Source organism: Phasianus colchicus, chromosome Z, assembly GCF_987193195.1.
Source record: "Phasianus colchicus chromosome Z, bPhaCol1.hap1.1, whole genome shotgun sequence".
NCBI classification, from domain to species: domain Eukaryota; kingdom Metazoa; phylum Chordata; class Aves; order Galliformes; family Phasianidae; genus Phasianus; species Phasianus colchicus.
In genome coordinates, this window is record NC_143476.1 from 1 (window position 1) to 71,707 (window position 71,707).

General features: G+C 43.8%; 2 protein-coding genes across 2 annotated transcripts; both read right to left on the bottom strand.

Moving 5' to 3' along the window:
- Positions 1-7: 7 nt before the first annotated feature.
- On the bottom strand, positions 8-6,792 carry LOC116241672 (maestro heat-like repeat-containing protein family member 2B; the record flags this gene model as incomplete). The annotated part of the gene is made up of 20 exons (XM_090130901.1): positions 6,713-6,792; positions 6,322-6,443; positions 6,042-6,164; positions 5,742-5,907; positions 5,508-5,606; positions 5,198-5,349; positions 4,696-4,839; positions 4,070-4,162; positions 3,718-3,787; positions 3,489-3,602; positions 3,330-3,403; positions 2,892-3,011; positions 2,657-2,764; positions 2,308-2,467; positions 2,160-2,200; positions 1,782-1,923; positions 1,257-1,309; positions 817-924; positions 388-513; positions 8-206 (listed from the first exon to the last, which is right to left on the bottom strand). Coding segments are annotated over exons 1-20 (2,239 nt in total), but the record flags the coding sequence as incomplete, so codon positions are not given.
- Positions 6,793-20,699: 13,907 nt separating this feature from the next.
- ACO1 (aconitase 1) lies at positions 20,700-57,203 on the bottom strand. Its single transcript, XM_031610581.2, has 21 exons — positions 57,043-57,203; positions 44,586-44,706; positions 42,162-42,330; positions 39,403-39,540; positions 37,451-37,520; positions 37,162-37,345; positions 36,537-36,676; positions 35,436-35,607; positions 34,903-35,003; positions 33,773-33,889; positions 32,344-32,503; positions 28,814-28,949; positions 28,212-28,296; positions 27,821-27,977; positions 27,139-27,263; positions 26,343-26,447; positions 25,523-25,665; positions 23,999-24,146; positions 23,469-23,591; positions 22,267-22,452; positions 20,700-21,449 (listed from the first exon to the last, which is right to left on the bottom strand). Exons 2-21 carry the CDS (start codon positions 44,680-44,682, stop codon positions 21,336-21,338), a joined length of 2,670 nt encoding a protein of 889 aa, XP_031466441.1. The 5' UTR covers positions 44,683-44,706; positions 57,043-57,203; the 3' UTR covers positions 20,700-21,335.
- Positions 57,204-71,707: the final 14,504 nt, after the last annotated feature.

Below are 71,707 nucleotides of genomic sequence, written 5' to 3' on the forward strand. Positions count from 1 at the left end.
ACAGTGCAGCTGGGCTCCCAAGGCAGGAGCTGCTGTGAAAATAAGGCAGAAGAAAGCCAAGGTGGAAACCCGTAACGCTTTACCTTCTTGCTCCTGGCAATCCTTCCATTCCGGCCCTTGCACAGCCTGGACGAAAACATGATGAGTGTGTCCAGGACTGGGTGGAAGTTGCCCTCAGCAGCATGGCTGACAAGAGAGATCATTCCCTGCACAAAAGAACAAGGGGCAGTTGGCGCAGGCGTGACCTTACTGGTGCAGCCAAGCACAGTGGCTGGGCCAGTCCTCGCCTGAGGGAAACGGCAGCAGTGAGGAGATCAGAAAGGTCCGGAGCAGGGCTAGAAGACAGACTGGGGACGCTCACAGAAGCTGCAGGAGAGGAGAGCTCACCTGGGCCTCAGAGGGCTCCTCCGCGTTTGCTTCCGTCAGATGTTGCAGCAGCTTCTCTTGGACGTGAATGTGGAGGACTGCCTTACAGGCTCCCAGCACTGTCCCCAGTGCCTTGTACAGGAAAGGCTGCATGGGAAGGGAAGGGAAGGGACGGAAAAGAAAGTCAGAATCTGAGACGTAGCAGCAGCCTGACCTGTTGGCAGAGGACCAGGTGGGAAGGGAGCACCCACGCTCCCTGGGAGTCGCTGAGAGCAGCCGCAGGCCGAGCTTTAGCCGGTCCCCGGGCAGCTTGCAGGGAAAGGCCCTCTGGGGGACATGGGCTGGGGAAGCAGCATGAGCGGGACGAGTGGGCAGAGCACCAGCCGCAGCCCCAGCCCCAGTTGGACACCTGCAGCTGCACCGCTGGGTAGAGCCCGGGGGAAAACCCACCTTTTCTGCAGAGCTGCTGGCAGAGCTGCCCAGCCAGCGGCTCAGCTCACAGCTCAGGCCCTTTGTCCAGGCGTCATCCTCCATCGTCTCCAGAGAAGCCCTCAGGAACTGTTGGAGAACAGAAGAAGCCAATGTTCCCTTGCCCTTTGCCTCTTCCCCCATTTCCAAGTTGCTGCAGCCTTCTGGGGAGAGGTGTCTGGAAGAACAGGCCCTCTCTCAGCTGCCCCCAGCATCCCCTCCATTAAAGCCACCTGCAGCTCTTCTCCTAAGAGCCGCCTTGGGCTTGGGACGAATGGGAAGAGGCAGTGCTGCAAAGGCATGCGGCCGCTCTGCAGCAGCATTTTAGAGGTTGTTCCTGTCCTGCGGGGGCTCATATGAGAGCAGGTCACCTTTAGGCAGGCAAGCACTGCTCTGCACCACGCCTCCTGGCAATGCTGTACCTTTAGTAGATGGTGCTCCCACTCTGCAGTGTCCGGGAAGCTCTCCGATTTCCCTGCACAGCAATAGGAAGCAAAAGACCTTTGCTTGGGATCAAGCCACAAAAGAGCTGCCGCAAACCTGGTTTGGCCTGGGCACTGGGCAAAGCTGGGACCTGCGCCCCCTCCACAATGACCTGTCCCTCCCCACAAACACTTTCCCAGTAGGAACACAGAACTGCTCCAGGACTGCTGCCTGAGGGGAGGTGAAGGGCCCATCCATCTCCTGGAATGGGTAGACTCCAGGGGGAAAGGTCCCTGGGCCTCAGTGCCGTATCCCTGAAATGGGAACTGCAGTAGAGCAAGCAGTGGGCCACAGGTTGTATTTTCATCCCTCCCTTCCCTTCCCCACCCCTCCCTTCCCTTCCCTTCCCTTCCTTTCCCTTCCCCTCCCTTCCCTTCCCTTTCCTTACCCACCCGTCCCCTCCCCTCCCCTCCCCTCCCCTTCCCTTCCCTTCTTCCGCCTCCCCCTCTCCACCAGCACTTTACCTTCAAGGCACTGCAGCAGCAGGGGGATCTCAGCTGCCCACATGGCCCCCACAGCTCTGTGGATCCTGCTGTGGAGGTTTCGCATGAGCAGCAAGGCAGCAGCTTGGAGTTCGCTGCCGGCAAAAGGGCTCCCTGCCACCACCTGAGCGAGAGCAAGGAGAAGCAGGGTCACTTCTGCAGCAAGAGCAGCGGCTTCTCCCAGGAGGGAAGCAGCTTGGCTCTGCCCTGGCGGGCAAGGAGCAACCAACAACTTTTCCCATGGTGCTGCGAGCCTGGGAAGAGAATGGCAGCCCCGGGGCTCAGGTGGACACTGGCGCTCTCGGCCATGCTGCTTCCTCCTCGGGGCTTGTGACACCGGCCCCTGGAGCATCTACTCACCAACAGGCGCACCAGCAGCGTCTGGGGAGTCAGCAGGGGGCCTGCGGGGAGAAAGGTGTGCTGAGTGCCCTGCCACATGTCCCTCCGCTGTCCCTTCTGGGTGCTAATACGGGTCAGCAGAGCTCCCTGGGGGAGTTTCTGCTCCTACCTTGAAACACGGAGCTGAGGAAGTGTGGATCCAGCTCTCCTACCTCCCGCGCTGCCAGGTCCTCTCTCTCAGCCAGGCTTTGGATGCAGCGGGAGATCGGGATCAGCATGCCCGTGTACTGAGCTGGAACTACATAGAGCAGCAGCCGTGGCCACAGGAGCTGTAGGGAACGAAGCAGTTGAGCGTGTCAGCATTCCTGCCTCCGCTCAGAGATGAAGAGGACTCTGTGAATTTCCCTGAGTTTTGTGTGCTTCAGAGCACGCTGGAGGAGAGACCTGGGGTGTTGCAATGGGACAAGGAACACGTGGTGCGAAGGCGAGGAGTGGCAGCAGGGCAGAGTGTGACTTACTTTGGTCATCCCTCTCACTGAGAAATCCAGCGATCCCAGGATGCTCATGCACTGCTCTTGCAGAGCTCCTTCTTCCTGGGCCTCCTGGGCAGAAAGGACTCCAGCTGCCTGCACAACATTGTTGTTGAAACACCAGTTACTCTCAGCTGGCTCAGGTGTGGTCCCACTGGTGCTTCTGTGCCAGCCTTTGAGCAGCAAAGGCCTTCCAAAAGAAGATGCAGCCCCCTGTCCTTACCCTTCTTCCCGTGCTGCGGCTGAACTCATTGAAGATATGCCCCACTACGTCCCAGGATGAGCAGCTCTGGGCATCGGTGCTGAGCAGGTCCCCGATGAAACGCAGAATGGCCTTCCTCACCTGCCAGGGGTCAGTTATGGGTTTGATTTTCCAGGTCAGAAGGCAAAGGGAAGCTACGTGCTCATTGGGACAGCCCTTTGGGCACGAGCAGAGACAGTGAGAGCAGAGGACAAGCCTTGGCTCTTGAGGTGAGGGCGAGGCCGTAGCACCAGGCGGTGCGCCTTCCAAGTGCAGCACAGGGACCTGCCTGCTCCACTCTGCCTGCTCTCCCCACAGGAGCCATCGCAACCCTGTGGTCAATGCCCCAGCACCTGTCTAGTCACCCCAGCCCTGCCCGTCACCACTCCGACAGAGCTTTCTTTTCCCAAAGCAGCTCACCTGGATCCTGGGGTCGCTGCACACGCACTGCAAAGCCTCTGCGACCTGGGGCAGCTTTTCTGTCATCACAGGCTCTGCAAGAGATGTGCAGAAGCATGCATGGAGACACAACCCTGATGGCAAAAGGGATCCCTGGAAATAGCGACCCATGGTACTGACCATCAGAGCAAGCTAGAGCACTGAGCAGACCCAGGGCTGCCACGCGTCCAGCCTCCCTCTCATCGCCCAGCTGCAACCGCAGAAACAGGACTGCTTCCTCTGGGCAGATCCGGGCTGCAGAGAGAAAATCCCGTGCTGTGTTAGCAAGAAACACATGCCCATTCCTGAGGTTGGCGAGAAAGGTTTTGGCCAGGGCACTGCCAAGCATTGCCAAAGCTCCTCTCCTTACCCTGCAGCAGGATGCAGCGGGTCAGCTCTGTGCTATCAGCCTCGCTGTGCTGCCTGGTGTCATCAGAGAGCTGTGGGAACAAGGTCCGTTTTAGAAAATCGCATCAGCACTGAGGACAAGAAAGAAACTGTGCTGCCAGCTCTCGTCTCCCTTGGCACTCTCAGGGAGAGGACATGCAGACAAAACCCGGCCTGCCCCACAGCATCCCTGGGGGTACACGCATGGCTCTGGAGGAGCCTCAGGCATGCAGGAGCTACAGCTGAGCACCTGTCAGAGGCTCAGAGCTCTGCAGTCCTCCTGAGACTTGGACAAGAGGGAAACTGCTGTGGGTGCAAGGATAGGCTCCCCTTACCTGGTAGAACATGGCACTGGTAATGGCCAGAAACTTGTCCTTGGGGATGATGGTCTGAACTCCCTCTAAGGCCTCCAGGAAGATAGTGAGGCTCTGTAAGAGACCAGGAGAGGAAAAAAGCGCTGCAGCCACATCTAGCCACTTGGGAGCGGAGAAACTGTTTTCCAATGGTTTCTCCACTGGGGGAAGCTCCTGCACACTGTTTGGCATTCTTGTTTGTCCCCCAACTCTCAGCAGCACCCAAAGTCTCTCTGCTTTCAACCGAGCCCTGTTGGCATCGTTTGCAAGCATTTCCCACCCAGCATCCCTCTTCTCCCTCATCAGATGCAACTAAACGTGGTCTGCCTGGTTGTTAGCACAGAGCTCCTCAGGCACTCAGAGCCCCACGGTGGTGGTTGTGAAGCTTCCCATCCCCAGAAGATGGGCCCCACTGACTCCTGGCTCCCTCCTGGTTCCTGTCCCCATTGTTCTTCCCTTGACGGAAGAGCTCAGGAAGCCTCAGACCTCCCTTGATCACCTGTTCCTTCTTTCTCCAAGGGTCCCCCACCTCCTCCCCGCATCCCCCTGACCCCTCGTGGCATTTGCATGGGCCCCACATCCACGCTGAGCCCTGCACAACATCTCACCTTGGTCACTCTGCAGATGTCTTGGACCTCCTGATACGGGCGCACGAGCCAGAGGAGCTGCTCCCAGACGTGCTCTCGGTGCAGCTCCTCTTGCAGGAGGACAGCCATCATGGCAGTCACAGCCCCGAAGACGGCCTGCTTGTCCTGGAGAGGAATGGCAGAGGCCCGGCATCAAAGACTGAAGGTCTGCCCTTCCGACAGAGAGGGCTTTCTCTTTTCCTTCCCCTTCCCCATACCCCCTTGCCCAGCAGGAGATGAGCTCGCTCTGGACAGCAGGGAGATTCTCCCCACACCCTCGTCCCCAGCACTCCCTGCCACAGTGCTGTGATATGCAGCTGCTTCCTGGCACGGAGATGCAGCCCCGAGCGCAGTTTGGGGCCCTTTGCAGAGCCAGCCCACTCCCTCTCATCACCCCTCTGCTCTCAGCCCACTGGGCACAGACAGAGCTGCTGACACGGAGGTCCCTGCTGCCATCCTGGGCTGGGAATGCAGCAGTGCTCACCTCTTCCTCCTTGCAGTCCTGCCAGTTTGTCAGCACGGAGAAGAAGAGCAGGTGCAGATTCTCGTAGATTTGTTCTTTCTGCACGACAGGCCGGGGGCATTGCTTTCCAGAGCAGAAGTGAACCCGGACTCCTTCTGACCATTGTTTCACAACTGAGAAAACAAAATGAAACAACAAAATAAACGAAGAATTAATTTTAAAAGAAAAAACAAACAAAACCAAACCAACAAGAGAAAAGGGAGCCTGTGAGAGTCTGCAGGGCAGGATGCAAGGGCTGTCCTGAGACCCCCTGCTCTGGTCCGGCACTCACCAGCACAAGCGAGGCGCAGGGTCCGGCCGCTCCTCACCTGGCCCACCACACTGCGCAGGCCAGCCAGCATCAGCCACGTGAAGGGGATGCACTGTGGAGCTGCAGAGGAGAAGGAGAGGTCCACAGTCAGAGCCCTGGCAGCAACAGAGGAGGGGGCGAAGCCCTGCATCCCCCAGAGAGGAAAGACCCCTTTCCCCCGTTGTCATAGGTGTAGGGTGGCTGAGAGCACTCTACCGTAGATGCCGAACAGTTTGCTGAGGGTGATGAGCACGAAATCCTTGGGTCTCTCCCCGATGGCCTTCAGCTGGCCCTGGAGCTCAGCCATCACCAAGCTGAAATGCATCCGGGCCAGAGCCACCAGGACGTTGCTGGCAGCCGTCCTCACGTTGTCCCTGACACCCTGAAAAGGAGTCACTGGTGACACACCGTCCAGGAGACTGCCTGAGACCCTGGGAAGGGCTGAGCCACCGCCGTCCACCAGCACAACACCAGCACGGGCAGCGGCTCCCTTTGCCTTTGGCTGTAACCCCTCACCTGGGCTGCCGTCAGGTCCCGGGACACCTCTGCCAGCAGCCGGTTCACCACTCCGCACGGCGGGCGGCTGTCGTCTTCCCACAGGGCGCCCTCCAGCTCGCGGTACACCTGTGCTCGATCACCCTGGGGACAGGACCAGTCATGCTTTGCTTTGCCCTTGCTCTCGGGGAGCCACCCACTGCCACCCATCACCGTGCCGGTGTGGTGCCGCGGCCCGGCACCCACAGGACCACGGCACTGCGCCACGGCAAGGATTCACGGCCGGACGTCCCCAGCTCACCTCCCGGTCTTGCAGGCGCTGTTGCAGCACAGTCACAGCGGAGACAGGGACAGGGCTCGGCACCCTGCTTCTCTCCCTGCGACGCGTACGTCTGGGCACGCAGCCCACACAGGCAAAGAGACCTGGAAGCAAAGAGCGGAGCAGCTGCCGCCGGTGTCGCTCGGAGCCAGGGCCGAGCATCCGGCCGGCTCTGGGAGGAACGCTCCTCCAGCCCCACGGTTGGCGGGGACGGGGGAGGGAGCTTTCCCCTTGCTGGGGTGCCGGGGAAACCACGGCGGGCAGCTGCGCTCAGCAGAGCGAGGACGGTGCTGCCGGCGCGGCCTGAACTGACTCTGGAGGCACACGTGCGCTCGGGCGGCGTCACGGCGTGCGGAGAGGTGGAGGGACTCACCTCGAAGGGCTCTCAGCCGCTCCATGACAGCAGGAAATCTCCAGGTAGACGCAACGCTCTCTCTGGTTCCGCTTCCTGCGGGTCCCACAAGCGGACTGAGCCACCGCTCCCACCGCTGCCACGAGGGCGCACGAGGTACCACTGTGACATCACAGCGCAGTGTCACCTCACAGGGAATGGCTGGGGACCAGGCAGCACGCAGGGCAGCCCTGCAGGCCCCCAAACGCAGCATCTTCTGTGATGCACTCGGCTCTGGGGTTCCGGTTCCATGCGGAATTCCTTCCATGAAGTTGTAATAAAGACATTTTACTGGCTTAATAAATAGGACCTGAACTGGTAAAGTACTTCACGAGGGCTTAATTCTAAGATTTAGGTCTCAGAAGGAGCCCTTGGTTACCAAACACCAGCAGTTTAGCAATACTGGTGCACCAGCACATTAGCACTATCCTAATGGATACCACGGTTACTGTAGAAATTCCCTGTCTCACTGTAGAAACTAAAACATACTCCTGGATGATTACAATAATTTTCTGTCCATTCAGATGCTCTGAAACAATAAATGTGCATAGCTCAATTACATTTGACGCATAGAATGTCAGCAATCAACATAGTTTAATAACTTTTCTAAGAGTGAAGGGATTTTCACTACTTTTGAAAAGAATCCATAATTGCACACTCACTCTGCAAAATGAGTTCATCTTGTTACAGAGTGGTTCTTACTGGAATGAAATGCGCCGTGCTAAGTAAACAGCTACAGTCAGATTGGCACAAAACCCAAACACATTCCAAGGATAAATGTTTATAACAAATAAAATGAAATGAACACATCTTATGAGTGCTTTTAGAAACGTGCTCCTGTTACTCGTTACAAAACAAATGGCTGCAACATACATAAAGTGAAGGAAAACACCAAACAAATAAGGCAGGAACAGGCTCAAAGTGTTACATGAGCAAGAAGAAAAACTATGAAAAATCAGGCATGCTTCAGCAGGAAGGTATTTGTGAAGAAAATGCTGCCAAATATAAGGCACGTATTTATTCTGTGCTGAGTAACTGAAGAGCCGCATCTACTTCACGGAGATGTGCTGCCAGAGCTGCACAGTCAGCACAGAGTTTGAAAGCAGAATGCATGTCTCTGAAGACAGGTATGCAAAGCCATAAAACCAATGGCTGAATGATGCAGAACAGCATCTCTAAAAGCATCTCACCTTTCTGGAATGGCTGCTGTTCCTATGTGATATGGGTTCTTTCAAACTGCACGTCAGACCTGACACCTCTGTGTGAGCTCCCAACCCAGTTCTGAAAGACAACACTGAACATTTTGGGTGGGCTTTGGCTTGCAATGTGGCTCTATGTGAGCTAAGCCCCCATTATGGTCTGCATAGATGTAACCAAAACAACTGCAGCCCAAAGAGGAGTTCAGCTCATCCTATCTCTGGATAGCTAAACATCTCACAGGCTCCATAGGCTGCACTGCTGTATAGGCAAATGGATACAGTGAAATAAAGGAGTCTGCTTAACAGAATTGGAAACTCCACTGCACTGCCTTTCATTACTTGGTCTTATCATTTTGTCTGTTTGGAAGAGGGGAGCTGTATCTTTAGGAAGCCTTGACCTGGTCCAGTTGGAAACGTGTAATTCCCAGAGGCTCATCAGAACAACACATCATGGTACAAGGTGATGTAAATGTCCAGCTGAACCCAGCCCCAAAGCTTTCTCTGCAGGAATGTGATTGATGTTGGTGTGGAGCTGCGACAGCCAACTCACAGCCCATGAAAGGACATCTTGTTAATGCTCCAGAAGAGGGGAAAGATAAATAGCTCTCTAAGTTCTGTACTTCATATACCAGCCACAGTTACGGCTCTTCATAAATATTTTCAGAGAGACATCAATCAGAAATGCCACTTTATTTCTTCCCACACCTGAACCTGTGAGGTTTTATTTTGGGAAATTAAATCTACCTACTCCACACAGACAGACTGTTCCCTGGATACCACGGAATGAACGCAGTAAAGTGATCTCTGGGCTGTGCCAGGGCTGGGAACGCTCTCCGACGTGTGCATCCTCTTGCCCTTACAGGACAGAAGAGCCTGAAACGCTGGAAGGCAAACTGAACAGCTCTGAATATTTGACAGCCACCTTTGTTCCTATCTCACCCTTCTGCAGTGTTGATCTTACAGGCACTGGGCATGAAGTACGAATTGCAGAACACAGGTTTCCTCTTCCTCCATTCAGCATGTGCTGTGCTGCAGAGCTACGGAATCTTTCCATCTGTCGGCCGGGTCAGATATATTGTAAAAGGTTTCTTGGGCTTGGCTACAAATGTTGCCCTGATCTGTTGGACTCCTCCATCAGTACAAGTGCTTACAAAGCACACGGAGGATACGAGGCCTTGCAGAAACTGAGTAAATCATACGAGGAACAAACATCAGAGCTGCAGCAGCACACAAAATAGGAGACGTTTCACCGTGGGCGATTTGTTTAGCAACTCCTCCATCATCCTTCAATTTCAGACAACAATCAGAGTCACTCAGTTTGCCACCCGGTGACTCTTCAGGAGTGGTGACACCAGTGTTACATGAGAGCCCTCAGTACAAACCAGCAGAGGTAATCCCAGAGACACACACATCTCTCACCAAAACTTAGGCACTTTCCAACAGCGAGGAGTTTTGTATACCTATAGGTTTTAACGACTCTGGAAGCCCCCTAACTACAGCAGTCGTTCTCTCAGGATCAGCGGGCATCACCAGAGGTGATTCATGCTGTGGCTGCAGCTTTCTATCACACATCACACAAATAAGACATCTCCACTTTTCATGCTGGCGATGCTGTCACTCATTTTTCAATGCAATGAAAGACCTACACCAAGGGAGGAGGGGGTGCATGTATTCAAAAGCCCAGGCAACTCCTTACCTCCCCAGCTCGGTTCGTAGTTCAGCCACTGATCTTCAGTAGGGGTGGGTCGTTGGGTGTTGCTGTTCTGTTGACAACGACTGCAACAGTGACCATGGCGATGATGGCCCCTTTTCAGTGCTTTCCAAGTGGTCGAGTCAGCTGTCTTTGGAGTGACAGCTCAAATCCACAGTGGTCGAGTCAGCTCTCCTTGCAGTGGCAGATTCTGGCTCTGGGATCTCAGCAGAAACTCCTTGGTTCCCATCTTCTGGGCCTTGCCAGCAGATAAGAGGGAGCAGGGATGCCCACCTGCATCCTGTTTTCACAGGACACGAAGGTATCATTCCCAGCTTTCCCAGACCGAGCTGGAGCTATTTAGTCACAGGCAGATCTTCTCCAGTAAACACTCCTGAGCACTCTCTTCTGGAGGCAAGCGGCTCTGGAGGAAGGGCTTTCAAATGTCCACAGAGTGATGTCGATTGTCCTTATTTCTTGTGTCCCACACTGAAGTTAGCTTTTCCCTTCCCACCAAGGGCCGCAGTCTTTGATTCTCTCCATCTTCCCCCATCTTGCTCCCTTGTCCGTCACAGGAAAGCTCTACTTTCTAAAGTGCACACGATGCCTTGTTTACCTGCTGCCATGCTGCTCAGTGCCGTCTCTTCTCCTGCTCTGTGCTGGAATACATTCAGACACAGCCTGATTTTCCAAGAAATCAAGCTCACAGTTCTGTTCCGACCATTACTGGATTGTGGAAGGATGCTCCCAGCAATATGCCATTCAGCAGGTAGAGCTTGTTGCTGGGAGGATGGTAAGATTTGACTCAGAAAGAAGGCTGTCACTGCAGCCAAAACCTTGTCAGAAGAGAGACGTGAGCTTGTCATTTGTCCATTGCATTCCTTGCAGGTTTGATACAGCACATGAAGATTTCGGTACATCAGCAGTGAGCTTTCACCATTCTCATCTTCACTTGTGATTGCTTGGGTGATTTACATACCAGCAGCACAAGGAGCCTTTATACTTCTTCTTCCTTTGTCTTCTTATTGGAAAATCACTGTGACACATTAAAAGCCAAAGCCAAGTGTCTTTGCTGCATACCAAGGCAGACAGAAAAAGAATTAACACTGATTGTGGCCTTCTGTTCTGGGCAGATGAGAAGTGCTTGAAGAGATGCTTCAAATGGCCGTTTGTAGCTCATTCTCCAGTGCTGCAAGCTCTCTTGGTTTGGACTCTGGCTTAGAAAACAGCACTGGAGAGGAACTCAGACCTCCTCATTGCTGCAGAGCCTCAAGGCCCTTCTTCCCCTGATGGATTTCTGCCAAGGTTCAGCTGTGAGACACTCATTTTTAGCAGCTAAGTACAGAATTCTGCACTCTGGAGAACCATGACACAAACTTCTTTCATTTTATAATAGAGTGTGAATGTGAGTGTGTTGATGAAGCAATGTACCATAGAAGTGCTGTGACCTTTTAGTCATGTCAGCATGTTTTGGGAGCAAGAGGCAACGCAGTGTTGATGATCTCCACATCTTTCCGGCAGTGAAATTTACTTTAAAATTTCTGCAGGAAAAGGTTTGTGCCAAATGAGAAAGCTGAATTTCCCACCGTCAGTCCCACAGATTCCTTCTCTCCCATTGGAAACGTCTGGGACATTACTGAGAAAAACACTGCAGTCTTTTGTTCAGGGGTTGGCAAAGGCAATGCTCCCTGCATTCCTTGCAGGGGGCTTTTTCCATGACTTTTTCACTGCTGTACACAAGTGCATACGGATACTTGGACACTCCGATGTAGGTCGCTCCAAAAGTAATGCCTGCTGTTGATTTCGATGGAAACTGCAGCTCTGCTGCCATCTGCTGGCACGACAACAAAACGTAATGGAGTATTTGTAGGAAGGTTCAGCCTCTGCTGCCGTACCACCAACAGTCACCTCTGATATCATGGGCCTACATCAGAAAATAGGAGGCGTTACTTTTGGAGCAGCCCTCATATATTATATATATATGTATCTGAGTAGCAGCAGCTCTCACAGGCAATATTCTGATGCTCATTTGGTTGTGCTGAAGCAGTATGTGTTCAAAGAGTGCATTTAGAGATGCTTTCATCACATACTTTGTGACACAGTCTGCAGATCTCTGTTTAGGACTCGATTTGTAGAACTGTTCACAGAGCTCCTTTATAGAAAGCTCTGGAGGTGGAGCAGCAGGACCTGATAACTCAGTCACATAAGGAAAGATTAGCAAGGTAGGAAGAATGATACTACTCTAGAAAGTAATACATGATGTCAGAACATAGGAAAAGATGTTATGCAAAGGAAAAAAAAAAGAAAGTGAATAATTGCAGATGTTTTAAATTTGCATGTGTGCCATTTACAATCTTTGTCAAACCTTTGGGAGAAAAAGGATTCCAACCAGCAATTAGGAATTCTTGTTTTCTGTTTGGCAAACAAATGATGTAGAGGCTGAAATGGTAGGAGGATAACTCTGTCACACAGAAATCAGTATTCTGAAGCTTCTGGGAAAGAAAAGAAACCAGAAGAATTACAAAGAAGTGTTGTGGTTATTTGCTGACATTCTGCATTTTTTATGTTTTAATGATTTCACTGTCGTGGATGTCTCCAGAGTGCTATAAAATAGGGGAAAAAACAACAACAAACAAACAAACCAAAAACACTAACATTGGCTTACATGGTTAAAATGTGGATGGAGGAGTAACACACCTGGTAAAAGCATTGTTCTGCATTTGGCAGAGTTCTGTAATCACAAAACACAGACACTTATCTGGCTTGTGACTGGAAATGTGTGTCTTCTGAAATCCACTGCTTCAATTCATGCCTAAAGTAATGCTCTAAAGGTCTATTATTGAAAATATGTTTTGGACATTAAGGGCAGCCAAGAAAGGGCCTGCAAAAGCACTCTGCTCCCCATCAATAATTCTTTCTTCTTTTGCAGGAATTGGCAGAGTAACCCATCTGACCTGAAACAAAAAAAGGATGTAAACAGATCAGATGTTCTATATCTGAACATAAATGTTTCCATCTTTCAGGTGTAACTGAGAAGCTGAACCAGATGCTGCCACTATTGACCAGTACCTAGAAAACACACGCAATGCAGGAGGGTTTGTTGCACTGTGATTGCTTTTTATCGCACCTGTCAGAACGTGAGTGAAGCTAATAGATGGGCTGGTGCTCTGATGCAAGGTAACAGCAGGCGTTCAATTCATGCTGTTAGTGCAGAATTGGCTCAAAGAAGGGAGACTTTAATTCACTGAGCTTTGCTCACTGGAAATGAAGGTGCAGGCTGTTCATAAGGGTACAGAAGCAGAGCGCAGCCTGTGTGCCACCAGGTGGCATGGAGGGTGCAGCAGAGCAGGGACTGCATCAGAGTTCTGTGATCTGTTGCAGCTCCCCGGGCAACTTGAGGAGTCAGCAACATCAGGACGTACAAACAGAATAAGGATGCTGGGATGAGGACCTGGTGGTGCCAAAGTGCTTCCCTGCCTCTCTCGGAGCCGAAGACTCACCTTTTTTACAAAATGCCTTTGGGGAATTCTGCTCATTATAACATCAAAACACATCTCCATCCCGAAAGCTACCAGCCTCCAAGGGGTGACAGCCTCTCACTGAGCATGCACACCAAATGTTTTTAACCACTACCTTTTAAAGCCATGTGAGGAAAGTTTACACCAGTCAGAACAAAGCCATGTAATCACTGGAGTGACTCCAGCTTCACCTGTGGAACAGCAAATAGTATGAACATGGATAAGGATGGGGGGAAGATGAGGGAAGGTAGCTTTGCAGGCAAGTAGGAGAACAGCTCTGACCCTGGGAGCAGCCAATGGGCAGATCCCCTCTTTGCCCCCCACAGGCAGTGCTGGTAGGCGAGATTCACACACTTGGTCCTGCTTCCCTGTAATTTTGGTTTATACCTTGGTGCTCTTGTGGACAGGCTGTATTCCTCTTAGTTCTTTGCACATGCTTTGCATTATCCTTGGTTAACCTCACAGCTCTGCAGGCAGCTATCACATCCTGTGTGTGAGAGTGGAAGGGATGGCCAGATTTGGGGATGCCTCTGGTTAGATTAAGGCAAAACGAAATGCAGAGGTTCTCACACAACCCTCAGTTTTAATAGGAATCTAATGCTACAGTTATCCCAAAATAGTGCACGGTAAGAATTAAATCTGTCTTGACTGTAAGGCTAAATATAAAACTTTTTGTTGGTCCTTAACAACAATGAATTATCACCAGCCATCCAAAAGAACCTCTCAGCATGTGCCATTCCTGACCAAAATGACAACTAGAATCAAATATTATAAACTGATGGAAGTGAGTACAGTCACACAAACCTCAGTGACTACGGAACAGAGGTGTTTTGAAGAATGCTATTTGCTAGATGTGAGCAAAAAGGGTAGCAATGCAACCAAATTTCATCAGGGTCACAGAGATGCAGGAGTTGTGGCCAGTGCCAGAAAGCATGAAGGGATTTGGGAACCTATGTAAAACTGTACCTTCCATCATCTCCTGTGAGAGTGTTCTACAGCTGAGCTGTGCATTGCATGCCTTTGTTCCTTTGCTCTGAAACTTTTCTTTGCTGGTGCAATTCCATGTCCTCTGGTCTTACAATGGAAGAATCAGAGATCAGTGGTTCCCTGTTAAACTCTGCCAGTCATACTCTTGGTTGTCTGCTTTCTGGCCTGAATTGCCCTTGGTTATTTACTGTTTTTCGTATGAAAGTTGTTCCACAATCTGATCATCCCTAGAGTCCTCCTCTGAACCCACTCACATCCTTCTCGATGGCTTTTGAGATGGGAAGAACAACATTCAAAGTGCAGCCAATGATGCACCTCCATAGAGGCACATCTTTTCCACTGCCTTGTCTTCTTCCTTGCAGAAAGGTTCATCATATGCATTTTTTTAGAGGATTGCTAATGAGAAAATCTGAAGATGCAAAGGTATGTTTTAGTTGGCTGAACTCTTCTCAGCTCCTTGTTCCCAATTGCACGTAGATAAAACTGTTGGCTCTGATGCTGGAGCAGGACAATTAGCCTTCTTTCCACAGCCTCCCACAGCATTTCTGGCTTCAGAGCAGAAACTGCTTCTCATTACTCCTACACTGAGATGTGTTCTGTTGTGATGACTGCTTTGCGCCCTCAGGCAAAATCTCCTACAAAGCACAGATTTGTCCTCTCCCAGTTCACCAAGAATGGAGAACTTTGGGGTATTCCTCACACCTCGCTTTTTATTCATATGGGATGTGGGGCAGCCTTGGGAAAGTATGAGATGACACGTGGCACATTCTAACTTAATGCACAAGAAGCAGAAGTTGCAGACTATGAGGGGTAAAAGGCTGGTTATATAAATTCTTTGTCACCTCCAGAACTTCTCTTCCCTGCCTTCCATCATTTGATTTCTTTCTTTAAATGCTTAGTATTTTTCTTTAGCTTTTAAACTTTCTCATCCAATATTTCCAATAGCCAATATTCCACCTGAATTTTCAGATATTTCTCTGCAGTATTTGTACAGTTCCTGTAGTTAACCTCATAGTCATACTAAGCTTGATTTACACAACACCTCCACTAGCTGTGAATGTTCCCTTTATCTGCAGAGATCATGGCCTGAGCCTGACGTTTCTTCATTTCACTTATTTAGGAGTAACATATTCTCCTGTCTCCAAATGATGTTTCCACAAGATAAGTTTGCACTCAAAGCTATGCACTCCCTTAAAGCAGGCAGAAACCACACAGACGTGACTCTGAAGTTGGCTTAGAAATACCTTGGAACCCAGTTATCATTGCAGATCCTTGACAACCACAGGAAGAGTTTTTCAGATTCCTTCTTTGTGAAGGACTGCAGGTAAACAGCCATTCATGTGCTGAAAAACTAAACAATAAGCACAAAGTGTAGCTCGTGGCAAGCTGAGCAGCCATTGGTAATCTGTCATTATGTCAAGTGACTCAGGGCTTTGTGTCTGTTGCTCCTTCTCTTGCAGGTAGATCTCAAATACTTTCTTCAATCCATCTCCCTTTCCATTATATGCCTGGTTTGTATCTTCCTAATAAACTGCTCCATAAATGCTGCTGCCATCAGATTTGCATTTAGAGAAATACATTTGAACACAATTAAAACAGTGAGAGGCCATCAAATCAGGAATCAAACGCTGTAGGCTATAAGCTTGTCAGTCAGACAATAGGAGCATCACAGCTTGCACTTGATTATAACACTTCTTCAGAGATGCAAAGGACAAGAATGCACTCAGGAACTGCACTCAGCAAGGTTTTACTAAGAGCACATCATATTTGACAAGCCTGACTGCCTTCCCTGATTGCTTATGTGGGCAGGAGGGCATACATCACAGGACATCACAGGACATACATGCCAGGACAGAGCAGCTGATCTGGAGGTGTAAGGGACTTTTAGGGGTTTCCTTTGCCAGGCAAACACCAAGAAAGTAAAGCGACCCCACAGCACCAGGCAGCCCTCATGGGAGTGGCTGATGGCCAGGGTGTTGTCAGGGCAATGGAGACCATACTCACAGCCCTGAAAAATGGCAGCTGGGAAGCTTTCTATGTGGGGAAAGAGCTGTAATTCTATTAGGAAGGAAAAAGCGTGCCTAAAAAGCTCATTCTAGTACACTAACAGGTTTTCTGAAGCTGTTGGAAAGACCTCTAAGATCATCTGGTCCAGCCATTGTCTCATCTCCACCATGCCCACTAAACCACATCCCTCAGTGCCACATCTCCACGTTTCCTGAACACCCCCAGGACTGTGGCTGCACCACCTCCCTGGCAGCCTGTGCCAATGCCTCACCACTATTTCTGAGCAGAATTTCCCCTGGGCTGTTAGTGTTTTGTCATCGTTGAATAGGGTTTGCTAGCTGTATTCAACATACATTTTGTTCTGTTTTGTTTTGTTTGTTTGTTTGTTTTGGTAGCCATTCCTCTAATAATGACTGAGTTTTAGCTGTGACTGTATTCTGTGCCATTTTCTATGTTAACTGCTGGCAAATTTGCAAGTGTAGAAATGTAGGATTGAAGATAAAGCAGGGAGAATGAGTAATTTTGAGGAAAGTGTTGTGTGAGATAATCACTGGCTGTTTCTCCTTCTGCCTCGTGGTTCTGTTTCTAATTCTAGAAGTGTAACAGCCTGCAGTATGAGAACAGCTGAATGTGGTTGTGTTTGCTTTGCGCTTACTTCTGTGTTTCACTTTTTGTTTGCCATTTTGCAAAAGTTTCATCTTCACCTAAGATGAAATTTAGGCTCCCCTTAACTAAATCAAACGAGAGCGACAAGAGAACAGCCGACACGGCTGAGCCGGGCTGGACGTGGAGAGGCAGCCGCTCCGGGTCCCGTCTGCAGCTCCACCCCGCTGCCACCCCCCCCAGAATCACAGAATTGCCAGGGTTGGAAGGGACCTCAAGGATGATGAATCTCCAACCCCCCTGCCACACGCAGGGCCACCAACCATCCCACCTAATGCTAGACCAGGCTGCCCAGGGCCCCATCCAATCTGGCCTTGAACACCTCCAGGGACGGGGCATCCACAACCTCCCTGGGCAGCTGTTCCAGCACCTCACCACTCTCTCCGTAAAGAATTTCCCCCTGACGTCCAACCTAAATCTCCCTTCCCTCAGCTTAAAACCATTTCCCCTTGTCCTGCTGTCACTCACCCTTTCAAAGAGTTGATTTCCCTCCTGTTTGTAGGCTCCCTTTAGGTACTGAAGGCTGCAATGAGGTCACCCCGCAGCCTTCTTTTCTCCAGGCTGAACAAGCCCAGCTCCCTCAGCCTGTCCTCATAGGGGAGGTGCTCCAGTCCCCTGATCATCTTTGTGGCCCTCCTCTGGACCCTCTCCAACAGCTCCCTGTCTTTCTTGTACTGGGGGCTCCAGACCTGGACGCAGTACTCCAGATGGGGCCTCACAAGAGCAGAGTAGAGGGGAACAATCACCTCCCTGTCCCTGCTGGCCACCCCTCTGCTGATGGAGCCCAGGATCCCATTTGCCTTCCGAGCCACAAGGGCACACTGCTGGCTCATGTTAAGTTTTTCATCTACCAAGACCCCCAGGTCCTTCTCCACAGGGCTGCTCTCAAGGACGGCTCCTTCCAGTCTGTAGGGATGCCTGGGATTCCTCCGGCCCAAGTGCAAAACTCTGCACTTTGCCGTGTTGAACCTCATCAGGTTCACCCAGCCCACCTTTCCAGCCTCTCGAGGTCCCTCTGAATGGCATCCCGTCCTTCAACCGTGTCAACCACACCACTCAGCTTGGTGTCGTCAGCAAATTGCTGAGGGTGCACTCGATTCCGTCACACGCCCTTTCCTCATGTGATCAAGCATGTCATCCAGGATGATCTGTTCCATGATCTTCCCAGGCACAAAGGTGAGACTCACCAGCCTGTAGTTCTTGGGGTCCTCCTTGCTCCCTTTCTTGTAAATGGGAGTGACGTGACCCTTCCTCCAGTCATCCGGGACTACACCAGACAGCCACGACTTCTCAAATATGATGGAGAGCGGCTCGGCAACCACCTCAGCCAGCTCCTTCAGAACCCTGGGATGCACGCCATCCGGCCCCATAGACTTGTACACATTCAGTCTCATCAGGCGGTCTCGGACCTGCTCTGCCCTCACAGCGGGGGGGGATTTACCACCCCAGTCCCCACCCAGAGGTGTAGGGATGCAGGGCTCAGGGACAGAAGGAGTCCTGGCTGACGGTGAAGACCGAGGCAAAGAACTCATTCAGTACCTCGGCCTTCTCTCCATCCGTTGAAACCAGTTCTCCTTTTACATTTACCAAAGGAGGTATCCCATCAGGATGCTCAAAGAGTCCACAGAAGGCAATAAGGGGAACCACAACATTGACTCGTTAACTCCCACTGGTCCACTGGTGATGTTCTGATGCGGAACACTGGGATATTCTTAATGATGTAAACATCGTGGTACAGCAACGAGTGGAGGGAAATGTCCAACTAAGTTACATAAGAAAGAGCATCTTTTTGAATCCACCTTTAAGAAAGGTGGCACGGTTCAGCCAACAAAGGGCATGGCTTCAGGATGCCTGGGGGAGGCATTTCTGTATGGCAGTGACAGCATTGACAGCACTGCTTTCTTCCATCATTGCAGGTCTGTCACTTTGCTCAAGTTGCCTTAACTCACCTCCACTAGCCCCATGGGAGAAAAGGCAGTGCCCTGTAAGATGGCTGAAGGCTTAATCTGAATGGTGATTAGTATTTACACTGTTATCCTGTTGTCCTCACGTGCTGGTATTTGATATCACTTGAGATACTGATATGAATTCTGCAGGTCTCCTGTCAGAGCTCACACAGAATCAGATTTGAGTCTAAATATCAGTGTTCAAATCCCTTCTCCCCACCTCCTTCCCAGCCTTTGCTAAGAAAAACAGAAGTTGTTTTAAAGGTAAGTGGGAAACCATTAAACCTGTACACTTCAAAGCACTTAATCTTCAGTGTTTCTGGAACCACGACGACAGACAGATTACTTTTCATCGTCCATCACAGACCTACAGGAGTTGGAAGAGACTTCAACAGGTCAGCACGTCCAGCCCCCAATAATAGTGCAGCAATGTATGCATGTAGAAGAATTATGACCTTACTCAACTCTGAAGGAAAAAGCACCTTGAACAATAAACTCAAAGTCCAAAAGTTACTTAAACTATCTAGATCCTAGTCAGTGAGATCTCCAGCCCTCTTTTAAACAGTCGTATGGCATTAAGAATTAAAAACTTTCTAAGCACGGGTGTGTGTTGTGTCCTGCTCCCTTCCTTTATTATGAAAGCTGTATGCACTATCTACAGGAAGTCAGCAATCCAGTCCTACAATTTCTTTCTTCTGGGCATTGTTTTTAACCCATTAAATTTGTTCATACAGCTGCTTCCAAAAAGAAACATGAAAGAAAGGATGGTTTCCAATATGATAATGCCTCCCCTTCACCAATATTGGGAACAAAGACTTTGAAGAAGACTGGCCTGTCAGATGATTTATTTTTTCAGAGTTTGAACCAAAAGCTGTGTATTTCTTACCAAACAGTGCTGAAGATGATGACCACATTAACAGCTCTCAAGATGTTTCACAGAATGGCAGAGGTTAGAAAGAATCTCTGGAGGTCATCTTGTCCAAAGTCTCTGCTCAGGCAGAGCCTCCTACCTGCAGCAAGATGCCCAGCCTTCTGGATGCCACCAAAGATGGAGCACCCAGAACTCCTCAGGGCAACCTGTGAATGTGCGCAGTCACCTTCGGTGAGAAAGTGTTTCTTGATCTCCAGTCAGAACCTCCTGTTTTAATGTGTGCCCATTGCTTCCAGTCCTGCTGCTGCACCGATAGGAGCCTGCATCCATCTTCTGTGTGCTGTCCCTTTGGCTATTTGTACACACGGGTGGCTGAGCTGGCCCTGAGCCTTCCGTAAGCTGAACAGACCCAGCTTTTCTTTCTCTCAGGGAGTCCCATAACTAGAGAGATTAGTACCTCAGGTGCAGCCTCAGCAGTGCTGCTGTCATCAGCAGGCTGTTGCAGGTACAGTGTAATCTCTGTCCCTTCCTCCAGTCCTTTGATTTCTTTCAAAACTAATTACACTGCACTCCAGCCCAACAGAGCGGGTGCGAAGTGCACTGAAAATATAAGTATTAAGAGATTACTCTGAAAGAATTTCTCCACTGTTAATGGTTTTGGCAGTTGCTCTACGTACAGTTAGGAATAAGGGTTAGTGTTATCACCTTGTTTATCTCTGAGTAAGAAGGTATTTGTTATCACTGTACATGGGTATGGCTTCAGTGACTGTATTACTATTACTGGTTGCTCACTGTCATAAACTTGCTGATGTAGATCTTGGGAGTGTGGTAAATTATTTTCTTGAGGACACAGAACAGGGGAAGGAATTAAATCAGCAGTATCATGCTGAGCTACAGAAGACTGCTAGCGTTGGACAGTTTTCGTTGCCATCCTGTCTCATGTGGATTATTCAAAGAAACAAGTGAGAATTAAAATATGACAGGATACGATTGGTGGGGTCCTGCTCCAATACAGACAATGAGAAAATAAAGTTGAAGCTTTCTTCTGTATCTTAGTACCTAGGATAACATGAAACAACACACTGAACTCCTTGAAAATAAGTTTAATTTTATCCATTAGAAATATTATCCCCATAGGTCCACCTTTCCACAAAGGCTTAGATTTTAAAGTAACAGAGCTCACATTTCTTTTGAATTAATAAACAGCTAGATGATTAATTTCAATATTAGATTCAGAATCTGGTCAGCTGGATAAGAAAGGAAGTCAATATCAGATAATCAGGAAGGAATAAAAATTAAACGTATGCTGTCAGTTAGTTTTTGGACCACTAAATATAACACAGAACTGAACTTAGCAGTCAAAGGAAATGGACCAAATACATAAAAACCAGCATATGATCTTCAATAGTTCCACAGATTCTGTCAGCATTTTAATGACTTTTGCACCACGTAAAGTAAATCAAATCCAACTACAATTTTCAGTTGCCATTCAAAACTAAAAAAAAGTTGTTTTCTTTAATGGGCAAAAGTGACAAGTTTCCTGATACACAGAATCATTCAGCATGGTCAGCAAGCCTTTCAAAAGGCCTGTTTAAAAGAACAAAAATCCAAGAAACCACTGTTCAGTTTACGGTTCGTTCTTCTAACTTCATTATTACTGATTAGTTTTGTCGTGCTCACCAAAAGCAGGCCTGTACCTGCGAGGCTGTGCCCAGTATTTTTGATTATGATGCCATTTTACGAATCATGTAGTTCAGAATGCCTCCATTGTGGAAGTAAGTGAGTTCCACGTCCGTGTCAAACCTCATGATGGCATGAAAGGTTTTCCCAGTATCCAGCTGTTGAGGTCAAAGAGAATTGTTCAAGCAGCAGAACTTATCGCATGATAGTAAAATACAGGCTGTTATGATAGTTTTCTAATCTTAATAGCTCAAATGAACAGCAAGTAGACATCAGTACTTCTTTTTAAGACAAGGGGCCACACCAGACCACAGCCAACATCTTCAGAGTAAGTTGGCTTGAAACAAGCCATAATAAGCAGAATATGGAGACTCCTTGCACCGCACTTACTGTCTCTTAACAGATTTAAGGTTGATACAAGCCTAGTGGCACGTAAGCTGACCACTCAATCAAGTGGTCATACTAACTATCAATGTTTTTCTGTGTAGTCATTCTCCTTGCTTAGGTACAACAGCAACGCTAATTGCATTAGCATTCACTAGAGCTCTGTATGGGAAGAAGAAAGACAGGAGCAGGAAGTGAATCAAACTACCTCAGTTTTGCTGAAAGCTATTTTCATCAGTGACTTTATAATAAACTGATGAATTCGCTGGGATCTACGCTTTCCCAATTTCAGGATGTTAATTGGGAGTACATAGACAGCATTTGTAGGCTACTCCACAATACAGGACTGCTTTGTGATGAATGAAGCTGTTTAAGAATGCTGCTTTTATCTCCCATCATTGCTTTCAACGATGGGAGAATTACTGCTTCCTTGGAATAACAGAATGTCAGGGATTGGAAGGGACATCAAAAGATCATCTAGTCCAATACCCTGCCCTCAATTCTTTTGCCTTCCTGAAAAGAGAGATTACTGGAAAAAACACTGTTTGTAGAGACAGTTGATTCAAGTAGCAGCCCTTAGGCATTTCATACCTTGATCTCGATATTCATCTGTGGTTTTAGATTCTCAGGAATTATAATTGTGTAACGTTCTCTTCCACTGAGTCCTAAAGTCCTTGCATCCTCCCCAGGTAAATATTGCAGAGGAATCACTCCCATCCCTACAAGGTTGCTCCGATGAATCCTCTCATAGCTTTCAGCAAGCACAGCCTTGACGCCCTGGGAAGTACACAATGGGTATGCTTATCCAGATGGCTCAGGATAGACCTTCTGTTCTCACAGGAATAAAACTGGTAACCTTTCATTTACTGACTGTCACTAGTCAGTAGGTACTGCTACTCAGTGGACTGTCCACAATAACTTGATTATATGTCAACTTTTAAACATCTTAAAAAGAAAGATTGCCAAAAAAGTACACGCACTTTTCTGGGAATTCTGTGTAATTTTCCTGTGTGTTTTCTGTAGACTTCTTTGTGTTACACGTAGAGTACCAATAGTAATTTTTGTAATTTTTGCTACTTCAGTGTTCTCCTACCCTAGATGTTCCAGATGTACATTTTACTGATCTTTACATGCCTACGTGCAAATACAGTTTACACAAAATTCACCATTGCAATAGTAATTTTAAAAACTCAGGCAAATGAAATCCTAAACACTAACCCTCTTAATTCGTTGCTTAAAAATGCACACAACTTTTGCATTCAAAAACTGCTTACCAAGAAAACTTGAATCACCTTGAAAAGGCTGCTGAATAATGTAGGACAGGATACAGAACAAGACAGATGTTCCACTGTACCTGGATTTACACCATGATCCAATAACAATATTGATAGGAATTCCTGACCTGCATGGTGAAGCAATGCTAAATATCAAGTTCACTAATACTTCACTTAATGCACTTTATATCTTCTCTGATAAGCAAGCTGAAGAAAGCAGTCTGAAGCAGACCCAAGGCTTATTGGGCTGTATGATGCAAGACTAAAGAAAATGGCCTTGCTGGTGTATAGAAAGCTAGCTGAAGCTCAGTCATGCATTCCTGCCTAAATGGGCTCTATGAATATTTGAATATATTTGCAAATGTACTGTGGCTCTTGGATTCAGATTGTACTTCAGAATAGCTTCTGATATCCAGAATGAGAATAAGCTACCTACGATAATGCTGTAAGCTACTCATCCTGAAAAAGTGAGTGAACTTCTAAGTATTCTCCTCCTCCTACTTTACTTGAGTTACTTACCAAGAGGAACGGCCCTTTGGCTGCCCAGTCTCTTGAGCTTCCTGCACCATATTCCTTCCCAGCAAGCACAATCAATGGATGGCCAGCCTGCTTGTATCTTTCTGCAGCATCGAACACATCCAGCTGCAATGAAAATATCAAACACTTTATATACTATTGGGGGTGGAAATACACTTCTGTGGAAATAAGAAAATTGTGTTTTCACATTAAGAGCTGAAGCCCACACTTTATGCCAAGCTCCACGTTAAGTTACACAGCACTTTGTGATTCCTAGCCTGAACACATTTCTACCACAGCCCACACTTTCCATTCTCACTACTACAATGGTTCTGCTCTCCACTGGTAAGCCTGAGAGCACCACCTTATGCAGTTATGTGTGACCTGCTGCCCTGAGTCAATGAATCTTCAGTTTCCTCTTTAGTTTTACTTAAAAGGTGCTGAAATAAATGACGCAACCTGTAAGAAGGAGAGCTAGTGCTAATCCAATCTACTGCCAAGGAACCTCATTTTAAAGCAGCATGTATACTTACTGTTTCTCCTGAAGGGAAATGGACAGTTTGAGGTCCCTGTTTATCAATAAATTTATTCACCAGACGAATGTTTGCAAATGTTCCTCTGGCCATGACAGCATCATTCCCTCTGCGAGAACCATAGGAATTGAACTCTCGAGGAGTCAAGCTATTAATGAAAAACAGGACTGTTGGTTTAAATACAGTCATTAGCTAGTGGCCCTGAAGCAGCTGTGGATCGCTCCCATCATGGCAGTAGCACCCAGTTCTCTGGTGTTTCTATGGTTATTTAAAGAAGAAAAAAAGAACAGGAAAAGAAAAAAAATAGAAGAAAAAAGAATAGAAGTCTGCCTACTTAGCCTGGACACAGAAAGCAGCTGTACTGCTATTCTCATCCTGTGCCCTACAAAACATATCTGACAGTAATGCAGAGATACTGCTACGTTGGGTCAGGAGAAGCAATACAATCCTTTCTTACAAATCATGAAACAGCTTTTCTCAGCTTCACTTAATAGCTGGCTACTGAAATTTGTCATGGTTATTTCTATTACCACAGCATTAGAGATACCACTGTGATAAATACCTATAGGGCAAAGAGGGAATCTTTGCTGGAAGTGAGAACTGAGGGAGAAAAATTATGTTTGAAAATATGGATGTGGGAATGAAAGGAGAATCCACACTAAGCAGTAAGGAAAAAAAAAAAATCACAAGAATATGACATAAAATTGAACTGTTTATATTGGACTATATTCAGAAGGGAGGTATTTAGATTTCAAAGTGGGCCAAAGAAGCCAAAACAGTTAATCGTCAGTAGACTGCACAGTTTTTATCAATTTTCTCTCCAAATTTATTAAATCTAGTGAAAATACTTGATTTCTAAACTGTCAGTACTGTTCCTCAAAACTCCACAGAATTTGTAAGCAAGGCTAAACCAGAGAATAAATAACTTATATTACATGTGCAGAGTGAATAGGGAGACTCAGGAAAGCCTGTTTTTGTCTTAAATTGAGCCCACAGTACTGAACTGACAGGCTGTCCATAGCAAAGAAGCAGTTTGGCCTACAAGCTGTTGTAAACACAATAGCTCTGCCAGTCATTGCAGCTGCACTGAAACCCAAACGACTGTTGTTCATAATATCCTAGCTATGTGAAATTGCTGTACAAGCTACAAGTGAATACAGAACCAGTTTTTGGCCCCAAGGACTGTGACGATTCTGCTTTGATAGGGAAGAAAAGAACCTCATTCCTTTATTTATGAATTGACTTAGTAAAAAAACTAGCCTGAACCATCATCTTTCATACAAACATCTTCAGTTCTCAAGTTGAATACATTTGCATACCCTACACAAGCTTTTAGAACCAGTGTCAAATGCTGAAACAACACAGGAATGCTTTCCTTTCTTCTTTTACGTATTCTCCAAGCATCATCCAAAGTACACAAGTGTCTATGAACAGACAGCTGACAGTGTGTCCATAACATGTCATAGTAACTGTGGCTCGTTTCCTCTTGCCAATTTGTAACAGGAACAAGAATGTAGTGCTTACCCTCTGCTGGTCAAATAACGGGCTGCAGGACTATTCCTTGCTATATTTCCAGCTGGTGATATGTGGTCCGTTGTCACAGAATCTCCAAAATTCAATAGGACATAAGCATCTTCTATAGTTTTGGGCTTCTGCAGAGCCAAAGTCTAAGCCACCACAAATGCAAAGAACATGATTTTAAAATGATACACAATTTCCTTACCTTTCTCAAAAAGACAAAATATGTAGAAGAAATCGGCAAAATAGAGCCTCTCTTTTCATATAGGTTAGGATAAAGTAAAAAATGGTATGAAAGATATAGTCATTCTTAAACCAAGTATGATGTCCTGGCTGCCTGTCAGCAAATTCATGTATGTATAAAATAGATGAGGCAAAAAAGCTAGCTGAGGGCTTCAACAGCACATGCATGAACACAGAGGAAAACCCATGATTTCTAGACATCTGCACGCACCGAAATTTGCATTTTCTTTTCAACAATGCTGAAACTGCATCTGAGTGCTGAATTAACTAGTGCAAAATGCAGGCAAGAAGATATATGGGCTCCTTTCCTTTTCCTTCATTTGTTTTGTTACTACTCAAAACTATCCCAGCTTTACAAGAAAGGCAAATTTTCAAAAATCTTGGAGCAATAGCGAATGCTTGTAATTTTTAGATTTGCTTGTGCCTGTGTATTGAAATGAATGAGTGCAATGATAACATCTCAGAAATGAAGCAGACTATCATGGATGCTTCCAGGCCCCTTGATGTGCCTCTCCTTCATCCTCCAGATTAGTCATGGTTGCTATAGTGTTTGGCCTGATTCAAAGGGGAAGTGCACACTTACCAGACCATCAAAGAAAGGTGGAGACTTGATATAAGTTGACTTTGGATTCCAGGTATATAGCTTGTCTGAGGGAGCATCTAAGGCATTCCAAGATTCATTTACTGTCTGAAAAACACATAAACATTCCACCTCTAAGTTTTCAGAAGCAATTGATTTGATTTCTGCAAAAGCCTTGCATTTTTTTCAGGCTTTTGGGAAGTTCTTGTGCCACTATATTCTTTTTTTGCTTTGTTTTAATGACTCTACCTATTAGAAGAAAGAGTAAGGAAACGCAAGCACACTCCCTTCATTGCAGAAGAAGAGCTACTCACCCAGTTTTCTAGCATTTATCTATGTTATGGAGGCAGATAACACTTTCTAATTCTCAAGGAAACTTTCCTACCATGTAAACCTCAAGAACATTTTGTTTCAGTACCTGAGGAAGACTTACAGGAATAGCTTACCAAGAACAAGTTTTTCTCTGCCATTAATGCTATCAAGTAATGCAGATGAATTTTATGTCATCTGAAGAAAAATATCTGAGAGGCTGGAACATCTCACTTTCTAATATCAGCCTAAAAAATAACTGTTTAAAGTCCATAATCTGCAATATTCAGGACACGACTAGCCATAAGAACTAATTACATAGCTAGGAGCCATTTGAAATAATAAATAAAATCTCACTTGAATATTGTCACAACCAGAGCAACAGCAACAGAAGGAAAAGGTTCTTTTCACTGTCAAAACCTATTCACTTAACATCTTCAGAATAGCACAGCACTTATAAATAAAACCACTTCCCAAAGAATTAATTTACCTCTATTTTTTGGTAGACCTCCTTGAACATCCCAGGAATAACAAACTGACGCTCAACAGCCTGTATCTCATTTCGTGTTGGCCAGATGTCTTTCAGGAAAATCTTCTTCCCTGAAGCATTTATTCCTGTATAAATTGATAATGTTATACCTGCTGTATACGTGTTCCATTAAGAAAAATAAATAAAAGATATCTTGTGCACTCCAGCTGTGCATTCCTCCTAACCCAACAAAAACTCACGAGAAATACCCTTTTTCAACTACAAGAATCTGATGGATGATAGCCTCATGAACTTGATGCCTGTACATATGCCTACTTTTGTGATTCCTACTCGTCTGTCAGAATATTTGTACAATAATTTAGGTTAGAAAGGATCTATAACATTTGTCAAGTTGAACCACCTACTCAAAGAAAGTCTATTAGATCAGGCTGCTCATGAAAAACCACCACCCATATAAAATCAAAATGTCTCCCATGGAATTAGAACATAGGGCAAAAATGGCTTTCCCCTTCCTCCAACACATAGACTCAATTTTTGCTCTGCTGCTTGACAATTGCATGCTTAGTATCCCAGACGTACTCACACGTTTGAAGTACCTCCTTGGGACAAACGTTTCTTAAGAGCTCGATTCCAACTAGTTCCATTTATAAGGTATGAGAAGAAGCACCCCACAGTGTCTTACCCAAAGGCTCTTTCTCAAAGTCAATCCGGACAGTTCCTGCAATTGCGTAGGCTATCACCAGTGGTGGAGAGGCTAGGTAGTTAGCACGGGTGTTGGGATGCACACGCCCTTCAAAGTTCCTGTTGCCAGACAAAACACCCACTGCTACGAGGTCTCCCTGCAAAAGTTTGAGACAAGAAAGCTGGTGCAGCAGGTTTGCAGAGTTGCATCATGCTGCAACATCAGTTAAGAGGAGAGACAAAGACCTGTCTCCTTCCAAATGATCCCCAAGTACTTCCCACAGAAAATGAACTGCATTTACTTCATGCACACTTGAGAAGGTTTAGCTCAATACTGCACAGAGAATAACTTACCTATATAAAACGCACATGGAAATCTGACTGATGCATACCTGTAAAATGGCTTCAACAACGGAGTCTGGCAAGGGTCCACTATTGCCAATACAAGTCATACAGCCATAACCCACTACATCAAACCTAGACAGGGCACGAAGATCAGCAAGGAATTAAAACACTATTTTGGAGCTAGGTGTTTAACTCCTTAGCAATTGGTAAGGCTTACTTTCAGAAGATGTACTGTTTTAACAAATCCACTTCTGCTGAAAACAGCATTTTCAAGAATGACCACTTTTTACTATTGCAATGACATTCCATTTGCTGAACACAGCAAAGAGCTGGGAAACTCCTGCTATCTAGCAAGATGAACAACAATACACTGTCATTTATGCTATTTTAAAACAATTATTCTTGAAAAAGAATCCGTTTTCCTACATAGAAACATGAGTCTTCAAGAAGGCAGCAAGCCGTTTCCCCTCCTGGAACTAAGTCAGCCAGCACGACTGGCAGCAATGCTGTTTTGAATTAATTCATGCAGGGGCATGTTGTAGGCCATCTGCCATATCTTTTAATCTGTGCAGATTAAGAGTTATTCCACTGCAACACTTGGCAGTGCTTACAGTTAAGCACTGGACAACAGTAAGAAAAGCTCACTTACCCTAGTTGAGAAAGGTAACTCATGACTCCACTCTCTCTCAGATAGTAAGTGACAACGCCACTTCCTGGGGACAGGCTAGTTTTAATGTAAGGCTTCACTGTCAAACCAGCTTCAACAGCTTTCTTGGCAAGCAATCCTGAAAAATGCAAAGGATATTTGCAGTTTTTCCTGGAAGTGGAATAGTTTGGTGGATCAACAGGGTAACAGCAGTGTCATTAAATAAGTGGAGAGTAGAAAAGGACTACAGCACTAGTTAGAGGGTAACCAGCTAGAGCACAAGTGCACTGCTGAACTGTAAACCCAGTCTGCAATTTCTGTTTCATTAGAAAGTCATCGGAAATTACATTCAACAAAATGCACACAGGGGTGCCATGCAGACATTCAGGACTCCACTGGTTAAACAAACAATAGCCATAAGTCAAACATCTCACCAAAAATGCAATGAAGGATTGTTACCTTCCCACCTGTGGCAGTTTAGTGCTGAAATAAGAACCCATTGGTGCACTCATACATATTGCTTCTGAGTGCAGCAACTGGTCCTCATCACAATTCATTATTGGAGTGCTATTTTACCAGTCCTTATTTGCAATGTGCATAGAGATGATCTTGTGGAACAGATATGTTGCCAGAAACGGATAGATTCTGACCTTCTGTTTAAATGAGTAGTTCATATGCAGAGGAATGTTCAGAAAACAAACCTTCTCCAGCTCCTTACCAGGACGATACGGTAATTTTTACCTTTTTAAAATTTTAAATGGTAAGTTTTCTCCAAAACACGCTTACTTGGATAAGAAAGTGTATGTGAGCTCTGCTGTGATCCAGCATGAGCTCTAGCAGAAAGATAATCACCACACCACTTTGTTTTTTGTCAGCTGTTGGGCATTCCATTAGACACATCCTGGAGAACTCTTCTTAGAGTATTCTGTGATCTACCGTTAGATTTGGAGGCCTAACAGTAGATCACATATCAAAAAAGTGGCCCCATTCTTGATATTGCTGAGGCCACCTAGCTGTCAGAGACAGCTGTTGTGAACAGGAGTTCCTGGATACTCGGTAACCATGAACAGATGATCATCCTAAGATCTGAGAGGCTGACAGCCCCTCTGAAAGTGTTGGCTTCTGCTTTCCTGCAAATATCAGCTCTGAAAAGAATGCAAAATCAAACTCTAAACCAGGCAAGGCAATGACATGAGAAATCTTAATCCAACTCTTTTTCTAAATCAGATAAGTCTGTCAAGGCTACTACAAATATGCACACTGTCCATACAAACATACAGCCCTCCCATACCATATAGAGCACAGAATATACTCTTGTAGATTGAAAAACTTTCCATATTTTGGGTTTCCTTTAGCACTGTACGTTTTATTTAATTTCAAACTCCACTTTGAATAAGAAATTATCATTTTTGCTGTGGATATCTCTGAGGGTTCTCAAGAAGGTTGTGTATAAACAGTTACCACAGACTGAAAGAATTATTCTTTCCCTGCTTGACAAGGCCAAAGAGTAAGGCAGCAAAGGTTACAGCTGCTACTGGATCTGAGTGAATATCCAGTTGAGATCCTTGGCACTGCATTTTTCAGGCTGCTGTGTACTACGCTGTAGTGAATGCATTCAGAGTACTAACTTGATGGTATCTGCAGAGACTTCTGTGCATTAAACTTTTTGAGCCAGTAAAATAATTAGGCCGAAAGACCAGAATCTTATGGTCTACAGAGAAGTAAAATGCACACCATTAGCCTGGAAGCCAAAGGTTTGAGGAAACTATACTACATTGGTGGAACAACCGAAGGATACCTAGAACTAAAGGAAAAAAACTGAGCAAAGACAGTCTGCCTGAAGGAAAACCACTTCTCGATCCTCAGAAGAAAGAAACACAGCTCAGCAACTGTGATTGTTATCAGGATGGACCTCATCCAGTTGGATTAAGGACAAGTGAACTGGGAAACATTAACCCTGTTCCTCTCTAAGGTGCAAGAAACAGAGATGGCTTGTGATGCTGCTGGAGCACTGAAGATGGAAGAAAACGAATCACAAATTTTTACAGATGAAGAGGAAAACAAATGTTTACCTCATGTTTCTTCCAAGGAGAGCTCTGGCAAATAAAGTATCTTCTCAGCCATCAGCTTTTTACAGAATCTCTGGCTACTGGCTGAAAGTGAGCAATTTAAGACCACGGATAGCCTTACTTATTGACTATGCTGCAATCTTTGAATAAATGTTTAAGGTAGAAGTACTGGGTAGGAAAGGATCTTTGAGAGTTCTTCACACTGAAACCAAGAAAAGCTTGATTCACTGATTTAATCTGCACAGATTCACCAAAATAAAATGTGACTGCAAAAGGCCTCCCTCACTTCCTGAATTTCCAGCAAAGGAAAAAGCACTTGCCACTCATAGGAAGGTACATCAGTTGCTCCAGAACAAACCAACTCCCACAGTATTCTGGTGGGAGGGATGGAGGGTCCAATAACATAAGTCTTGGCAACATAGGAGATGAGGACAACAGAAAACATTCTGATCTTTATTTCCTTCTGTCTGTTTTCAGGTATTTTAAGGTAGCTAGCTTTGCCATGGCTTTCTGTAAGAGTCAAGCTCTAGATTCTTAGCAGTAGAGATATATATATAAATAACAATAACCACATACTATTAATTTCAAAAGATAGCTTCCCTTACAAACTCTTTTAAGTGGTACTTCCTGATTCATACTGCTATCAATCAGGAGTTGTACTATGGCACTGCTGATCCCAACCAGTGGGAATCTTTGCCATATGTTCAATCATTTCAATACTTCTCTTCAATACATCTGAAGATGTATCTCACCTTAGAGATACAGTACGTTGCTGAAACACGAGCTGTATCTTACTGACAGACAAATGTATAAGGCAGCTTGTTTGGTACAATTATCTTAGCTCAAATTTTATCTATTCATATTCACACCAACTGTATTATATTATAATATTTGCATGGTGATAAGCAAGAGAGTGGGAGAAAAAAGTCCACCTAGGACCATTTCTTGGACACAGTTCAGGTGAAAATGACAAGGCTCTGGGGGACAGAAATTCCAGAGAACACATTTTTCCTCATTTATTTGTCCCTACCTACCCTCAGACAATTGTTCAGACAGCTAAGCATACGCCTCATACTCTGCTGATAGAGAAAAGCACCTCCAGATTTAAAATAACAGACCCTTCTTCACTGACCCTTTCCCTGTGGTGCTGACTTTCAGTAGTTCCTCCTCTGCTCCTATCACAGATCTACAGAGCAGTTTTTGTGCATCTAATCAAGTGTCAGAGGTGCTGGTTAATTCAGCTCCAGTTTGACCTGGAGAGAAAACAGCGCAGGAAAAATACACTTACTTCAACCTACATTTCCAGCTATTATGTCCAGAATTTCTTCTGCTATTCCTTAAGGACTACTCTCAATTCTAGTATGCCAAATGACGACAACAGAGTTAGTGTTGTCTTTGTCTTCACAACACACAGCCAGAGCCATAGAAACACTACTGCACATAAAACCGAGCAGATATACTTACCTGCTCCCAACATGACTGAGGGGTTACTGGTATTAGTACAGCTTGTAATGGCAGCAATCACTACCGAGCCATGAGATAGCTCGAAGTCGCAGCCCTCAAAGTTAAATTTGACTATGCTGTTGTGTCGATCTGGGGCAATCTGGAATCCCTTGAATCCTTGCTGTAAGAGGAAAAAGAAAAAAAATCAAATAGGATGCCTCTAATGTAAATATTTTGACTGGAAACCAACTGCAAACTCCATGACTGAGAAGTGTCTGCAGTCACACCAGTGCTTGCACTGGTGCTGGAGGTTTGCATCTTCGGTCAAAGTGATGGACAAAAATAATTTCCATGGCTCTATATCCTGTTCTCTTTTTACTGGTAAAACAGCATTCAAAGCAAAAGTATTTGTGTTTTCTTCCTGCATGAATTTATCCCCCTTTGGTTTAATCAGATGCTTCTGACCTACTTGCTCTGGATTCCTGATCACATACTGGAAAGCAAAAATTCCCCATGATAGTCTTGCTACACAGCCTAGTTCTGAGATGTTAGCCATAAAACGAAAGACTTTTAAGCAGTGAACATCAAAAAACACAAACGTATGTTACAAGATGATTTGAGAGGCAAAAGTCTGACAGTTGATAAAGAGCAAGAAGACACTGTTTGCAGCATAAAGCAGTAAGTTTAGAGATTTGGAAAGATAAGGTCCCTTAATGCAATTAGAAACGTAACAAAATCACTGCAGTTAAAACTTCTTGACTTAAATCACTGAAGTTCTGCACTGCTATTTAGCAGGTAGAGTTATTGTATAAGGTTATCAGGGAGGGATATCATATCAAGTAAAGATTCAAACTGATTCTGTAACTTTACAAGTTTGGGCACAATATTTTGAACTAAAATCCTGCTTTTCTTTCAGTGATAGTCTTTCATTGGATGATGTAGAGACAAGCATTTAATTCTCTACATATCTTTTATTCTGTCGTCAACACCAATGTGAAAGAGTCATAGAGACAGAAGTAGCTTTGAATTGCTGAATCTAGCTTGAGCAGTGAACGCAAACCTACCTTACAGAGCTCAAGGCTTAACACACTTTGAAAGCTCTGATGTGGAGCTGGCCTGTCATCACACAGGACAGTGCAGCAGCTACTTTGTCCAAACTACAACAATACCCAACATAGTTTTTTTTTAGAGATCCCAATCACACACTGAACCTGCGTTAGGCCTAATACTGGTCTAAAATCAGAAGGAACTGTAGGATAGCAACAGTTTCAGGTGAAAGAACATTCAAAAGGAATGACATCATTTTCTATACTGCATTCAAGCACCAATCAAGCACTTTCATTCACTTTTCAACAGGAAGGCAAGGAACAAACTAGTCACTTCCAGAATGTATTTCCTAAACTATTTTAGAAGCTCGCATTAGTTTGTAGACACACATGTTCCCAGTCACCTTTGCTCCCAGACAAGTCTCAAAGTCCTTCTTCATATCTGACACAGCAACTTTGTCCTGGGGTCTTTTTGGTCCGCTGCAGCAAGGCACAACAGTATGAAGATCCAACTCAACAACCTATTCAGTAAGAACAGCAGAGAGGGATTCAGCATTTACGACAAGCTGAAGCTAGTTAAGTCACATGTGAGCTCTGCTTCACTGCTGAATGAATGCTAAGTCTGCACATTTTTATGTTTATAAAAATTATCAGAGACATGAGATGGGAAAGATCAGAAGAGAAGGAACAGATCTACACTGAGACCCTGCTAGCTCCCAGGTGTGGCTCCTAGAAGTATCCCAACCATTGAAAGATCAACGTGTGATGGAATCATCTGAACAGTGCAGATGGTGTAGAGAATTATGTCCTTTCACATACTAGCAACAGGACCCTTTTCAGAAAACAGTGCTTGGAGAAATTCTGATACTAGCATAAACCAGAACAGCCTATGTGCACCCTAGGGAAAATATTCAGAGCTTATTAGGAAACACAAGAAATTATCACAGTTTCTTATTCCTCACCCACGTTTCAAATTTTATAGTGTTTCCTTCTTCTTTTTTTTTTTTTTTAATAAGCATACAAAACTGAACATAAGTTACAAAATTGGAACTAATCTTGAGTTGCCTAGATACAGACTACGATCTTGATTTTTTTTGCTCAGAAAACAGCTTGTTTGGTATGCAGTTAGCATACAAAGCTTCGAAGTCTCCTTATCATGCAGTAAAATAAGTTGCTGAACATGCAAGGGAAAAACATGAGACAAGGCCTACAGAGAACACATCTGCATTATCTTCAAGAACTCTGTTCATTTCTGGACCAGCGTTCTCAAAAATACATGGAACCAGTCGTGCTATCAGCAGCAGCCAGAGTTCAGCTGACAGTTTATACCGATGACCAAATTTTCACACCTGGAGACTCAGCTAGCTGGCTCAATTCAGAACTCAGTGGAATAAGACAGCTGTATAGAAAAAGTCAAAGGAACAGAAGGAGGAGTACCTTGACTAGTTTTAGTTTCTTTAAAAAAAGAGATAATAATCACATTAAAATAGGGCAGGGCATAAAAAAAAGGAGTCAAAAGACAGTAATTTCTAACCTGTGTGAAGTCTGGATCCTGAGAGGAGTTCTTGAAATCTCTCAGCATTCCCACAGCCTCAAGATATTTTTTGGTGCACAGAACTTTCTCTTTATCACGGCCTGTGGTGAAAGCCAGACACAGGAAAAAAAAAAACAAACACAAGTGGACCTGAGGAACTACTATGTGACAGAAAGTAAAACAGGCTATTTCACACTGTTCACACTGCACTGTGCACAAAAGGGCTCTTTCAACACATGTACTAGGGACTCATTAGAAACAGAGTAATTGAGCAGACAGTGGCTTTTGCAGAACAAAAGCAGATTAGGTTCCTGCTTCTGTAATCTGGACAGCCAACGTTCAAGGAGAGCTAAGCAGACAGTTACAAGACAACCTAAAATTCTGCTCTTCCTAAATACAGCTATTAACACCAAAAGCAAGAAACAAGCTGAATAAGCAAATTCTTGATAAAAAAATATGATAAAAGCTTCAAGCTTATAAGGCTTCACCATATATGCTTTGGGCTTTAATTCATGTCTCTTCTTGTAGCTAACCTGTTTGCACCAGGTATCCAATGCTGATATCATCCACTGGGAAATAGGCAGCTGTTGCTCCATACTCTGGACACATATTGGCAATGGTGGCTCGGTCAGCAATTGACAGCTGGGCTACACCAGGGCCAAAGAACTCCACGAATTTACCCACGACTCCGACTTGGCGAAGGTGCTATTATAAAAATATAGTGACTACATCATTGATAGTTATCAAGAGACTTATGTAAAAATTCTATACACATTTTAAAGCAGGAAACTATATATAGTAAGCTATATTAGAAAAAAAAAGAACAGAGAGCTGCAAATTTCCAAGAAGATAAAACACAGGCATGTGGTGTTCCTTCTGAACATACTCTTCCTCTCACTTAAATTAGTGTCCATCTTCAAATAACTGTGTTTATCTTAACTTCACTCTCTAAGTAGCAAACAGTATGTGCTTTTTTGCCAGTGAACTCTTGCAGACAGGGGAACAAGAATGGCCATCTCCACAAGAATCAAACTGCAAATGTTTGAAAACACACGACATTTGGATGAACTAAAAAAAAAATTAGCTTTCCCCAGCTGGAGGTTCTCTCTAAAGCCAGCAACCCATCATGAACATATCTACCATACTGCTGAGCTTCAACTCAACGTTACTGCTGACTCAGTTAATACTCTGAATTCAGTCACAAGCCACAAAGTGAATAAACACATTATGAGCATGTGAGCAAAATGCCTGTAAATCAAAGACCTCGGACTGCAGTACTTACTGTTTTCAGCTTCTACATTGCCTCATTCTAAGTGTGGCCTTCAAAACAGAGCCATTCTGTTTATTTTGATGATAAAGAATGGAGAACTTTGTACAAATACTGCCATTCCAGAATGGGCCTACACGTGAGGAATTAAACAGGCCTTTAGGTACCAGCACTCTGCTCTATTTTATCTACGTTTTGGGAAACAGATTTGCATAGCAAATTTGGGTAGTAGATTCCAATCCACAGAGCAATAAGTCTGAAGGATCAAAACACCTACATGGAAGTATACACAGGGATCCTAAGTGGCTCTTAGAGCGCATGCAGTTTTCAGAAATAATGACAAAAAAAAAAAAGGCATGTTCATTACCTTGGTAATGGTGAGCACTATGTCAGTAGATGTTACCAGGGGCTGAGGGTTTCCTAGCAGCTTATAACCAACCACTTCTGGAAGCACCATGCTGATCGGCTGACCCAACATCACTGCTTCTGCTTCAATGCCACCAACACCTGGAAGCAACAACTAAATCATCAGACTATCCAAAAGACACAAAAGAGTCCTAGTAGTATATAAACCTATAAGTATTTTATGCTGACTTAAGTTGAGAGAAGACACACAGTAAAACAGGGCTGAGACCTCTGTAAACAGTCATTTGTCTTCAGTTTTTGCAGAGCTGGTTTTTTTTTTTTGCAAGGCTAAGCTTTAGTTTCATATTTCTAGCCTTGATCCTCAGCTATCAGATGAGATATTAGATAAATCTAAGTAATTCACTCAGAAGAGACTTGGATTTCACAGTGAACATGCAAAAGTTTCATTTGAAGACTTAAACGTGCCATGAATAAACAGAACAAAACTCCTGACAGGGCACAGAACACTGGTGTGCTGTTTGTGAAATGTACTGTAACTACTGGTTACCAATCAAAAGCAGAAAAGTTGTTTTACAGGAAGGAAAGTTTACTGTACTCAAAAGGTATAGGCTGTTCCCTGCACATACCCCAGCCAAGTACTCCCAAGCCATCTACCATGGTGGTGTGCGAGTCAGTGCCCACCACACTGTCGGGATAGTAGTAGCCATCCTGATCCATCACCACTCTTGCTAAGTATTCCAGGTTCACTTGGTGGATGATCCCGGAGCCTGGTGGAATAATCCTCATGTTTTTAAAAGCCTGAGAGCCCCACTGAAACAAAAAGTAGAGTCAAAAGTTTTTGACACATGTGAGCACTGGACGAATTTATGTTTGTTCCATCTTTGGTCATGCAAATAAGATTAACTACTTCAGTACCTTTAAGAACTCAAACCTTTCTTTGTTCCTTTCAAATTCCAAATCCTGATTCTTTTGCAAGCTGTCTGATCTGCAAGTGAAAATAATCATCTGTCACAATCAAAAGGGTCCACCTGAGATTTATGTATGGTCAAATATGCCCCAACGGTGAAAGAAGAGTTACTAGCTAATTTTAATGCTGATCAATCTCAGCTTTTAAGGTCATCACAGCAGCAAAGAAAAGGTAATCAATATTGCTTGTATTATTTAACAAGTTTAGTTTAAATCTGAGCACTAGTCTGCATATCATACAGATGGTTGGCTTGAAACCTGTATTTTAGGAAAAGGTAGACTATGCATCAGAGCAAGGTGAAGTTTCCATAGCCTTGATAAATACAAGGATTATCAGCAAAGAAGAAAAGGAACACAACTACCTTGCAGTTTAAGTTAAGCTGTAGCTATCCCTGTGGTTTAAGACAGAAAGGGTTAACAAACTTTCCACTTATATCAGCTCTCAACCCAGGGCTGAAGAGTTTGAAAGAACTAAAGCCCAGGACTGGCCAATATTCCCTCCAAACCTACAAGGTCCAAGTAGAATCAGAAAAAGGCTGGGACAAAAAGTAACTATAAGCAAAAAATTATCTAAGTAAAGTCCTGAATAGGACTGATAAAATGAAAGTTATCAAAATAGACAGGAAAAGTGATCAAAACAGTGGGAAAGTGAGGGGGGGAAAAAAATTGTACTACTTTCGAAAGATCTAATAAAAATGATGCAGATGTCATTTACAAATTTTAAAACATTAGGCTTCTAGTTTATTAAACTGCTGCTAAAGCACCTACTAACTCACTGATGAGTCTTATTTTTAATTTTGTGACTGTTCCTTAATTCCTTAGTGTTAAGATTCACAATAATACCTCTACAAAAATTTAGAGGCAGCTCATTTTTGACAGGAGCGTATGTTCAAAATTTTTTGGCCTTTTTTCTCCCATCAGTTGCAAAACCGAAGCAGTGAGCTTGTGCCTCTATAAGCCTTTAGCCAAAAATATTAAAAAAAAAAAAATGGAAGGAAAAAAATGGTTACATTTAAAAACTTTCCGTCAACATTCCGCTCCGAAACAAGTTTTATGTTACATCTCTGCTCAGAAGTTCATTATTTTCATTTAGCAGAGCCCTTGAAATATTGGCATTGCTAAAATGTTGTGTTCTTTAATTTCTACTTATTACTCTTTTTTTGCCCACTTCAAAACTCTCTCTTACAGAGGACAATAAATACAGAGTGTTTTTGCAGGCAAGGCAATTGCAGACCAACAAACTTCAGAAGTTTGGTACACAGAAGGAAACCACAGAGAAATACGCAATGATCTGTTTCAAAGAGTATTTTAGTAGGCTCATGTTTACATATTAGGGTAAAAGGAACCCTCCATAAAGGTCTTAGATTTAATTGTGAGTCTAGTGAGCATTTGTCTGCCTGTAGCCATTCAGGATTGGCTTGCATTGCGCTTCTTTCCTATACTTTTAGCAGTCATATTAATCAATATCTTGTGCTCTTCCCCGTGGAGGCAGAGAATCAGCAAACAGCTAGTCAGGGCAGCTCAGGTCTGCTCTTACACAAATAAGGAAGAAAGGAGAGAGTCTTGCCTATCCTTTCCAGGAAGCCTCAAAGGTCAAAAAGTGCAAGTGGAAAAAAGCTATTTCTGAACAACTAATAATAATGCAGTATTATTATGGAAAACTGTGATCACCACAGGTCTGGACTGGGCCTGTTTCTACTGACATTCAGTCCAGGCTTGTGTGGCTGAGAAAGACATTACAGAAAGAATAAAATTTCTATTTTGTTCACAGCAACTGATGCAAAGCTTTAACTTCATCATTTCTCAGGTTCTACGATGTTACAGTTCAAATGCTTAGAGTATCTCCAATTACATTACCAGCTTACTAACGTTAAGAAGTAAAAAATGTTTTGTATCCTTACCGCCTGTTAAAATCAACCTGGATGGAGTGATCTATCACTAGATCAGCAGGACAGATAGGATTGATTTTTTCAGGGTCCCCACCAAGTTTCTTCACAGCATCACGCATTGCAGCAAAGTCAACAACAGCAGGTACCCCTCTGTAATAGAAGATAATTAGGCAATGTGAAAGGAGAAAAAAAAAGGCAAAACAAATTCAGCCAAACTCCTGAGACTCAGAACAGACGCCTGAAGCCACACAGGAAGCAAACTGTGGTCTCATCCTAAGTCTTGGGATCATTATTCTACTTCAGAGTCAGCACTCTAAGGCAGATGAATTCAGAACTACAGGACAGGCTGAACTGTATCTACAGTCTGAGTGCTGTAACAATGAAAAAACAAAACCAAAATTCATCAAAGTTCATCAAGGAGATTAACATGCTTGGCTGGGACTCTAGAAAAAATAGTTCAATTCAGCATTCCTTTGGGACCTTGAATTTGTTTCTCTTCTTTTGCTCGGTTCTGCTCTCCTTCCCAGTATGCTTTAAAGAAAAACAGAAACAGAAGAAAAGTTTGGGGCAGGCGGAGCAATAAAACAACAATGTCTTTTCCATTCTCTGCCATGTTTTTTCAGCTGATTTCAGGGCAAAGACCATCCATTCCAAGGTTTGTAAAATGCAGGAGAATCTTCTTCCTGATTTGAAAAGTGCCTTCCACGCCTCTGCTAGTTCTACTGGCAGAGCAGGGTATTCAAGACCTCTTAAAGATCAAAGGGCACGACTACAGAACACCTCTATTTTCAGAAGTGGATTTCATTTGGGAAACCCTCTTGCACATCAACGAATCCCACTGTGCTACTTGCTGAGACAAAAACTGTCGTCTGTGATGTGTCTGTAATAATTTAATATCACTCAGTATCTCACAAAGAACAAGCTTTTGCAAGAGTAGCCCCAGGGAGCAAGAATTTGTTCTGGACTCCTGATTATGATATTATAATTTTAAAATATAGCAGAAGAACTGCAGGAAGAATCATGGCTGGGGTGTCAGGAACCTCTGGGGGTCCTCTGGTCCAACCATCCTTCTCAGGCAGGGCCATCTACAGCACACTGCCCAGGCTTATGCATATCTCCAAGGACAGAACCTCTGCAATGTCTCCTGGAGACCTCCTGTTTTTCAACCCATTGCTTTCTGTTTGTCTGCCACTGGCACCACTGGAAGGAGCCTCACTCCATTCTCTTCGCACCCTCCATGCAGATACTTACATAAACTGGTAAGAACTGTCACTCCCCACCCCAAGCCTTCTTTTCTCCAAGCAAAAAAGGCTCCACATCATCTAGCATTCAACACTATTAGCCGTTGATGTTTGATAGCTTAAAGCAGATTGTTGGCTTTTTTCCCCCAGAATATGCATACATCATGGAAAGAAGCCGATGCTGCATTAAGGATGGATTTGAGGGAGGGCAGAGGTGGAAGAAGGTGAGAGGAAGATCCATTTACCAATTTACAAACCTCATGCAACTGAAAAGAAACAGAGACAATACTCATCTATATACTCAGAAAAACAGAGCATAATTGCAGAACAGTGAAATCTAGTAAATTCAATAATCCTAATGCATGATCTATGAATGTAATTGTTACGTGGCTGCTGTAAGGCTACCAAAAGCTCCATTTTCTAAAAGCTCCCACTCAGGAACATGTTCTTAAATACAGCTGCTCGGCAGATTTAAAACAATTTTTTTATAATTCAGCTGGAAAGAAAGGAATAAGATAAGCAGTAACAAAGGGAACAAAGCTTGCTTGAAAACTGGTTGCCTCCATACTCTTTTTTTTTTTTTTAAGGTTTGCAACAGCCAACAGCCAAAAATGAGTATCTAGTAAACCAGCTTTTTTTGTTGTTTTTTTTTTTTTAATCAAAGCTCAACATCTTCAAAAGTTGAGCTGTATTGGGCCCCCATCCAGTGGCCATCCTTTGGGGAAATACAAACCAGCAGGTACAACAGGCAAGACACATTACAGTCCTGAAGAACAAAATAAAGTGACAGCTTAGCAGCACAGGGCTTGCCACAGAAGAACTGAAATCTCAGCTTCTGTACAAAGGTACAGGACAAAGGTTCAAAGTAATGTGGACTTTCATGTCAAAAGCCTTATTAAAAACAGTTAGAAGTTACTGTTTCACCTGAAAATTTACTTTTCACATCTATCAGGGACACACTAACATATGGGTATTACCACCACTGCAATAACAGGGCCTAGTTTCAGAGTCCATCAGGTAGGAATCTCAACTGACATTTTTGAGGAAAAGCAGACATTCATTTTTTCAAAAGTCTTAAAAAATATACACTTGGAATAATAGTGATTTAGAACAGAAAGCAATGATGGGGCTTATAAATGAGGACTGAAAAGTGTAAAACATTAAAAGCTAGAGCCTCTCCAGAAATAAACTGAAAAAGAAAACCAGGAGAAAAAAAAAGAAACCAGCAAAATCTCTTATTCTAAGTTTCTTCATTTGCATGCAAACATATCCATCTTACTTTCTCTCCTTTTTTGGGGACCTTCATGAAGATATTTATTTCTGCATCTCAGAGGTACTTCATCTACACTTTCATTATAAGCATTTGCCTCCCAAGAGCTGTCTGCATAATAATATCCAGGAAAGGTGAACACAGTCTCTCCCAGCATTTCATTGCTATTATTTCTTTCAGCTCATCCTCTCCATCCCAAGCTAAGTACTCCTGCAGTTTCAAAAACCCCTCTTGCTACCTGTGGAGAGCATCAGACTCACGTGAAATCTTGCAGAATAACTCGTGCAGGCTTAAATGGCACTTCAACATTCTTATGTTGCACCACTTTCCAGTTGAGAATATTCTCAACATCTTGCTTCTTCACTAGGAACTCATCACAGTTTCGTATCGCTGCTTCTAAGAGGACTCGAATAGAAAATGGAAGGCGTCCTGCATGGGCAAGAGGTAACAAATAAAGAAGTGTATAAACGCAATAGAAAAATACAATTTTCTGCCTAGAATAATTGAAAATATAGTTTAGATGAACCATTTTCTTCTTCTCAAGAGAATGAAAGTGAACTGCAGTATTTGTGCATCTGCTAAACTTTTACTTCAAGACAGAAATATGTAGGCCACTCCAAAAGCAATGCCTCCTAATTATTTCCAGAGAAACTACAACAGATACAAAGAACACAATAACATCAATGCAGGAGAAAGTTGTCTTCTCTCTGGCCTGATTGTAGAAACTTGAGCCTTCAGCTTATTCAGCATTACAACGTGGACAGAGTTGATGGTATGACCAGATTCCAGGAAATCCAGAAGGATCACCCCTTTCCTATTCCAAGAGCCAGCACACATCACTTTACCTGGTGAGGGCTGCATCTTGAACTTTTTCTTCTTGGGGCCATTCACACACCACCCCCCAGTGGACTACCATTTTGACTATGGCTTATGAAGGTGACAACACATCTTGTCACCAGTAACAGTTACTTTCATCTTCATACTGGTTAAATAGCTCCTGACAGACTTGCTTACAGTGTTCTTTCCATTCCTGTCTGAGTAATCCTGGGACCTACCTGCCACAAACTTTGTGAGATTCCAACACTGCCACCATTATCTCCAATGTATTGGAGCAGATATTCAGCTCTGTACACAGCTCCCTAATTGCAATCCACTGCTTCACGTGGACGACCTGATCGAGATGCTCTTCATTTCACGGTGTGACAGCAGTGCAAGGCCATTCAGAACATGGCTTGTCTTTCACATCACTGCTGCAACTGCTGAAACACATCACTCACCACCTCACAGTGCTTATGTCCACCATTTTGTGTCCATAACCATTCAAAAAGCACCAATTAATGTCAATGGATGCAGTGTTTTCCACAGGGAGGAATTCAATGACACACCTTTGCTTCATCTGCACTTCCACACCAGACACCATTCTGTCAGAACGCCCCTCTGCTGCCATTTGTTGCATGACAACAAGATGTAAGGGAAAATTGGTGGGAAGATTCAACCTTTACTGCCACACCACCAGCATCTGGCCCTGATATCATGAGTCAATGAAGTAGAAAGCATTACTTTTGGCTTAATCCTTGTACATGTGAGATGTTACCAAAGATTAGAATAGCTTTGACAGCCCTACCATAAGTAATGGGTATGAAGAAAAGGTAAAAGCTTATCTGCAATAATGGATGTTTGAGATCCCCTCTTGAAATATTTCAATTCAAAAAAAAAACCCTGAGAAGTCTGTTGTAATGTTCTATCCAGGGTCCCAGAGACATAGAAGTCATCTAATCACTTAGAATCACTTGCACTTGTGGTTTTTTTGTTGGTTGGTAATTCACCACCACCGCCACAGTCAGTTGGTATGTTACTCCATCTCTCTGCTGGACTGTGAGAATTTCACCCTTTTTTTTTTTTCTTTACAGAACATGGAGCTTATTCCTCTTGGGATTCTGAAATAAGACAACTGCTGATAACATACATGCATTTGCCTGGCTCTTAAGACTCATCTTTGCTTTCCAGAGACCAGGTCCACAGTTAATTTACATGGTATCTGAGCTTGCAATGGATATACATTTAATATTCAAACAAAATGTTCCTTCTCTTCCAAGCTTGTTTCCTGAATTCTTCCTAATCACTTGTTTTCTCTTTGAAGGAAGAGAAACACTCCACACAGGCAGCTATAAGCTATAGATACTGGCTTTCTAGGTCAGTGGCATGGATTGTAAGGTTTTCAACAGTGACACACAGAAGTTGCCTAAGAACCTTCAGGAAGTGTCAGTGAGAAAAAGCATCTTCAGAAACAATTCTCACCTCTATTCATTGTTCCTTTTATATTTGAACAATTTTTCTGGATGATTTAGCTATATCAGAGTCAGGTCATTTCCAGCCTTTCACAGCTGTGGAGTGAAAACTTAAATCTGGCTAGCCCTCCTTATTCATTTTGGAAAAACACAACTGCAACATGCAGTTTGCATGCACAACATGATGAGAAAAATAACACTATCAACTTGTTGGTACTTCTGTAATTCTAAGTTTCCAGAAATAAATTCTGCTTTTTGGTTTTCAAGAAATATCTTCTGAATTCATACTTCTCTTTGTGACTGTACAGTCACAGATTCGTTATCACCCAACGCTGCAGTGCCTCTGGTACTGTTCACCAAAGCTAATTAAATGCTTTCCCTGTGTTGTCAACGTACCATATCTCACGTCTTCCAATTTGCTCAGATTAAAGAACTTCTTCAGAGGCTGTGTAGCATCTAGTGGCTCCACAATCTGTACAAAAGGGTTGCTCATGGTTATTAAAGACACCTTGAGTCCCTAAAATACAAAAGAAAAAGAATTAGCACTGTTTTCACAGTATCTGTCCCACGTGCAAAAGACACACTCCACAGCCCCACAAAATATCTGTTCCATATATATGCAGAGCCTATGCAAGACAAAAAGGCACAGCATAGCCTGTATTAGTAGTGCCCTTTCCCTGCAATCCTCTTGTAATATGTCCTCAGAAATAAAAGGTGTGCAAGAAGATAAGAGCATTGTAAAAATTTAAGAGGCATCACATGACTTACAAAACAAGTTCAATGTCTGCACTGACATTGCTTGCACTACGGTCTTCTTCAGGCTACTTCTGGACAGCCCTCTGAGCCCCTGTGATGCAGTAACTACAGCAGTGCAATCTCGTTCCTGAAGTGGCAGTAGTTGAAAGCTAAACAGATAAGTCATCTGCATTCAAAATTAAAAATCAGCATAATTCAACCAAACAGAACCACGATGATTTAGAAGGAGTTACACAGTAAGATTACCAACCCTATCTGAATATTTGAAAAACAAGGAGTCCTCTTGCCGTCAGCAAGATTTCATTCCCCACGAAAAGAAAATTAAGGCTGACTCTACTGTGAGATGGTTTTTGTGGCTATCCTAGCAGTTCAATGGGCAAAATATCCCACTAGGATATAGGACTTTTCACGCTCACTTACATGAGTTAAATGTAAACGTGTCCATGAATATTTCCAACATCAAGGCACAAAATGGCCTGAATTCACACTGGAAACACCTCTCCATCTTCAGAAAAGTTTAGCTGCATGTGAACTGCCTGCTGAAACAGTTCCTAGGACACTAGCACCTGAATTCTATCCAAAGCTCTTCTGGGAACGCTTTAGGCTGACATATGCCTGGGAACAAGCCAATGATTTGAGAAAAAGAAGACTGTTTCCCCCCTTTGCCTGGCAACGTGATTATCTTTCTATTAAGAAAAAAAAAAAAAAAAAAGAGAGAGAGATAAAACTCAGTTGCTGTTTTCACACATTACTGTTCCTGTCTTCTTTCAAGTAACATTATCTCCCTGTGTCTCAGCTTTTCAAACAAGCAACGACAAAAAAACAGTATGAAATGCACCACTTTGACAAGCCTCCAGGACTGGTGCAAATGGCTGCACAAAGACCAGTACTTGTTAGTAGTAATGTGTCACGTTAATGATCTGTCAGGCCAAAGGCTGAATTAGTTTATTTCACCCACCGGATACCATTGACTCTTCAAGAAATACAAATAGACGGAGAATTATGGAATCATTTGAGTTGAAAGGGACCTTTAAAGGTCATCTAGTCCATCTCCTCTGCAATGAGCCTACAGCTCCATCAGAGCTTGGTCCAGCCTGACCCTGAGCATCTTCAGGGATGGAGCAGTCACTAGGTCTCTGGGCAACCTGTTCAGCACTTCACCACTCTTACCATAACAAACTTTTTCCTTATGTCCAATGTAAATCTCCCCTCGTTTAGTTTGAAATCATTTCCCCTTGTCCTATCACAGCAGACCCTTCTAAAGAGTCTGTCCCCTTCTTTCTTGGGGAGGGGCCACTCAGTATCTATGGCTCCTCCACTCAGTCTCCCCCCAGATCCTTGTCTTCTCCAGGCTCTCAGCCTGTCCTTCCAAGAGGTGCTCCATCTCTTGTGTTGGATTCTTAAAGCACTCCAGCACAAATCACATCTCACAGATTTTCAAGTTAACAACAGTTAGGGATGAGATAGACGGAGAGGGAGGGAAAAATGAAGGTCTGGGAAATGAAGTATTGAGATAAGAAATATAAGAAAGGAAAATGCCCAGTATTCTGCCACACAGAACAAGGGAAACTTCAAAAGAACGTCGAAGGAAGTTAGAAAGGTAAGAAAATTAACAGACTGCAACCATCAAAACAACTGAAGTTAAAAAGAGGCACTGCTTACTTACTAAAGACTACAAATCTGAACGTGGAAATTCCCTCTTTCAGGGGGGGGAAAAAAAAAAAAAGCTTACTCCATAGCATTCACAGACAACTTACCTTGATTTCTTTGCAATATTTTTTTTTTTTTTGTCCTTGTATAAAGCCAAAGACCATTTACTTTTTGCACTGGGGCCTGTATTGCCCTAAAGTTCTGCTGCTACTGACATATCACCTCCTATATTCCCAACTACAAGTAATTTTCTGAGATTCCTTAGGCCAACTTTGTGTGGGGGACTCGTATCTGCAATCTCATCAAATTTTGGTCGTCCTCTTCTTTGGCAAGCATGACTCACACAGGTATTCTTCTTCTAAAGTAACCTCAATGCTTCTTGGACTGAGCACGATTGAAATGAACTTCTTTTCTCCGACTGCAAGCTATGATCTTAATGAGTTTTATTTTCTGCCTTCCAAGATGAGAATTTTATTTTATAGAATACTCATTTCTTGTGGAAAAGCCTGGCAGATAAAGCAGATCATTACTTCAATATGACCATATGACTTCACTGTACTCACCTGATATACTTTTATCTCAGTACAAATTGCACCAGGAACAATTTCTCATTTAAGCCAATGTCTTGGCAACCCACAGAGGCAATTCAATCACACGTTATTGACTTGTTACCATTTCTTTGCTCTCATCAGTTAGCTAAACAAAGGTGCCAAACTGTGAGGTCACCAAGGCTCACATGCATGTTCTCTTATCCTGCCTGGTCAAAGTGACACAAACAAACCTTCCAATCTCGTAAGCTCCATGGAGCCCCAAGCAAGAATTAAAGTAGAGAGAATAAATAGCAAATTCTTAACATCATTGCTGCAAATTTGCAGCACAAATCCATGAACAGTCTACTGTTTTTTCCAAATAAATTATAAACAAAACGGCCAAAGCACTGCACTCGAGTTGCTGACCTGCCTAAAAATTGTGAGGAAGCAATACTCTGCAGGTTAAATCCACTACAAAAAAAATAAAAAATAAAAAAAATCATACAATCACAAAATGAATCCTAGAATGGCTTGACTTGGAAGGGACCTTAAAGATCATGTAATTCCAACACTCTCCTGTGGACAGGGCTGCCACCCACTGGATCAAGCTGCCCAGGGCCCTTCCAGCCTGGTTTTGAACACCTTCAGGGATGGGGCACCACAGCTTCACTGGGTATCTAATCTAAACCTCCTTTTTCAGTTTCCGGTTTCCTCTTGTCCTATCACTATCAGAACCTGTAAAAGAATCAGTCTCTTTCCTGCCTACAAGCTCACTTTAACACTGGAAGGCCACAGCAAGGTCTCCCCAGAGCCTTCTCCAGGAAGAAAATGCCCAGTTCCCTCAACCTTTCTTCATAGGTTATGTCATAAGCAACTTGCTGTACTCGATTGCATTACCTAGATCTCTGATGAAGACATTGAAAACCATTGGGACCAAGACAGAATGCTGGGGGACACACCACTCATCCACCAACATCCACCTGGATGTAGAGCCATTGACCACAGTCCTCTGCTTGCAACTATCCAGCCAATTCCTGCTCCATCAAATAGCTCACCTATGAAATCCATATCCCTCCAATTTAGGGATAAGAACGTGGTGTGGGCCCATACTGAAGGCTTTGCTCAAACCCAAGGAGATGACATCCTTTGTCCACTCATTCCATCGCAGAAGGCCACCAGACTGTCTGAAGTAATCACCGCGGTGGGTACAGATTAACTTGAGATTGCAACACAGCGTATTTATTCACTTCTTGCCTGCACCAAAATGTAAATATGCAATGAGGTTAGCCAGTGCCTGCCTGCCAAACACTGGCTCAGTATGCAGGGGTCACAATGCACGGTCACAGCAACAGCTGAACATACAGACTGAAGAAAGCGCTGGATCTGCAGCCTGATGGCCTCCAAACTGTTTGCACAGAGGTCACGTCTGAAATGGGGCTCTGTATGCACACCCTCAGGAAGGCAGAAGTGCAAATGAAGAGCTTTCTCATGGTAACAACCACAAACCACCCACAGAAGCCTCCTGGCTCTGGAGGACAGCATTAACTGCTGCCTACACTTAGGTCTCTGACTAGCCAGACCCTGGACACCCATTCCCCTGCCTCTGTACAATTCTGGACACTTTCCTATGATTTCAGTGGCTTCATGCAACTGATTTATCTTAGAAAATGGTTCAAAAGGGAAGCAACGTAAGTTTCCCTTCAGACTGCTTTGCAAAGCCAAAGAAAATTATTTTAAACTCAGTTTAGCATCTTTAAGGCTACATAAATGTACAGTGGATCAGAAAGCTAAGAAAACAGATGATTTTACAGAACCAGAATTCAGAGCACAAGCACGTTAAGACTGAGGGGGGGCAGATTTTCCATAAAAGTTATAGCAAAAATAATTTCAGGCAAACACAAAGAGAAAACTAGCAAGAGAAGCTTTTGGGTAGAGAAAAAAGACAAAAGTTAACAGAAAGTATCATAATAGAGAAGACCACCACAAACCCAATGACTTGCATAGAAACTGCTAGGTCTTCGAAAAGCTTCCTTCAGTCTCACAGCATCCATGCCTTTGTGACTACATACTTGAAGCTGAATCTGGAATAAGGATGTTTAGCTTTTAAGCATCACCTACACAAATCTGCCATTTTGCAGTATGGTAAATTTCACTTTCTTCTATCATAATCTACTGAAGTAGCAACATTCCTTCCTTTGTGCAGTCCCTTTCAAATATCATCTGCCAGGACACAAATCCTCATTACTTTAGCCTTTTCAAAGGTTGTATGATTTGTATAAGGTGAACAAGATGAACTACAATTTTACTTTGCTCTTTCCTGTGCCAACTAACACAGGCTGGCAAACACTGGTATTGTTTATATTAATGCTGAACATCTTTAAATCTAAACTCCTTCATTATTAATAGTTACCCATTCAGAGTGCTATGCCAATGCAGTTGCTCAGCACTGTGTCACTCACCTTCGCATCCCATTGGAGTATATTTTGAATTTTCACACAGACTGCACATCAGCTCCTCATAAAGGTGTTTTCAGGCTTTCTTGCATCCCAGCTCCAGAACTCTCTCCCCCGCAGAAGCAAAAGTGCAGAAAGATTCTAAGCACAGGCATGGAAACCATGAATACCAAGAGGGGAAGATTTATTTGGACTAGGCCATAACTTTCCAAATATAAAACAAGGAAGCTGTTTTTCATGCACGTAACACTTGCCCTTCCAAGCAGAGAATCAACTCTTAGCTAAAACAGCTGTTCCTTAAACTACCACTGGAAATGATATAGGAGGGTTCATAGCTCTCCAGCAACAAAACTTTGTACTGTGATACTCTAACAAAGCACTCAGACTAGCAAAATATGCGTACATCATCCTCACTCTACCTGTATTGAGTCAATCAGTAAACTCAGTATTCACCACGATAGATCAGACATGTCCTTGCAACAACAGACTAGCAGGAGAACGTGTTGTGATGTACATGCAGATCTCTGTGGTAGACCACACCACTGGATGACCATCTCAGCAGTACACTGTCCTGGTTTCAGCAGGACTAGAGTTACTTTTCTTCACAGTGATTGGTATGATGCTGTGTTTGGATTTAGGAGAAAAACAACATCGATACCATATTAGTGTTTTAGTTGTTGCTGGATGGTGCTTGCACTGAATGGAAGCCTTTTCTGCTTCTCATGCTGCCTTGCCAGTGAGGAGCTAGGGCTGCATAAGGAGCTGGGAGGGGGACAGAATCAACCCAGCTGACCCAAAGGCATGTTCCACACCATACGTATTCATGATGAACCATAAAAAAAATGCAGGGAATTGGCTGAACAGGCAGCCATTTTGCAGGACTGAGGAGGCACTGGTCAGTAGGTGGTGAAAACTTGCATTGCGCATCACTTCTTCTATGTGTATATAGATGATATTATTATTATTACTTTCCCTTCCTTTTCTGTCTTATCAAATTGCCTTTATCTCAGCCAAAGAGTTATGCCTTTTTTGCCCCCCCCAATTTTCTCTTCTGTCCCAGTGCAAGGAAGTGAGAGAACAGCTTGCTGGTGCTCAGCTGCCTGCTGGGGTTAAGCCACAACAAATCACTTCTCTTTCATTTCATCTTTGGTATCTCAGTTATTGCACAACGTGGCCAATAATTTCGGCCAACAGGCCAATATGACTGCCAAACAACTCTCCATCAAATTCAAAAAGTCACGGATGTCAGGTGAAGTTCTCAGTGACTAGAAAAAGGAAAAAGTCCCTTGCAATTTTAAGAGAGGAAGGCCCAGGAAACTACAGGCTGGTAAGCCTCACCATCGTGCTTGAGAAAATCATGGAAAACATCTTCCTGGAAGCTACAGTAAGGCAACACATGGATATGATCAGGGGCAATGATGGTAACAGCATCAGTGGACAACGGAAGAGCAACTGATGTCATCTATCTAGACTTGTGCAAAACCTTCAATACAATCCCACACCACATTCTTACCTCTAATTTAGAAATATATGGATTTGGATAGTTATTCAGTGGGTAAATAATTGGTTGGATACTCGCTGCCAGAGGGTTGTGGTCGATGGCTCTATGTCCAAGCAGATACAGGTGACAAGCAGTGTCCCATTCGGGACTTTTCAACATCTTAATCAATGATATAGACAGTGGGATCAAGTGTACTCTCAGCAAGTTTTCTGATGACATCAAGATGAGCGATGCATTCGACACGACAGATGGAAGGCATGCCATCCAAAGGGATCTAGACAAGCTTGGAAAGTGGATCCACAGGAACTTACTGAGATCCAACAAGGCAACGTGCAAGGTGTTGCACTTGGGTCTGGGCAATTCTAAGTATGCATAGAGATCAGAAGAAGAACTCACAGAAAGTAGCCCTGGGAAAAATGACCTGGGGGTTCTGATGGATGAAATTTATGGTTGGACTGGATGAGCTTGTAGGTCTTTTCCAACCTTGGTGTTTCTGTGATTCTATGAAAAGCTTTAAAAGAGCCAACAGGTCACGCTTGTAGCCCAAAAGGCCCACTGTATCGTGGGCTGCATCAAAACAAGAGTGTCCAATAGAGAAGGGAGGTGATTGTCTCCCTCTGCCCTTATGAGGCCTTACCTGGAGTAATGCATCCAAACCTAGGAACCGAAGCACAAGAAAGACATGGATCTCTTGGAATAGGTCCAGAGGAGGGCCACAAACATAACAGGGAGGATAGAGCACCTGTCACCTAAGAAAGGTTGAGGGAGCTGGGTTTGTTCTGACAAGACCTTGCTGTGGCCTTCCAGTACATCTTATAACCTGGAGGGAGAAAAACTTTTTACACGGTCTGACGGTGACAGGAAAAGGTAGAACAGTTTCGAACTGAAGGAGGAGAGATTTTGATTAGATATTTGGGGGAAATTCTTCATCCAGAGGGTGGTGAGGCACTGGAACGGGTTGATCAGAGAAGCTGTAGATGCCCCAAACCTGGAGGTGTTCAAAGCCAGGCTGGATGGCACCCTGGGAAGCCTGATCTGGTGGCTGGCAACCCTGCTGAAGGGAGGGCGTTGGAACTACATGATCTAAGCTCATTTCAGAGCTATGCTGTTTCAGGATTCTAAGATTTTAAACATCAACTTGTAAAACTAAACACCTAATGGTATGACTGACTAAAGTAGATGTCAATTAGTAAAGTTATTTTCCCTGGGCAGTTTGTAAATTGACTGTTAGCACTGGGAGGAATGAGCTGCATAGAATCACCAACTGGGCAGTTTAAAGTGCGCACCTTACAGGACACCAGAGTGGTTAAACCCACCAAATGCAATGGTGGAAGTCTTAGACCTGCAAGGATTATGGGAAGCCATGAAGAAATTTCCAGCTGAAAACTGGGGAAAGGAGAGGTTAGCTGGCAGGACTGCTCTGGGGAAAAGGCAGAAGACATACGGATCACTCACAGCTGCAGCAGCACATACCACCCATGCCCAACCTGATCACATCTATACCATCTCTACCAACAGCTGCGATAACTGCTCCCTCTCCAGCCAGTACAAGTTATTTACCTTAGTTTTGCCTACTCAACTGGTTGACATTTTGTGTGCCTATGTGGTTGTAAAAATCTGAGAGGAGCTGCTACAGAGCAGCAGATTACCAAGTTGTAAATCCATCAAGACAATACTGAGCATGCCACTTCTGACATTAGTTAAGAATTACGTATCGCTGAAGAGCACTTCTTAAACCTAGGTTTACTGCTCTCCTTCCTAATAGAAAGTGAGTGTCTGCAATTTACACAGCTCTACTTATGGTTTCACATTCTGCTCGCTAAGGGCCCTCATTGAAGGCGTTGACAACTCAACTTTCAGTTTACCTGTTACAGATTTCTTACCCATGAATCAAGATCTGGAAAGTGGAAGAAAACAGAAGGCATTCTTGCCCGTGTTAAAACTGGATGAACTTCAAGGTCCCTTAATCCCACACCACCTTGTGGTTCTGTGATTCCTTAGCAGGTCAAACAAGCAAGAAACTTCAGTCATGTTGGAATTGCAACACATTCTGTATGTACCTATCCTGCTTGAAAGAACGTTTTAAGCATGTTGGCAGAAGTCTCCATGCTTGATATGGAAGGACAGCCTCTTCAGTGTGAGTCAGGGATCTGCAATAGTAACACTATGGTAAGTAAATCCATTCACAATTTAAATGGGGTGGGTGGGGAGGGAGGTGGAACACAGATAGTTGTGTGGTACAAAAGAATTAGTTGAAAAAACCAAGTTGCTTAAGAAAAATGTTTTTGTTATCCTCGCATCTATTAAAAAAAAAAAAAAGAAATGGCCCAGCATTTGGATAAAGTTCAACACCATCACTAGAACAAGCAGAGTCTTGTTCTGTACTGTATCTAGCTATAATTACATTTGTATGCACACAGAACAGATGAGTACAACTACAGCTGCAATAAACACACAGGTTTCTTGTTCTGATTAAAAAAGCACTCACTGTTTAATACTCACTCTACCTGTGATGGATAAGGCCACTGTATAAGAGCCATGCAGTGCTGCCCTGATGTAAACTACCAGCAAGACTTGAGTACTATTAGAGCCTTCAGAAAGAATATGTTTCTCCACTGCACAGTGAAGCCCGGAGCAACACACATCCTTAAAGAAAAGCCCACTAACTTTCTGACAGCTGAGAAACTATTCTGCTGGTATAAACCATGGCATTATTGTGCACTGGAAGAAAACACAGCAATCTGTAATGGAGTTTATTTAAAACACTCTCTGCACAACATTTCAGGGAGCCCATTTCAACTTAAAGGCTCAAAAGGAACTTTGTCCTGAAACACAAGCGAGACCCTGAACTGCTGACTTTATTGCTTCCTCTTGATATCTAAAACTTTGACTGCAACACTAAAGTGCATACATTTTCAAAGCCACAACGTGCAACACTTCAAGCACAGTGGGAAGTGTGTGTTCCTATAAATGATATACTTCACTGGCTATCATAAACATTCTGAGGATTTCACTTTGTTAGCAGTGCTGTAGTACACGCACAGGAACTGAAGATTTTGTTCAGAGATCGTGTTTGTGAAATCAAGCCTTCGTCTTTTTACAGAAACTCCAGCTCCAAGCAGGCTGGAAGTTTAGATATATCCAGTTTCAAAATATTAAAGACCCTCAAGTCATCCCTCTGGAAGGCAACCTCCTCCTCCCTCACTTGACAAAGCACACTTTTTGCTTGAGGGATCATTGAAACACTTCCCGTGTGCACATCTCACCAGCTTTTGATGATCCAGGCAAGTACACATTATCTAGTATCTTCAGACAGCCTCCAGAACACAATCTAACCATGTAGTTAACAAAACCCAGATCCTAATTAAGCAGGCAAGAGTGTTAAGGGAATGCTGTGTCAGCAGACTCACCAGTGAGTGCCCTAGTTAAAACTAGACTCTTTTTTTTTTCCTGTAGAAAAACAAGCAACATTACACTTAAGAATAAAGGAAAGCTTATTTGAGGTTACAGTACACTGAAAATTGAATCTTTCAATATTTTTTTTTTTTCTCCCCTTAAGGAGCAACTTTAACCTTTTTCCTACTTCTGTACAAACCTGCTGCTCACTTCTCCTATCTTGGCAGTCATAGACTATTTATTCATCACTAAAAAAGCAGCATGGACTAGTTTTAACAAAGAATTAGCTTTCAGTGTCAGTACAAAAAAATATACATATATCCAGGGGCACATGCAGAAGCGTGTTCCCAACAGTAAGTTAACATGGAAGCACTGCAAGAGAGCTGGAAATAAGCTCAGTAAGCACCTGGAAAAGTTTAGCCTGAAATTTAGTTTCGGAATGGGGGATTAAAACAGACATTTTGTTATGGGGGATTAAAAAAACATTTTGTTACTGGTATTGTTTCAAAAGCCTCATGTGAAGGTTGGAAGGATGGCAGCAGAAGAGCATGAGGAAGGAAAACAAACTGGAGGTACTGTCAATTAGCCCTCTCCTCATTACAGAGCCACCACTTGAGTTCTGTGAATTGCTTTTGCACCCATTGGAGTCCTTCTGTGTGAACTGCCACTGTTTCAGAACAATCACAAATGTGTAGGTGGAAGGATGAAGAACCGATGAAAGAATTATTAATGTTGTGAAACAAATCTGGCACCATCAGGAAGAAGCCCTGATTTTTCAGATCATGGCAAATTGCACTCTGGAAATACAGCAAGAGATTTCTCATTAATACATCTCCAGCTTAGAACTGTTTGACTGTTCATGCAGACAAATCCGACTTTCAATCCCTTTGGTTTCAGTCTGCAAGCAGCAGAACAACCAACTATCTGATAGCACTTCATCAATTTCAAGCAGCCATTACAAGAGCATACTAGCCACAGTCCCACTGGAACCAAATGAAGTTTCAACAAAACATTTCTAATCAGCTTTTTCAGAACAGTTTTCCACAAAAAGACCAGGAAAAAAGAAGAAGAAGAAAAAAAAAAGTAGTGAGTATTTTGCAAGTTTCTGGAATCCTTGCCCTAAAATTAATCCATGCCCCGATGCCTATGACATCCCAAATATCTGGAGGAAATGTTCCACTCCTGCAGAGTGGCAACAGTGAAGGCAATAACCCTGAAAAATCCTTATCTTCCATTCACACAAACAGGGGAAACTGGAGAGAAAGACTCATCTTTACCTTCTCACTGTTTCTACGAGGGAAAGAGATCACTCCTCAATTCTAAGCCTTTCAGGAATTTGACACAGATCATAACTGCAGGTAGGGAGAAAATTTCCAGTAAAAATTACACAGTAGAAGCCCACAGTGAGAATACGTGTTAAAGAACACTAGCAAAATAGATTTCCCACTCTATTTACTACTTAAATATCAATAATGTTTCTTCTATGGTTTTCTGCAATTATTGCGTAAGCTCTTCCTCATTACCAGAAACGCTTTATTAGAAATATCAAAGCGGGAGCGCATCATTCACCGGCTGACACTCAACTCAAAGGAATCAGAGAGGAGGCAAGGGTCCAATTAAAACACCGTACGGCTAGAAATGAAGTCTGAAAGACCTAAAGGCTTTGGTTCAGCACCCGCCCGCAGCATATTCTCTGCTGTAGGAAAGCATCCGAACTGCTTCTCTGAGTTTGGAGCTTTTCAAACTCCTGAAAAGCTCTGTATGGGAATCTTCTCTGTCCTACAAAGCCCAGGATCGGTAAAATACTGACACTTCGTCAAGTCAATTCCTCACGCACATCAAAAACCCAGAGGGCGTAAGAGTCCGCCGCATTTCCTACTTCACGGGCATTAAATCCCCCTCTGCCCTTTGAAGAACCAACAATCCCCAGAAGTTCATTAGGACATTCTGATGAAGCACAATTGCTTTCAAGCCAATCGTTACAAAACAAACATCCCAATGTTAATGTTTGTCCCTAGGGTGGTCTTCCTCCGCTTTGGTATCACGGGTTGGTAACGAGCCAGCCTGAACAATGGCAGCAGCACCGCGTGCTCGCAGATATTAACTCGGCTCCGTGCGCTCGGTGACAGAACCCTCCTCTTCTTCAACTCCGCATCTCTGCTCTTTCCCCCTCTCACAGGAGCAGCGCAGCGGACAGACGGAACCCAAACGGCCGGAGCGGACCCTCCCGCAGCCCCGTTCCCGCCGCCGAGCGCTGGCAGCTCCGCCCGCAGACAACGAACGCAGCGCGCCGCCTCAGCGCAGCCTTCCCCCCGCCGCCTCCCCCGTTAAGCGGCCGCGCCGCAGCGGCGCGCTGCCCTCAGCGCGGCCTGGGCCGCAGGATGGCCGCTCCGCGCCCGCTGGCCGCCAGGGCGGGTCCGCGCCGCCACAGCCCCGCAGGCGGCAGGGCCCGGCGCCGCACGGAGGAAGGGCGGGCGGCTCAGGGCGGGCGGCCTCCTCCCCCCCGGACCGCGTCCCCCGCTAAGCGGGAGGGCGAGTACAGCGGCCCCGCCGAGCGCCGCACTCACCGTGGAGCTCGGAGGAACGCAGCGCCGCCGCTTCCCCGCTACCGCCGCCGCCGGCCTCGGGAGGGATGGGGCGGAGGCAGGCCGGCTCCGCCCGCAACCTCAAAGGCTTCCCGCCCACCCCCCGCCTTCACCGGGGCGGCCGTTCGTTGAGGCGGGTGTGGTTTTCCGCTGCCGCTCGGCGTTTTTTAACCCGCTGCCCCTCGGCGCCTTGCTCTCCGGGTTGCTGTCTGCCCTCGGACGGGGGGAAGAGCTCGCTGTCCCGGCTGTCGGTACTGACAGCGTCCGGCAAGCTGACCGCGATGGCAGGCCTGGAGGAGGTGCGGGAGTGCAGCGTCCTTCAGCTGAACGATGTGTGTCAGCTGCACGCCTGTGATACGACGGGGTGCATTTGGGGCTTGAGGGAAGCGTATGAGAATGCATCTAATTATAACAAAGGCGTTAGATAAAGAGGGAAATAAAGGTCTGCCGGGGTTGCGGTGTTGTGTCCTTTCAGCAGGGTGGCTGACCTAGATTTGCAAATCCACTTGGTGGGGGTTAAGGTGAAATAACACTCTGGGGCCACAGATGCACATAGAATCACAGAACTGCTTGGGTCTGAAGGGTCCTGAAAGCCCACCCAGTTCCAACCCCATGCCGTGGGTAGGGCTGCCCCTCACCTGCTTGGTTGGCGTAGGGCATCTCTGGCCATGAGTATCTCCAGGGATGGGGCAACGCAGCTGTGCCAGGGCCTCACCACCCTGAGCTCTGTCATGATTTCCTAATAGTATCTTGTCTAAATCTTCATTTCGCACACACCCTTACTTACTGGCCTTCTGGAACCTCCTCTCACTTCAGTTCCAGAATTGGTTGAGTGACATTAGCCTCCTCTGGGTGTTTCTCAGGCATCATTGTGGATCCTTGTCTTGCTTCAGTTCCTGCAGCAGCTGAGACACCATCTGAATCTAAGGAAGAGCAGGCTATTCCCCATGGTTTAACTGTATCTGTTCAGTCACACGGGACTTGTGCCTTACATGGATAAAAAGAGCTTAGATGGACTCATCCCTTACATGTGTGAAAAGAGCCTGGATATCTTACCTGTCTCTGGAGAGCATCTCGGAGAGTAGTGACAAGGAGACTTGTTGCTTAAACACCAGAAGAAGCAGATGGCCAGCAGTGTTTTTTGTTGTTGTTCTATTTTTCCCTGAAAAAACTTTGTGAAGGACAAAGAGGACTACTTGCTGACATCGCAGGAGAGGAGCAGATCTAAGGTGCATGATGTGACACAAGGAGTAAAACCAGAAGCACTGTTCTCTGCTGGAAAGGGCTGCTGGCACTTAGTGCAAGGCTAGAGATGGCTCTTCTGATGGTTTCTGGGGTAGTTTCCTGCGTACTGACCTGCACTGGCAGATCCTCCTGCCTACAGAATGTCAGGTTAGAACATGTAGATCAGGGAAAATAAATATTAGGATCTCAGGATCTAGCAAAGAAGATACACTGATTCTTGTTTTTAGCTAAATACTATAGTCCTGGCTCTGGCACACTTGATATTGATTTCAGTGGTGCACTTATGTTTCTTAGGGTCTCTCTCTCTCCTTAAGCCTGCTGTTGTATTGATACCTCTAAGGTGTTCCGTCATCTACAAAATATAGTACTTTTGAGTTATCTCTCAAAATCTTTCACAGGCTGACTTGGCTTGTGTTTGGCATAAACATCTCATGGAATAATGTGTATGCTCTCACTTCTGTTTCATAATGGAAAGACTTTTGAGAACATTTGATTGGCTTGGACATGGAGATGGACATTTATTCATAATCTCCTTTTCCAACCTTTTGCTGGAGAGATAGAATAAACTGAGTTTTTCAAAGTGAAGTCAGAGTTGTAAGCTGACAGTAGAAGGAGAAAGCCAATGTTTTACTCAGGACACTACAAAATAGTGATGATTTTGGTAGTGGGAGAAGCTGGAGAACTTTTGAAGCCTTATAGTGCCTTCCTTAGGATTTTGGATGATGCATTAATTGTTAGCATTCTTGATTTTTGTACATATTTAATTATATTAATGATATAATTTCAGTACATTCCTTTTGTTGTGATAAACTCTGGAAATAAACCTTTGGCCACTTCCTTTCAAAGAAAAGAACTGTGATTTTTGTTGTTGTTTCCAACAAAACATAGTTATAAGACCTATGCTCGACACCAAGTTTTGAGTGGTTGATGAAATCCTCCATACCTAGAATGCCAGAGCAATTGCTGCAAAATCTATTTGGCCTTTGATCTCTTGGGTGGGAAACAAAGTGTAGTAAAATAGCAGGTCAGCAACAAAAATGAGTAATCTGTTTGTCAGCTCTAACTTCCCACAGTCAATATCTGCAAGGTTTGTAATTTCTGTTCCATGTGGAGGAGGACCCAAGACCTGCTGAGGGAGGGAAGCCTTCTTAGTGCAGGCAGAAGCAGCACTTCTGCAACGTTGCTGGTTGTGTGCAAGGACACAGAGGCTGTGATGGGATTGAAAGATAGGCTGTTCCTTCAAGGGTTTATAGTAATGCTCTCTGGAGGTCATTGTAGGTTGGCTTTTGCAGTAAAGAGTGTTTGAGACTGTTATTCCTCCTAGCAGAGTTGGGTTGGTGGTAATGTGGTTCAGGCAGTTTAATGACTGTGGTTTTGTCTCTCTCCAAAAATTGCTAGGAAGTGAGTAGGTTAACTCCATCGTTTGTATGGAAGATATTCGCTGGAATCGATTCTTGGTTTTATGAGCAGACTGCAAGGACCTCCAGCAGTTTTCTTGGGCAATTGTGTCTTGTACTGAATCTGGGTTAAAGTTAAAAAAAAAGTGGAAAAAAAGCAACTTGGCTTCCTTCAGTTCTTGAACCCAAGCTGGACACAAACAGGAGTGTCACGCTTTTCATACTGTAATCCTGGGAGTTCCAGTGCTCGTGACTTCCTGTTTTTCAGAGTTTTTCGTGAAATAATTTCCTAACATATGAGGAACTGTGTGTCAGTACTTTGTCCTTCTCTCATTACTGGGCAATTTACAAGAGGCTGTTCTAACTTCAAGTTGCTTCTAGAAGAGCGTTCTCTGAAGGTATTCACCAAGTGGTGTACTAAGAATCCAGGGAGTGTTATCATATCTGTTCAATTTCAAGCTGATTTGGTGGACTGGTGGACAAAAACCTATGAGCTAGCAGCGTGCATTGCAGCCTAGGAAGCCAGTACACTGTGCTACATTGAAGGATGAGGGGTTGGTTGGGCAAGGTAGGAAATTCTTCCCCTATACTCCATCCTCATGAGACCCAACAGATAGTCTGGTACTGTGTTCAGCTCTGGGGCCTCCATCGTAAGACAGTCATGGACCTATTAGGGCAGAGTCCAGAGGAGGAACAAAAGGATGATCAGAGGGCTGAAGCACCACTCCTGTAGGTGTAGGCTGAAAGAGTTGTGGCTGTGCAGCCTAGAGAAGAGAAGGCTCTGGATAGACATCATTGATGCCTTCCAGTATCTAAATGGGCCTAGAGGAAAGATGGGGACTCATTATCAGGGAATGCAGCAAAAGGACTATCTGTAATGATTTCAAAGTAAAAGAGGATAGATTCAGATTAGGACATTAGGAAGACCAGGTCGGATGGGGCTTTGAGCAAGCTGGTCTAGTTGGAGGTGGAACTATAGGATCCTTAAGGTCTCTTTCAATCCAAATCATTGTACAGTCCTATGACTTCACTGTCACACCTATCAACTCATCGCATTTGTTCTTATCCTGTCAAGAAGTTACAAATAAGTAGGGTTCTCACAGGGGAGCTTTCAGCTCATTACAGCTTGAAAGCCCTTGCATAAAGCATTTAGCAGATTTCTGCGTCGTGCAGATTCCACCCACAGCCTCAGCTGATCACTGAGTTTGCATCAATCCTCTGACTGCTGCCACCTGTTTCAAACTAGGCTAAGACTGGGATAAGAGAGACAGTAAATTAGAGCTTGTCAACCTGGAAGATCCAGAAGTGTTGGCCTTTCAGTGTCGTCATCTGAAATAAGTGTCCATCAGTAGCACAATATAGGTGCATCCTCCAGCTTTTTGAAATGGACCAAATTGTTCCAGAGTGCTGTGTTTCTCCCAGGCAGCATCTAAGGGTTTATCATATTACATACTACGTTCTGTGAGTTCTGAGTTGATATTGATATGAGTTAATATTTTCAAATATATCCAGCTCTCACTAGTACCCCCAAGGAGCCATCTGCGAGCCAGAGCTTGAGAGCAGCTGAGGTGGAAGTTTTAAAGCTGCTTATGAAGGAAATCGCACTCATATTTATGTAATACATCATTTTAAGCTGTCTGAATTGTTGCTGCGCAATGCTAGTACAGCTCTGAAAAGTGAGAACCTAGAGTCTCTCAGAAATCCTGGTAGAAATACCAAAGTGAGTTCTGGGAATTTAAATAAGTGATGGCCGGCCAGCTGCTTCTCCATCTTCAGTCAAATGACTGTGCATCCTCCAAAGGAAACTGTGTGGCCAGCATATTTTAATAAATACATTATACTTTGTTTCTGATCACGGCAGTGATTTTCTTAAGTGCTTTACTTTAAATGATTCTTCATTTAACTGCGGTCAACGCTTAGTGAACATCGCTTTAGCTTCAGTATCAAAACAAAGATTTAACTTACGCCATCTGTTGGTTAAACGAGGTTTAGCAGGGGCTTTGTAGCCCTCACTGACAGCTGGGGGGCAATAACGCGGAGGTCAGATTGTGATTATGCTTCCCAGCTAAAGCTCATAGGTAGAATTTTGAAGAACTCTCTCAGCACTTTTGTGGAGTACAAACATTTGTTCCATCCTGGCACTGCAACTGAAGAAAAAAGGAGGTGAGAAAGGGACAACCTGACTGCCAGCGTTAGGCTGTTAAAGCCAGACTCTGTGTTAAGCTTGCAGAATTCCTTCAGAAATGGACAACCTCTGATAAGATTGTAGTCACTGTACTGAGAATCAGAAAGAAAACCTGTGTACATTATGTAAGTACAAGTCCTGTCTCTATTAAAAGCAATGGTACAACGTGCAGTAAATGCAAAAGTATTTGCTGAGGAAATACCAGTGTATTTCTCTGCATAGCTGGATTTTAACCTGGACAAGATTCTTGAGACTGCTCACTCTAAAACAAACCCTACTCAAAGCATTTATTGTTTAAATTGTTAGTGTACATGCAGCGTACACAGTTAGGCTGGATACGTGCTGGTTTTAGTTTGTATTGCAGTTGCACTGAAGTTACCTTTCTGAGGGACACTGGCGAGAGATGTTATTTACCTGATAAACTGAAAGGGAATGAAGGAAGAGTAGAAGTAAAATAATGCAGAAGGTTGGTAAAGAATCTCTGGAGCACAGGCTCCTGTGCCATACATTAAGTGTCCAGTCTCAGTTGTTTTCAATTCACACAGGGCCTATACAACATGTAAATGTTAGTATTCTTGATTATTTGCAGTTGGCTCAGTATGAATTTAATCTCTGACATCACGTATTCTGGTGAAGTTCAGAACTTTGGGCAAGTCTTGTGAGGATGGGCTTTACTTCAGATGCTTGGCTTCCAGATGTGTAAGCAGTGAGAATGATGCTTGTCACATTAATCTTACCTCCATCCCATCAAAATAGTAGATGCAGATTTTTTCAGAGATACTTTTTTTAAAACTTGTACATCGTTTCTAAAATGCCTTGCATTCCTGTAAAAACAACAATGTAGTCTTTTAAAACAGTGGAAAAATTATTCTGCCCAATGCCTGGAAAATAACTGAGTTTCCCAATGAGTGAGTAGAACTCTACTTATGAAAATAGAAGACTCCCTGAGATCTTAACATTTACGGCAACACCAGAGGAAGTGTAAAGCCTATCTATTCTGGATAGAATATTAATGAATTTGTAATAGCTTCTCTATCCAAAACGGATTTCCCCAGGAAGAGCTCCAGTAATCCAGAGTTCTGCACAGAGGTGACAGCCTCACCCCAAATCTGGGAATAACTTCTGCTTTGCAGAGAAACATTAGTATAGAATATAATCTTGTTGGATTGCTGCTGCATTGCTCTGATGAACTGGGATGGAAGCTCTGGTAGAAATTATGAAAAATTAGTTTGATACAAAGTGTGAAGCTTTTCTGTAGAACACAAGGATGATTTCAGAATCATTTGCAATTGAATTAAGGTAATTGTGAAGTCAATTGCTTTAAGATTGTATAAAAACTAAGCATCTTGAAATGCTCTTCCAGGTGTAGAGTGTGAGAGCAAGTCATGAGAAAATGCTTTGAGAATAAAAACATGTTAGAAAAGAAAGGAACCTAGGTCAAAAAGAAAATGTGCTGAAATCCATGATAGTCACTGGTAGAAAAATGGGCCAGAAGCCATCTGTAAATAAATCACACTGTTATCAAAGAAAGGATAAACTTCCAGGTAGATTCTGCAAGCGTTAGTATACTAGGAATAAATGCTGTAAAACGTTCAGAATAATTAATTCCATGAACGCTCAACCAGCTTTTCACTGACTGGGAACTTGCAGTCTAGGGTTGAACCCGATCAGATCCGCAGTGCTGCAAACGCACAGCTTTAAGTGGAGCTGTCGTCATTTCAGCCAGCTGAGGCACGCTGTCACTTTTCACTTCTACAGACTGTTCAAATGACACTTTTCCCCTGCAGCGAGAGATTCACTTCATAGGCTTATGTGCAAAATTTGGGAAGTGAAGAGCACTTGAGGAACAAATGAGGAGGAAAAGAGCTGTCTTTCCCAGTGTCTTGGCACACCAGCACCACTGAAACAGCTCAAGACTTCGGTGAGTGGACAGGACGGTGCTCTTCTTTGTGTATCCATGGTTGCTAATTTCTGAGGGGGAAGGAAAAAAAAAAAAAAGCATCTCCACATGTCTTTTAACCTCAGTAAAGGCTCTGCGTTAACATTTTTTCTTTGGGCTCACTGCGGATAATACAAAATGGAGCATTTACAGTCTTATTCTAATAACAAATAAGAGCTGCTACATTATTAATGAAAGATGCAAAGACAGCAGCAGAAAGCAAGTATTTCATTTTCCTTAAGTGTCACTAATCTGTGTGCATATTTAGTCCACCAGCTGTCATTAATTTCAGTGCTCACATAGCCCTTGTTTACAAAGTACAAGTTTTACTATCAGAAATTACTCAGTCACAGCAGAAGGTACTGGAGGTTTTCTTCCAGAACAGGCAGAAGTAAAGCCAGGAAATGCTAGGATCTGTGGTTTGCTTTTGTCTTCTGCAGACGGAAGAGGAGGAGGAAAATGAAGCATCCGGAAATAAATCTTACTAATCTCTCTGGAGTATGGAGGGTGATAGAAAAACAGATTTTCATCCTCTTTCTCAGTGCAACATTTAGGTGCCACCAGAGTGAATAATCCTCTGCTGCTGCTCTCTGAACCTCCATTGTTGTTTGCTTGCTCAGTGAACAGATTGCCTCATTTTCCACAGCTGTGATTGTGGAGAAAACAACTTGATGGGACTTACTATGAAATGTTAATTTGAATGCCACCAAGCTCTGAAGGCTTAATTTCAAACAGTGAAATCCCATTCACCTCAATTTTTCTAGTGCAATATCTTCATTGATAAAACCATTGAAAATCTATTGTATTATGATCACATTTCCTGCACACAACCAGCTTTGGTGCTGTCAATATTTATCAAGGCTGATCCTCTTTTAAATGCCCACTTCCTGAGAGCAGTTCATACTGGGGAGTTTGTAAATGTGTTATTTGAGGAATAATGACTCAACCAGGCTATCCCAGATTAGAGTCCCATCTGGCTGATACTGCTCCACCCTAAAAATTACACTGGCAACATTTAGCTTGGTGCATTTGCAAAAAAACTTCAAGCTGCAGACCCTTAGTTCTGGATTAAGATTCAGATGGATGTTAACATATGAGTATTTGCTACACCTTAAGATAACAACCTCATTTCGGGTTCTTTCTCCTCTGGATACACTCACAAACCAGCCACCCACAAATCTCATCTGAAGTCTGCCTTCTCAGTCTTAACATAATGCTAACACAATGAAAAGAAATGCTGAAAGCTGATTTTGTTGTTGTTGTTGTTGTTGTTGTTTTTTCATATGAAACTAATTTAGAAATTGCCTAATTTCAGCAACTACTCAATGTGTATTTGATCTTTAAAGCACTTAGGATCATAGAATCACAGAATATCCCAAGTTGAAAGAGACCTACAAAGGTCATTGAATCCAACCCCTGGCTTCACAATGGAATCCAAGCCTTTATCTGTCTGACAGCATTGCCCAAATGCTTCTTGAATTCAAGCAGCTTGGTGCCGTGCCCACTAGACTGGGAGCCTGTTGATACCTCTCTGGTGAGAGCTCTCCTACCCTAAATTACTCAGTGAAATAATGTTCTTGCTAATAGTCAGTGTATGCATCCTACTCTAAATCAAGTCTGGACTGCACTGTGCAGAACTCATTTTAGTGAGATTCATTGAGGAACCTAGACGAAGATATGCAAAAAGGACAAAAATTAAAAGGGGGGGGGAGAGGCAAAGAGAGCTTTGCTCTGCTAAAAAATGTTCTGTTTGGTTACTGAGTGTGTGAATCTTTGATTGAGAGCTTTTAAGTTAAAGTAAGCATTATTTTACCAGCCAGCACAATGCGTGCTCATGTTGGTCCATCTAGAGTGTGTTACAATTTAAGAAAGAAAGACCATTATCAGCTACACAGATTCCTCACGATTCATCTCAGAAAAATCATGTTCAAAACAAAACATCTTTATTTTCCAGTTCCAGTTGGATTCACAAGTCTTACCAAGCAGAAATAGTAAGCTGCTATTCCACGTGGGTATTTCTGCATACTTGGCAGTTCAAAATGCACGGTTAGCTATTCCATTCATAAGAATTACTTATGTTCCCTAGGTCCAGAGACAAAACATATTTAAATAAATTCAGTTAGCAATCCCTCCCAGTAAATATATTAAATGTTAGGTTGTTTAGTTATTTTGTTCTGTTGGTTGTTGCTGTTGTTGTTGTTCCCTCTCTTAACTCCGTCAGGAAGTTATTTGTATTAGCACGTATTCCAAACAGAGCAGGAAATAAGATCTTAAATGTTAAAAAGTAGTCAATCTGTAGCACAAATGCCTTGTTTGTCTCGTCATCCCATTGGCTAGAAGAATGGGAATAAAACTTTAACCTCCTGACTTCTCTATGCTTTTGTGTGCTTTTTCCTATGATATATCTTATCATTTAGGAGTAGCCATTTTGTAAGAAGAACTGGAGATGTTCCTGAAAAAGCAAGAAATGTAAATGTTAAAATATGGCATGAGTTCTGCAGTTCTGTCTGCCTGTGATATGTGCCCCTCCATTTTTGGTAGACTCTTTAATCAGGCTGATTGTAATGATTTTTTTTGTTTGTTTGTTTTTAATTAAGCTGAAATATGTAATCTCTGTAGGTTTTTCACCACAGAAGGTGGGTGTGCATCAGCTGAAGCAAATAGCACTTCCTTCTGACTTAAGTCACTATATTTATATGTGGATGTGTGTGCGGTACATACATGAAAAATAATTCTGTGGTGTACAAGAGGGCAGACAAAATGTTTATTTTAACACATACCTGAAAAGCTGCAATCTCTTAATTTGGCTTTGTAAAGAATACAATTAAAAAAAAATGGATACCAACTGTCTTACAAGCATAAACTGAAACTGTGCCCAGTTACCACAACTGTGCTTTTGCTTCTCCTGCTCACAGTTAGTTTATTTCTAGTGTGGTTAGTGTAATTGCCTTAAAAGCTTTCTTGTCTGGAAGAAAGCTACTACAAGCTACTACAAAGCAAAAAGAGAACAAATTAGATACTAGCTATGTCCTGGTGATCTGTTCTAGTGTAGATCTGAGAGCCCCATGCCCGTTTTGCTTGCCATTGCAATCAGTAGAGTGCATGAAGGAATGTTTTCCTGATCTCTCCAGTTGTGAAGTTTGGTGGTTTTTTTTTTTTTTTGCAGTTGGTGCCTGTGAAGTGTATGGGGTTAGAAAATGTCAACGTCCTCAGTCAGTATTAAATTTGCTATCTAAATGATCAGGATTTGCTTTTGTTTCAGACATCACCAGCTGAAAGTATGGAGAGGTGAAGAAGCTAGAAATCTGAAACTTCTCCTGCCTAGAAATCACAGAACCATTTGAGCTGGAAAGGATCCTGAAAAGTCACCCAGTCCACCTCCCCTGCAATGAAGAGGGACACCCACAGCTCCATCAGGTGCTCAGAGCCTTGTCCAGCCTGGCCCTGAGTGCCTCCAGGGATGAGGCTTCCACCACCTTTCTGGACAGCCTGTGCCAGCATCTAACCCTTACAAAAAACTCCAGTCTTAATCTTTTTTCTAGTATGAAATCATTTCCCCTTGTCCTGTCACAACAGACTCTGCTTAAGAGTCTGCCTTCTTTCTTATATTCCCCCCTCAGATACTGAAAGGCTGTTCTCAGGTCTCAGCAGAAGCAGAACTTCCTATGTTTCAGTTTGTGTCCACTGACTCTTGTCCTATCACTGGACAATTCAGAAAAGAGTTTGTCTGTTTTCTTTGCACCCTCCCCCCAAGCAGCTTATACATAAGTGATTATTACTGAATTATTCCTCAAATTCCAAATGTTGACATGCTTATTAATGTAAAGCAAAGCAAATCAAACCAAACCTAAAGCTCCATAGCTCTTCCTTCCTCCTGGCTTGCTGGAGGAGAATAGATTCCAGACTCTGTATTTAAAACTCTTTGTCTGACAAAGCTGCAAATTATTCTAAACATTACTGCTCCACCTGCACAGATACTTCATGTTATGCATTTCAGTGGCTGGGAAAGAAATTCAGAAAAGAAAACTGCAATGCAACAGATCCAACTAGGCTCATGTATCAGACCACCCAGCTATCAACAATCCTTTTGGTGATTCTTGCTGGTTATGTACACCCTTCTTTTCCATCCCCTAGCCCTCATGAACAAGTGGCATCTCTTCTTCACGGAGCCCCAGAGGACAGGGGAGGTTCAGGTTGGGCATTTGAAAAAGATTCTTGCCCAAGAAAGTGGTTTGGCACTGGAATAGGCTCGCCAGGGAAGTGGTCGTGGCACCCAGCCTGTCCTAATTAGAGAATGCTCTCAGAGTTTGGACAGTGCTCTCAGCCATAAGGTTTCAATATTGGGTGGACCAGCGTGGGGCCAGGAGTTGGACTTGATGACACAGGTGTGTCCCTTCCAGCTCAGGATGTTCTGTGATTCTATGATTAAGCTTAGAAGGACTTTAGCTCGCAAGTCCTCTGTGAGACAGATGCACCATTGGACATCACCAATATGTAAAGAAAACTTCACAGAGAAATAGAAATTTGATAAGCACACCCAACATTTGGGATGCTTGTAGTCCCTACCTCTCTTCTGTGAGTGGAGGAAGGTGTTTGGATCTCTCCCAGCAAACAATGAAATGGGAAAGCCAGGAGAATTCATGTTTTTTCAAGAAGTTCCTTCTACCTATTTTAGGTTGCTGCATTTGGTCCTGCTTCAAAAGTTATAATCACAAGGACTGGCAATCTTGACTCACTTTGCTGTCAAACCATTTATGCGATCTTCCCTGTGCCTGAGAATAAATAACCCTGGTTATTTATTGTCAGTTCTTTGAAGCTTGCTTACAGTTTTGCTTCATAAAACACGAACTTGCTACATAAAAGAGCTGGGTAACTGGATTTCATTGTTCTGACTGTCAAGAAAGCACTGATACAATTGACTCTATTATTTAAAAAATAAAAAGACGATTTCATGTTGACAGAACATCAGATTTATCTAATCCTACTCATAAAATGGGAGTAATGTACCAGAACCTGCAATTCTGAATTGTATTCAAAGGCCTTCTACCTGCTGAAATACTTCCTCTCACTAGATATGAAGAGTTGAATGAGGTTACAGGAGGTTCAGGAGATCTAGCTGCAGAGCTGGAACGAGTTACAGAATACACCTCTATCAAGCCAAGAGTCTTAGAAAAATGAAGGATTTTTTTTCTTGACCAGACCTAGAGTTTTATCACTGGAGCTTTTTGGCATTATAGAATGCTAAGTACTGCAAAATGCTTTCCTGAGTATTAAAGAAATTGCAAGATATTCGCAGAAGAATTACATTTTGATCTTATCTGCTAATCTTGTCAAAACATGGAAAATTGACACTTTCAGAACGTTGCTTCCTTTCATTTGTGTGTGGCATTTCTTTAATTAAAAAAAAAAAAAAGAGTACAACAGCTGCTGCTCCAAAAGTAATACCTCCTGTTTTGTTGGCCCGTGACATCAGAAGCTGATGCTGGAGGTGAGGCAGCAGAGGCTGAACCTTCCCACCAATATCCCATTTCATGTTGTTGTTCTGTGACAGATGGCAGCAAAGGGGCAGTTGGACAGAATGGTGTCTGGCATGGAAGCGCAGACGGAGCAAAGTTATGTCACTGCATTCCTTCATGCAAAAAAAAATGGAACCCGCTGACATTCATCAATGCTTGCTGAACATTTATGGAGCCCAAACAGTAAATGTGAGCACAGTGAGGGGCTGGGTGGTGTGTTTCAGCAGTGGTGTCAGCAATGTGAAATGCAAGCCATGTTCCAGACAGCCATGTACAGCTGTCATACCACAAAATGAAGAGTGTCCCAATGAGTTCCTCCACATGATTCAGCTAACGTAGAAAAAAAACAAAAAAACAGTTTTTTTTGTTTGTTTGTTTTTTGTAGCTGAGCATTTGCTCTATCAAATAGTATCACTGTGCTCTTTGCATCTGTTGTTGTTTCCACGGAAATAAATATAAATATGCAATGCACTGCTGCTTGAAATCGGTGATAATTCTGTTCTAGAAGAACTGCAGGAGAAGAGCAGTGCCACGACTGAAATTACAACTGTGACCTTGACTGACAGCATCCATTTTCCATGCTTTGCTATGATCCAACGACCTCAGACAAACTGATTCTGGCTAGGTTTTTGCTTTGACACTTCTGAAGCAAGCAACTGCCTTCATTCTTTTAGCTGCATAGATTCCCACAGTCGTCCAAGCGGACACTTGTGCTAGCTGCATACAACTCCATCTTCTCTGATTCAGGAAAACTGCTGTTTCTTCCTCTAGAAGAGCACGGATACCATTTTTTTATTCATTTATCTATTTACTTGTTTAATAAAGATCAGTATATGCCTTGCTTATAAAGGACACCCTGATAGCAAATTAAAAAAAAAAAAAAAGCTGTAATTGCTTCTATCTACTTCATTATTCTCTTTTTGGATGAGGATCCTAAGTGCAAATATAAAGGTGACAGAAATTTTGCAGTTAAACATGGCAGTTCAGAGGATCAAGCTCTGAGTCAGGAGCTGATAACAGATCCCTCTAGAGAGCTATCATATTCATCACTGTGACAGCTCTGCTAATAATTCCTTACCTTACTCTTCTCAGCTGTCGAGGACTGTGTCCTTGTTGTACATGTGAAAGGCAAAGAATGGCTGTTCTTCAAATGCTGCCACGTTCCATGGCTGCTGGCAGCAGAGGTGGAAACAGACGTGGCTGAAGACAATTAAATGGTTTAGGTTGTTTTGACTGATTAGGCTGGCTTCTCAGGAAACATAATGGAAGTTTAAACATGACAAATGTAAGCCATAAATACCTACGTGCTACAGCACTTAAATATGCATCTGAGGAGTTTGACATGAAAAAAAAATATCCAAAATCTCACTTGATCATTTAAATATTTAGATACAAACTAGCATTCTACAGGTGGCTTCTAGCACAGAAACTGAAAATCCTGCAATGGTAACGCATTTGAATTGCTGTTCCCTAAATGGATTTCCACATTTCTGTAAAAAGATGTATTAATTACCTCCCCAAGCTTTTGAGTCAGGGCCAAGTTCTGATGCAGCTCCGTGTTATTTCCCTGACCATAGGAAAGAGTTGTTCACAGCAGCCTCAGCTCCCCAACTCTTGAGTCTCTCTCCTTTGATCACTACAAAAGGCTGTTAAAGTGCAAAATCCATGGGAAAGAGAAAGGCAGGTCAGGCTAATGGAATGGGAGAGGCAGGATGCTTTGTAGACATGTTCTTGAGGAAAAAAAGAAAGAGAGGTCTCTATAAGTAGGTATGATGGGAGTATGATGACGTGGTTAAGCAAATAGGGAAGGGGTTTCCCTCCCTGAATGAGGAACAAAGTCCCAAAGGAACAAAGAATACAGTAAGAGGGAGTCGAGGCGTGCAGATGTCAGGGTGCACAGAACTCTGTTAGTCTTGGTTCCCCTTCTCCATGTTCAACCGGAATTTAATCATACCTGTAGTTTCTCTGAATTCAAGTGGCCCGTGTGAATGTCTGGTACACACAGAGGTAAAACCTGAGGAACTACATGAGCTGATAGCAAATGACAACACAGCCATACCCCTGTAAGAGATAATGCTTGCACGTGTTCTGAGCTCCATTCAGATTTCAAATGGCTGAGCGTAACATTCTAAAAACAGGATCCCAGGATCATCTGAGCTCTCTCCTACTCTAATTCGTGACCTTGCAAATGAGGTCAAACCAGTTTGCCCATGGCTTGACCAGTCATGTCTTGAAAAGTTCCCAAAACAGGGGATAAGCTCTGCAGATAACCCGCTTCTCTGCCGGAATGTCTTCACAGTGGGAAAGTTTGTCCTTATATCCAGATTGAGGGCCTCTTGTTTGAAATTAGCCCTATTTTCTCTTG

What these genes read in the sequence shown, in the direction of transcription:
- ACO1 (XM_031610581.2), bottom strand. Translation starts at nt 44,682, where the DNA reads ATGAGCAACCCTTTTGTACAGATTGTGGAGCCACTAGATGCTACACAG. An exon ending in TGGATACCTGGTGCAAACAG is followed by an intron (nt 35,004 to 35,435) that starts GTTAGCTACAAG and finishes CTTTCACCACAG; the next exon opens with GCCGTGATAAAGAGAAAGTT. An exon ending in ATTTCCCTTCAGGAGAAACA is followed by an intron (nt 23,592 to 23,998) that starts GTAAGTATACAT and finishes TTTTCATTGCAG; the next exon opens with CTGGATGTGTTCGATGCTGC.